This window comes from Leucoraja erinacea, unplaced genomic scaffold (genome assembly GCF_028641065.1).
Source record: "Leucoraja erinacea ecotype New England unplaced genomic scaffold, Leri_hhj_1 Leri_141S, whole genome shotgun sequence".
Lineage (NCBI taxonomy): Eukaryota > Metazoa > Chordata > Chondrichthyes > Rajiformes > Rajidae > Leucoraja > Leucoraja erinaceus.
Window position 1 is genome coordinate 83,171 of NW_026575693.1, and position 71,889 is coordinate 155,059.

A 71,889-nucleotide genomic window follows, 5' to 3' on the forward strand; every position below is an offset into this window, starting at 1 on the left:
GTGGTGGGAGAAATGTTTCACCAGGTTTAAAAATCTTTCAGCTAATGCCTGTATCACCGTGCTACCCTGTATTCAACCGAATTGCTCAGGGAAACTGCTCCTCCTCCTTTCGTCCCTCATCTCGTTACGCTATACACCTCAATTGATGCTCTCGTGAAATTTAGTCGTTCCAATAATTTATCAAATAAGTTCCAAATACAGTTAAACAATTCCAGACATTCCAATTAACCACCTAACAGCTCATGACTTTGTCAATGTTAATCTTTGTTGGGATTAGAAGTGTGTGGTAAATGTTTGAGTTGTGTTTATGTGTTGGAACAGCATCTGTTTTATTTGAGCGGAAGTTGTGAGCAGCCAGCCAATTCCACACATGACATGTGACAGGTTCTGTTGGGGGAGAGACTTCACCATTTGGATTCATCGATATTTTAAAGTAGACGTGGTGTGCAACTTAAATGGGAACTTGAGGTTATGGTTTCCCGTTTGACTTCAAACCTGCAACATCTGTGAGTGAAAGCAAGGACTACCTGAAATTGGAGAAGTCAATGTTTATACCGTTGGGGTGTAAACTATGCAAGCAAAATATTAGGAGCTGCTCCTCCAATTTGCGGTGGGACTGACTCTGGCCATGAGGAGGCCCAGGGCAGAAAGATCCCATCACTGGCTACATCTTCCATCACCTCCCCTTTCGGCTTTCTCCAGGGACTGCTCCCTTAGGAACTCCCTGGTCAATTCGTCCCTTCCCACACAAACCACCCCCTCCCTGGTACTTTCCCTTGCAACCACAGGAAATGCTACACTCCCACTTTGCCTTCCACCTCAACACCATCCAAGGACCCAAGCAGTCTTTCAGGGGTTCACCTGCACCTCTTCCAACCTCATCTATTGCATCCACTGCTCTAGGTGCTCTACATCTGTGAGACCAAGCGTAGGCTTGGCGATCACTTTGCCCAACATCTCCGTCAGTTCACATTAACCAACCTGATCTCCCGGTGGCTCAGCACTTCAACTCCCCCTCCCATTCTGAATATGACCTTCCTGTCCTGGGCCTCCTCCATGGCCAGAGTGAGTCCCACTGCAAATTGGAGGAGCAGCTCATATTTTGCCTGGGTAATTTACACCCCAGGGGTATGAACATTGACCTGCAATTTCAGGTAGTCCTTGCTTTCTCCCTCCTTCTCCTGCCCTTCCCTGCTCTCCCACAGCCCACTGTGTCCGCCTCTTCCTGTCTTCTTCTCGCCCCACATCAGTGTGAAGAAGGGTCTCGCCCTGAAACGTCGCTACATCGACGATGTCTTGCCCGCTGAGTTTTTCCAGTATTGTTGTTGTTGTCTCTGCGGCTTTGATTCATCTCATCCCCGGTGACGCAACTGGCCCCAGCATCCTGTAGAGATGAGACGGATGATTCTCCTGTGACGTGGGACTGGTGGTGGTACTGCAGACATCACCTGACATCATGGATGCCCTGCAGAGTTCAGGTCTGGGATATAATCCTTCTATTCTGGAATGGAAACTCCAGGGATGTGGTGGAATGTGCCATGGGAGCAGAGGGGACTACAGTTTCCAGTAGAGTTGGGATGCTTGTAGTTTATTTCCTGTTCCAGTTAGTGGGGAATATGGCAATGGGTAACATGGAGGTATGGAAGCTTTTGTCCTGGATGGCAGGGTTGAGGTAAGAATAGGGCCAGCAGAGCGTGCCAGTAATTCCCCACCAGTGGGTATTTTTCCTCTGTCTCTGTTAGTTGAAGCCTCCAAACAGGTGAGGTGTGGATGTTGGGGATTGACAGAGTTTGGTCTAGAATAGCAATACGGTGATCAGGGGGTTTGAAAACTTCAGGTATCTGGCACAAATGATGAATTGCTGCCTTGGATACATCAGACAAAGTTTAATGGATGACAGGTGAGACATGAAGAGCCAGATGGTTTACTCCTGCATTTATTCTTTGCTAATTTTCAGGGGTGTACCTTGTTTGGATGGGGTGTTTTCCACATCTCTGCTGTACTGTAGTGCTGTATGTTGGTTCACAAGGCAATGTTTTCCTTCACATTTAATTGTCACCTGATGGTTCTGTTAATATTGTTTATTCCAGAGCTACAAAGTTTGTGATCGTCTGTCGACATCATGGCTGAAGGTGGTACCTGGGGAGGTGATTCAGGGACCTCTACATCAAAGAAACAAAAAGGTTTGTGAGCCTTCTGTGACATATATATGATGCCCTGACAGCGCGTGTGTACCTGATGCAAGAAATGAGGTTCACACAGAAGTTGGAATAGGGAAGGGGGTGAGCCCCGAGAATACCATACACCACAACAGGTGGGTTGATGCAGGAATTGTCTGATAAATCAGCACTTTCTTTGGGAACAAATGATTTGACTTGCTGCGAACGTTATCAGAGTCCAAAATCAGATCCTGCACAGAAATGTGTCTTTGCACTGCCTGCCACCTGTCATTTTCGCTACACTAATCCCATTTCTGAGCACTGGTCTGTCGCCTACTACCATATAACCATATAACCATATAACAATTACAGCACGGAAACAGGCCATCTCGACCCTTCTAGTCCGTGCCGAACACATAATCTCCCCTATTCCCATATACCTGCGCTCAGACCATAACCCTCCATTCCCTTCCCATCCATATAACTATCCAATTTATTTTTAAATGATAAAAACGAACCTGACTCCACCACCTTCACTGGAAGCTCATTCCACACAGCTACCACTCTCTGAGTAAAGAAGTTCCCCCTCATGTTACCCCTAAACTTCAGTCCCTTAATTAATTCTCAAGTCCTACTATTCATTTACTGTTCGAATGGACATCCAGGTGCTCCTACAATGTTGTGACAGAGTACCTGCCTCCAACACCACCCCAGACAGTGTGTCCCTGACTGCAGCCATCACTGCTGAAAGATTCTTCCTGAAAGATCATCCTCTAAACCTCATGGTTCCCGCATTAAGTCTATCCCCCCTGGTGTTAACCACATCTACTGTGGAGGAAAATATTTTTTCCGTCGACGCTACTTCTCATAGTCTTCTGCACCTCTATCAAATCACTGCCTGTCCGCCCCAGCTTATAACCATATAACCATATAACAATTACAGCACGGAAACAGGCCATCTCGGCCCTACAAGTCCATGCCGAACAAATTTTTTCCCCTTTGTCCCACCTGCCTGCATTCGTACCATAACCCTCCATTCCCTTCTCATCCATATGCCTATCCAATTTATTTTTAAATGATACTAATGAACCTGCCTCCACCACTTCCACTGGGAGCTCATTCCACACCGCCACCACTCTCTGCGTAAAGAAGTTCCCCCTCATATTACCCCTAAACTTCTGTCCCTTAATTCTGAAGTCATGTCCTCTTGTTTGAATCTTCCCTATTCTCAAAGGGAAAAGCTTGTCCACATCAACTCTGTCTATCCCTCTCATCATTTTAAAGACCTCTATCAGGTCCCCCCTTAACCTTCTGCGCTCCAGAGAATAAAGACCTAACATTCAACCTATCTCTGTAACTTAGTTGTTGAAACCCAGGCAACATTCTAGTAAATCTCCTCTGTACTCTCTCTATTTTGTTGACATCCTTCCTATAATTGGGCGACCAAAATTGTACACCATACTCCAGATTTGGTCTCACCAATGCCTTGTACAATTTTAACATTACATCCCAGCTTCTATACTCAATGCTCTGATTTATAAAGGCTAGCATACCAAAAGCTTTCTTTACCACCCTATCTATATGAGATTCCACCTTCAAGGAACTATGCACGGTTATACCCAGATCCCTCTGTTCAACTGTATTCTTCAATTCCCTACCATTTACCATGTACGTCCTATTTTGATTTGTCCTGCCAAGGTGTAGCACCTCACATTTATCAGCATTAAACTCCATCTGCCATCTTTCAGCCCATTTTTCCAAATTTTTCCAATTCAAGGAAGACGACTTAAATCACTCCAGTCTCTGCTGATAATTGAAATATTCATTTACGAGCAATATCCTGATGAATCGCTGCACCTTCTCCAGTACAAAGGCATCCTTCCCACAGTATGGAGATCAGAATTGTGCTTAATCAACTCCCTATAAATGCGTATCAAGGCCTCCCTACACTTGCATTCTATGCTGCAGCTAATGACAAGAATGCTAAATGTTGTCTCAGTGTGCTGCTGACAGCATGAGCAGACGAAGATGGGTGTTTTTCAGTGGTCTCTAGGCCCTTGTCATCCATGGTGAATATCCTAGTTTTATTTATCCCTCCAATATGGGTCAACTTGTACTTCTCAGGTTTAAACTTCAAATGTAATTTCTTCCCCATAACATGTTGACTAATCCACAAATCCTGTTTCAAATCCAGTTGCTGCGGTAGAAATTAATCAGAATTGTGGCAGATAACTGAAAGGCTAAAATCACAAATACTTGGAACAAAATTGTCATATGATCAGAATTAACAATCATCCAAATTTTATATTAGACTAGACCAAGTGCAGACCAGTTGGGTCTGTTCCCCCAACGTGCGGTTGTGGGAGGGGGATGCGGCATGCAGCGTCACACACACTAACTATCCCCCGCCCCCCCCTCCCCACACTCACGCTAATTACCCCCCTTGATATTATATTAATATTATTAATTTGCTCCTTTTACCCCATAACCACCCTATCTACTGACACATAGCCCCCAACTTGCAGTCACATCTAGAGAGGGGGGGGGGGGGGGGGGGGGTAGAGAGTGAGGGCAGAGAGAGAAGGGGCAGAGAGAGAGAGAGAGGGGGAGGGGCGAGAGAGAGAGAGAGGGTGAGAGTGAGGGGGAGAGAGAGAGGGGGTGCTGAGAGGAAGGTGAGGGGGAGAGGTGGGGAGCAGAGGGAGGGAGGAGGGGGGGAGGGTGGAGGGAAGAGGGTAGGGGAAGAGGGTAAGAGGTGGGGAGGGGGTTTAGGGGAGGGAGGGGGGGGGAGGAGAGAGAGAGGGAGGGAGGAGAGGAGGGGGGGGGAGGAGAGGGGGGGAGAGGAGGAGGAGGGGGGCAAGAGGAGCGGGGGCAAGAGGAGGGGGAAGAGGGAGGGGGAATGGGGAGGAGGGGGGGGGGAGAGGAGGGGTTAGGGGGGAGGGGGGAGAGGAGGGGGGAGGGGGGGAGGAGGAGGGAGGGGTAAAGAGGAGGAGGGGGGGCAGAGGAGAGGGGGCAAGAGGAGATGAGGGTATCGGAAAAAGGGGGGGGGTGGAGAGGGTGGGGGGTTTAGAGGAGAGGGGGTTAGAGGAGAGGGGGGGGGAGAGGGGGAGGAAGAGGAGGGGGGTAGAGAAGAGGGGGAGAGAGGAGAGGGGGAAGAGGAGGGGGGGGAGGGGGGGGGGAGGGGTGAGGAGGGTGGGGGGGGAGGGTGGGAGAGAGGGAGAGGAGAGGGGGGAGAGAGAGAAGAGGGGGGAGAGAGAAGAGAGGGGGAGAGGGAGGAGAGGGGGGGGAGAGAGGAGAGGGAGGAAGTGGGGAGAGAGGGAGGGGGGGGAGAGAGGGGAGAGAGAGAGGAGAGAGAGAGGAGAGGGAGAGAGGAGAGGGGGGATATGAGGAGAGGGGGGGAGAGAGGGGGTGAGAGAAGAGAGGGGGGAGAGAGAACCCAAACCCCCAAACAACCATTTGCAGGCAGTGCTTTTTTCCTTCAAACTAACCATAACCATATTTTCATTTTCAAACCAAATTAAGGGTATTTACTCACAGCTGTGTACACATTTGTTCAGTCATTCAGAGCTCAGACTTCCATGTTGTAGAGACTGATTGGGGCACACCACTTCCTGGTTTTATAGTCCCTCCCCCATCCCACCAGCAGGAGCAGCAGAGAGAATGGGGAATTTTGTAAAATCATTAATATCACTGTTATATTTCATCGACGGGAAAGATCCTCAGCACACATGCGGCGGAGGGGGGCTCTGAGCGAGGTGGCTAAAAATGACGGCCGTAGGTGGTGGCGTTCTCTCGGAAATCGCAGCACAGTTCGCCAAAACCGGTCAAGAACAGAGTTTTAGTAATATAGATAACGAGACATAACATCGAACCTGATTCGAGAGCCACTTCTTCCACGCTCTTATGACATTCGCGAACAAACCTCGCAGAAGCTGGAGTAGGCACAAAAATGATGGAGTAACTCAGCGAGCCAGGCAACATCTGTGGAGAGAAGGAATGGGTGACATTTCGGGTCAGGGGCCTTCTTCAGACACTACAGATATATTCCTGTTCTCCCAATTTACCTTCTTAACTATTTACGTCTACCCCATCTAGGACATTGTACTTTGTCTGGGGAGCTGATTCGCTAAAATGTTGTGAACTACATTCTGCACTCTGTATCTCCACATTGGCTCCATCTGTTCTTGAATTTTAACTGATTATATCTGTGTGTGGTTTATCTGATGTGTGTGGATTACATGCAAAACCAAGCTTTTCATAGTACTTTGGTCTATGCAACGTTATTACACATACAGTTACAATGAATGCACAACTGAAGAGTTGATGCTAGGGTCAGAGTTAAATAAATTTGGAAATTTTGGATCTTTTCTGCGGTAGAGGTGGCCTGTCGATGAAGAACATCAACTGCAAGGAGACTAACATCCTGGTGGGCAGTTTTACAAGTGCTGCAAAGGAGGGTTTAAACTGATTGGCTGGGGGACAGAATCCAAATTAGTTTTCAGATAGTTCTGAGATGTCGGTGGACGAGCACTTTGTGACCAATGACGACAAATTCGCTTTGAAACACTTTGTGAAAGAACAGTTCTGGCCTTCAATGTAAAATTCTAAATTAGGTGTGGAAGCCCACCTTTGTCAGTATGAGATAGGGACAGTCATTGGAGTAAGTCGTATGTGGGTAAAGGGACGTCTGAAAAGAGAAGTTTTTAAATTGTGAGTGAGATTTCAAGATATGCATGTTGTTAGTGAAGTACAAGTGAGGGACTCAGGATTATGAGAGAAATTGAGGCTCTGGTTAGGGAAAAGGGGACATGGGTTAGGTATAGGCTGCTCGGATCAATGCTTTCCTGGGATAAGTGTGAGATGTTGAGGAGCAAACATAGGAACAAAATCAGGAGGGCAAAAACTGTGCACATGGTAGTACATAATTAGATTTTACAAGTATAATTGTAAGGCTCGATGTCTTGAGTGCAGATGTATTACATTCGAGGTGGTGCTGGATGTCCTTAACTGTATGAAGATAAGTAAATCTCTGGGGCCTGTGATTAGTTGTATCTAAGGCCACTGTTGGAAGTGAGAGTGTAAATTGCAGGAGCCCTGGCTGAGTTATGTGAATCCTCGTTAACCGTGGGTGAAGTGCTGCCTGTTTGAGGGTAGATAATGCTGTGCTTCTGATTTAGAAGTGTTGCAAAGAAAATCCTGATAACTCTAGACGAGGAACCACGAGAAGCATAAACTATAGATTAGGAAGCCTTATGTTTGTGGTAAAACAGTTACGGGAGAGGATATAAAGTGGTAAGATTTATGTGTATTTGACCGATATTGAGGATAGTCAGCATGGTTTTGTCTTTGGAGGTTGTCTTTCACAAATTTGATTGGCACATTTGAAGATGTAACTGAAAAGATTGATGAGGGCAGGGCAAGCAAGATACATCTATATTGCTAAATCTCTGATCTTGACCGCTTTTGGCCGACTGTGCTGCGATTTCCGAGAGAACGCTGCCACCTACGACCATCATTTTTGGCCACCTCACTCAGAGCCCCCCTCCGCCGTATGAATGCGGTGGATTTTTTCCGTCGATGAAATCTGAGAGAAATATTAATGTTTTTACAAAATTCCCCATTCTCTCTGCTGCCCCCGCTGGCGGCAGGGGGAGGGACTATAAAACCAGGAAGTGTCGTGCCTCATTCAGTCTCTGCCAGACCAGGATGCGAGAAGGTCACGGCTCTCTGAGCTGCGAATAAAACTGAACGCACGTCTACTCCACGGTGAGTCCCCTCGATGCGGCTGTAAAGTGGCTGCAGCCCTTTATAACAAGTTTGTGTTCACAAAATGAATTTTGGTTGTCTGCAGTCCAATTGTTTGCCTCGCCTTTTTTTAACAAGTTTGTGATCACAAAATGAATTTTGGTTTTCGGGTGTCTGCGGCCCAATTGTTTGCCTCGCCTTTTTGACAGATTTGTGTTCGCAAGATGAATTTTTGTTGTCTAGTGTCTGCAGCCCAATTGTTTGCCTCTCATTTTTGACAAGTTTGTCTTCGCAAAATGAATTTTGGTTGTCGGGTGTCTGCCGCCCAATTGTTTACCTTGGCTTGGCTTTTTAAATCGTTGCAACATTTGGATGCCTGCCCAAGCATCCATACTGCGCACAATGTCTATATTAGCCATGATCATATTGAATGGCGGTGCAGGCTCGAAGGGCCGAATGGCCTACTCCTGCACCTAATTTCTATGTTTCTATGTTTCTATGTAGCCCTCTGGAAACCAGTACCTTCAGTCCGCAACACCCATACTAGCGCAACAGACAGCCCCCCCTTCCCCCACTGGCGGAGAGGTGGAATATTGCTTTGGTGACCAGCCGTGTGATGCTGGGACCCAACGGGTCCCACTTAGTCTAGTAGACTATACAGATTTCAGCCTGTAGAATTCTCTGGGGTGGTTTACATCATGTGAGGTCTTCGGGAAGATGACAAACAAGGCACAGAATTGGCTGGATGGCTGGAAGCAATGATGGTGGACGATTGCTGTACGAACATGAGGCCTGTGAATGGTGCGCCACTTGGGGTCCATGTTGGGCCCACTGTTGTCTCATCTGAAGAAATGAATTCAATTTGTGACTAGTAAGTTTGAACATGTACAAGTTGTGACTAGTAAGTTTTGTGAGTCGAACCAGGATAGGACCTTGAACGGGAATACCGTGGAGTAAACCAGGAATACACGACTTAATTCCCCCAAAAATTGCCTCACAGGTAGACAGAGGTGAAGGTGGGGTCTGCTGTATGATTTTAACGGGTTGTGTGCAAAACAATACATTTCACTGTACCTAGGGTCATGTGACAATTATGTAATATGCAATATTGTGATTGATGTGTGGTCTTATAAAGATGTATACAATCATCGGGGGAGGAGTAGACAGGATGGATGCACAGATATCTTTTACTCCGAGTAGAAGAATCTAAAGACCATAAGCTTAAGGTGGGATGGGAACCATTTCATAGGAACCTGAGGTTTAACATCTTCACACAGAGTGGTGGGTATATGGAACAAGCTGCCGCAGGTGGTAATTGAAGCGGGTACAATAATAACGTCATAGACTTATAGAGTGATACACCGTGTAAACAGGCCCTTCCGCCCAACCGGTCGACATGTCCCAGCTGCCCGTGTTTGACACACATCCTTCCAAACCTGTTCTATCCATGTACCTGTCCGACTGTTTCCTAAACGTTGGGATAGTCCCTGCCTCAACTACCTCCTCTGGGGGCGTGTTCCATACACACATCAACTTTGTGTGAAAACGTTACCCCTCAGATTCCTATTAAATATTTTCCCCAAAAGACATTTGGACAGAGTAGTTTAGAGAGATTAAGTTCAAACTGTGGACTGATGGAACTAGCTTAGGTTAGGCTGGGCCAAAAGGGCCTGTTTCTAAGCCATCCATTGACTCCCGCTTGCCCAGAATGTCAGCTCAGATTGCTGTCAGCTATTTCGAACCTGTGGTTTTCTCAATTTGAAATTGCTCTGCAATCTGTAATTAATGTTTTATTCAGGTGGGAAATTAAGTAAAGTGGGCAAATTCTTCAAAAGACTTCAGCCAGGCACCTCATCAAAGAAAGGTGGACAGAACACAGGAACAACGACAGAAAAGCAAAGTCGGATTGAGAGCAGAACGTCAATGGAATGTGAACCCGCCGAAGAGGAAAGGGAACAATGTCAGTCGCGAGGGCAAGGAATAGGAGACATGGTTCACGGCCCTGGAACTGACCCAAGTGCCGAAATCCATCATGACCGAGATTCATCAAACAAGGAATCATCGAGTATCATCCAAGGTGCAGGTGAGTCGAATGGGAGGGGAGAGGATGCTGCAGAATGGTGAAGACTGTAGGGACAGGGAAGATAATAAAACCAAAGGGGTTAGGGCGAGGGGAAACAGGAGAGAAGAATATTGGCAGAGGAGTGTTCTGTCTGGGTTCGTGACCAATAGTATTCTGTAAGGATCAGTTCTGGAAATTCCATAATTTCAAAACATGTCCATGATTTGGACAAAAATGTATGTGGTGAGTAAGTACATTGAAAAACAATAGAACAATTTGCAGAATTATGAATCATGAGGAAAGCTGTCAAAAGATCCACTAGAATACACATTAGTTGGAAATATGGTCCAAGTTGAGGCAGACAAAGATAGTTTTTTTTCTAATCTGAGCACCAGGATCGGTCCGAGTCAGCATGGATTTATGAATGGGAAATCGTGCTTGACTAATCTTCTGGAATTTTCTGAAGATGTAACTAAGAAATTGGACAAGGGAGAGCCAGTGGATGTAGTGTGCCTGGACTTTCAGAAAGCAAAGAGTAGGGATTAACGGGTCCCTTTCAGAATGGCAGGCAGTGACTAGTGGGGTACCGCAAGGCTCGGTGCTGGGACCGCAGCTATTTACAATATACATCAATGATTTAGATGAAGGGATTCAAAGTAACATTAGCAAATTTGCAGATGACACAAAGCTGGGTGGCAGTGTGATTTGTGAGGTGGATGCTCTGAGAATGCAGGGTGACTTGGACAGGTTGGCTGAGTGGGCAGGTGCATGGCAGATGTAGTTTAATGTAGATGAATGTGAGGTTATCCACTTTGTTAGCAAAAACAGGAAGGCAGATTATTATCTAATTGGTGTCAAGTTGGGAAAGGAGGAGAATGGGATCTAGGGTCCTTGTTCAGCAGTCTATGAAAGTAAGCATGCAGTACCGCAGGCAGTGAAGAAAGCAAATTGGATATTGGCCTTCATAACAAGAGTATAGGAGCAAAGAGGTCTATCTGCAGTTGTATAGGGCACAAGTGAGACCACACCTGGAGAATTGTGTGCATTTCTTACTATTGAGGAAGTGCAGCGTAGGTTTACACGGTTAATTCCCGGGATGGAGGGACTGTTGTATGCTGAGAGAATGGGGCGGCTTGGCTTGTATCTCTGGAATTTAGGATGAGAGGGAATCTTATTGGAACATATAATATTATTAAGGGTTTGGACATGCTAGAGGTGGGAAACATGTTCCCGATGTTGGGGGTGTCCAGAACCAGGGGCCATAGTTTAAGTATAAGAGGTAAGCCATTTAGAACGGAGACGAGGAAACAATTTTTCTCATGGTGTTGTGAGTCTGTGGAATTCTCTGCAACAGAGGGCGGTGGAGGCCGGTTCTCTGGATACTTTCAAGAGAGAGCTAGATAGGGCTCTTAAGGATAGCGGAGTCAGGAGATATGGGAAGAAGGCAGGAACTGATTGGGATGATCAGCCATGATCACATTCAATGGCGGTGCTGACTCAAAGTGCCGAATAGCCTACTCCTGCAACTATTGTCTATTGAGATATGAAGGCTGAGTGGAGGCCTAATAGAAGTATAGAATATAAGGGGCATAGATATTGTCAGTGTTGTTCGCAGGGTGGTAATGTCTCTGACTGGAGAGAGGAATGTTTAAAGGGGACCGGTTGGACAAGCTTTTTACGCAGACTTTGGTCGGTTCCTGGAACGTCCTGTGTTAGCAGGTAGTGGAAACGCTGCTTAGATGAAAATCTTTTGTGATGATGACTGTGGGAGCTGCCGGTCAGGATATTGGCATCCCCTCAGGTTCAGGTGCAACTCATCCCTCTTGTACAGGTCACGTCGGCCCCAGAAGATATCCCAGTGGTACAAAAGTACGGATCCCTTCCCCTGCATCAACTCCTTTGCCACGAATTCACCTGTCTTTCTTTCCCTGTTCCTACACTCACTAGCACAGTGCACAAGGAATACTATGGAGATCACTGCCCTGTTATTTCACATTTTTCCTGATATCCTATGTCATTTGTGCTGACATGTACAGCAGCTGGCTCATTCTCCCCCTTGAGAATATCAAGTAGCCGCTCCGAGTCATCGTGGACCCTGGCACCAGAAAGCAACGCACAATCCTGCAGTCTCGATTGTTGCCACACAATCTCCTATCCACCACCCAGCCCCTCTCCCCAACAGATGGCGCGCACGGTCAAGCGGGCTCACGGCAGGTGCTCGACGTTGTGTTGTCCACACAAGTCTCACTATCCCCCCACCCCCCCCCCCACCCCCCCCCCATCTCCCTTCAAATTGTATGTATGCACTGAGTACGAGCAGCTTTCAGTTTCACTGTACATGTATAGTGACAATAAATGGCATATCTATCTATCTAGATGTGTATCCTTCCACTATGGCTCCGCCAGGTACGGAGCCTCATCCTGCCTGATGCTACTGCTCTTCCCTGATGGGCCATCCCCTAACAGTCTCCTGAACTGCTACATGTTTTGAAAGGGAATGGCCATAAAGAATGGTCACCTACACCCTTTGCCGAATAGAGGTCCTGGTGGTTCACCCACATTGTTTCATCCTGGTGATTGGGCATGACCACCTCGCTGTTAGTTTTGTCCAAAAGGTCTCTCGGATGATCCCTAGGTCTAGTCGGAGGCTCAGAGGGGATAGAGCCTTCTCTGTTGCTGCCCCGGCACTCTGGAACACCCTGCCGCTGCACATCAGACAGGCCCCCTCACTGTCCATCTTCAAATCCAGTGTTAAAACGCATTTGTATTCCCTGGCTTTTGACCATGCCTGAGGCTTTGCTTCTGTTTGTGGTGTTTTTGATGTTTCTTTATTTTACATGTCTTTTCCTACTATTTCTTTTGATTGTTATTTTTGGTGTGTATTAACTTTTTTGTCAATGATTAGAGATGTACAGCACTTTGTTGCAGCTATGTTTGTTTTTAAAGTGCTCTATAAATAAAATTATTATTATTATTATTATTATCCATCTGCATCTCAAGTTCCCAAATACCACCTGCAAGGACCTTTATCTCCAGTCCCCTCTCCTCAGACTCCTTGCTGAAGACTCGTGAGCTGAAGACTCGCACTTGCCCTCCACACAGCCTCTCTCCCAACAGAACTGGACCCAACAGGCATCTTGCTTTTTTTTATTAGTTGCTCAATCATCCAATTTCGATGCCATATTTCCAAGTGCCCTGCTAAACTGTGAAGTTCCCACGTCATTTCTATAGGTTGTAAAACCGGAAGATACAGCACTGGTCTTCGCAGCATTGGTCTAGTTATTGACCCATTTATCCAAGTGAATGAGCTGCCAGACAAGTGGCCAGTGTTATCCTGGATGTTGTAGGAGCTGCAACATCTCTTGATGTGCCCTTGTGGTTCATGGGGAAAGGTTTGAATGTGAAGAAGCGAGACGCTCGGTGCAAGATTTCAATACTGTTCCACCACCAGGCCACAGGATGGAAATGGCTGATTCAGTTTAGTTTCTGGTTCAATGTTGACATTTCACGTCCCCCCTCCCCCCTCCCCCAAAACCTACCCGTTCCCACCCCCAACACCGTGAGATTGATCGTGGTGGATAGTGGTTCATTCACTTGGATATCTTTTCATTCTTGTCTTAATCATTGTCTAATCCCACTATTATTATTCGGGTTACTACAGAACAGCAGAATATGGTAACACCTATCCACACCACGGCTGAAGTTGGAAACAGGACTGCGGCTCCAGTGACCTCAACAACAAGGACGGACACAGGTGTGTTGCAGAATTCTTCACAATATAAATGTTGTCTTGATATCTGGTTTGCATCTAATACATGGTCCACAGGTCAGAAGGATTGGGGATTAAGGAAGGGTCTGAGAAAGAGAGGATGTTAACATCTGCAGGCAGTAGTTGAAAGGACAGAGGGAGTGATCGTAGAGGCGATGAATCATCCTCATTGAAGATTCAGATGTGCATTAATGCAGTGACTGGGGAGAGGCTTTCTGAGAAAGTGAAGAGTATAAGATGGTGCATGATCGTGGCGACTCTTGTGTTTGGACTCTGTGTAGTCTGCACTGTTGGAGTTATTATGGCCCAAGTTGTGCCTCAGAGTCATAGAGGCAAACGGCATCTTCAGCCCCACCTTGGACACGTCACACAACATGGCCGATCTACTGTAGTCCCACAAGCCTGCGTAAGGCCCATGTCCCTCTAAACCGATCCTATCCATGTACTGATTTTGCCATAAAATCCCCGACCCCACCTCAAACCTATGTCATTTGTTTCTTGATTCTCCTCCTCAGGGTAAAATACTGTGATAGTTTAATAGATAGTGTATCTACTCCTCTCCTGATCCTCGCGTATAGGAGGATGGTCACTGAACTTGGGTACACATGACAATGTATCATTGAAGCCAGGGTGCATGAAGCCACAGAGAGTGGAGCGATGGTGATGGGTGGGACAGACTTGATTGAAGGAGAGCAATTGCAAGGTGTTTCCATTCTTCACGAGTAAACTGTGTGGTTCGTGCATGTGGAAGACAATCCTAGGAAGATTAGCTAGCATCAACTACAGTGTTGCCTCAGGTGACAATGCATCTGCACCTCTTCATCAGAGAAACATTGAAACAGAGCAAATTGGTGCGGGATTAGGCCATTCGGCCCTTCGAGCCTGCAACGCCATTCAATATGATCAAGGCTGATCATCCAACTCGGTATCCTGTACCTGCTTTCTTTCCATACCCCTGATTCCTTTAGCCACAAGGGCCACATCTAACTCCCTCTTAAATATAGCCAATGAACTGGCCTCAACTACATTCTGCGGCAGGGAATTCGAGAGATTCACCACTCTCTGTGTAAATAATGTTTTTTCATCACAGTCCTAAAATATTTCCCCTTTATCCTTAACTTGTGACCCCGTGTTCTGGACTTCCACAACATCGGGAACAATCTTCCTGCATCTAGCCTGTCCAATCGCTTAAGAATTTTGTAAGTTTCTATAAGATACCCCCCTCAATCTTCTAAATTCTAGCGAGTACAAGCCGAGTCTATCCAGTCTTTCTTCATATGAATGTTCTGACAACCCAGGAATCAGTCTGTTGAACCTCCTCTTTACTACCTCTAGTGCAAGCATGTCCTTCATCCGATTAGGAGACCAAAACTGTACGCCATACTCCAGGTGTGGTCTCACCAAGACCCTGCACAACTGCAGTAGAACCTCCCTGCTCCTACACTCAAATCATTTTGCTATGACTGCTAACATACCATTGGCTTTCTTCACTGCCTGCTGCACCTGCATGCCTACTTTCAATGACTGGTGTACCATGACACCCAGGTCTCGTTGCATCGCCCCTTTTCCCAATCGGCCACCATTCAGTCTACTTTCCTGTTTTTGTCACCAAAGTGGATAACCTAACATTTATCCACATTATACTGCATCTGCCATGCATTTTCCCACTCACCCAGCCTATCCAAATCATCTTGCAGCCTCCTAGCATCCACCTCGCAGCTAACACTGCCTCCCAGCTTTGTGCCATCCGCAAACTTGGAGATGTTGCATTCAATTCCCTCGTCCAAATCATTAATCTATATTACTAAAACTCTGATCTTGACCGCTTTTGGCTCGCTGTGGCGTGGTTTCCCAGAGAACGGTCTCTGCGCATCGCTCTGCAATTGGATCCTCGACTTACTTATCCACAGACCACAGTATGTTCGTATTGGTGGAAATGTGTCAGACTCGATAACAATCAGCACGGGAGCACCTCAAGGCTGCATGCTCAGCCCCCTGCTGTACTCACTCTATACTCATGGCTGCGTAGCCGGTCATAGTGCGAACTCCATCATCAAGTTCGCTGACGACACAACTGTCGTGGGACGTATCACTGATGGGGATGAGTACGAGTATAGAAGAGAGATTGGGCAACTGTCCATTTGGTGCCAGCACAATAACCTGACCCTCAACACCAGATTGTGGACTTTGGAAGTAGTAGGGTGGGGACCCACAGTCCCGTTTATATCAACGGCCCAATGGTTGAAAGGGTCAAGAGCTTCAAATTCCTGGGCATGCACATCTCTGAAGATCTTTCCTGGTTCGAGAACACTGATGGAATTATCAAGTAAGCACATCAGCGCCTCTACTTCCTGAGAAGATTACGAAGAGTCTGTTTGTCAAGGAGGACTCCCTCTAACTTCTACAGGTGCATAGTAGTGAGCATGCTGACCGGTTACATCGTGGCTTGGTTCGGCAACTTGAGTGCCCTGGAAAGGAAGAGATTACAAAAAATAGTAAGCACTGCCCAGTCCATCATCGGCTCTGACCTTCCTTCCATCGAGGGGATTTATCGCAGTCGCTGCCTCAAAAAGGCTGGCAGTATCATCAAAGACCCACACCATCCTGGCCACACACTCATCTCCCTGCTACCTTCAGGTAGAAGGTACAGGAGCCTGAAGACTGCAACAACCAGATTCAGGAATAGCTACTTCCCCACAGCCATCAGGCTATAAAACCTGGCTTGGACAAAACTCTGAACATTAATAACCCATTATTTGTTATTTTGCACTTTATCAGTTTATTTATTCATGTGTTTTGTAGTCAATGCCTATTATGTTCTGTGTGCTGAAGCAAAGCAAGAATTTCATTGTCCTATCAGGGACACATGACAATAAACTTGAACTTGAACTTGAACTGTTCTAGTTTAAAGTCTCCCCAGTAGCCTTTGTAAATCTACTCGCCAGGATATTGGTCCCCCTCGGGTTCAAGTGCAACCAGTCCTTTTTGTACAGGTCACACCCCCTCCTTAAGAGGTTCCAATGATCCAGAAACTTGAATCCCTGCCCTCTGCACCAGTCCTTCAGCCACGCATTTATTCTCCACCTCGCTCCATTCCTACTCTCACTGTCGTGTGGCACAGGCAGTAATACTGAGATTGTTTCCTTTGCGGACCTTTTCCTTAACTCTCTTCCTAACTCCCTAAATTCTCCTTTCAGGACCTCTTCTCTTCTCTTACCTATGTCATTAGTACCTATATGTCCCATGACCTCAGGCTCCTCTCCCTCTCCTTTCTGGATTTCTTGGACACGTTCAGACACACCTCAGACCCTGGCACAAGGAAGGCAAACTACCATCCGGGTCTCCCGACTGCGTCCACAGAATCGCCTGTCTGACCCCCTAACTATAGAATCCCCTATTACTACTGCCCTCCTCTTCTTTTCCTTACCCTTCTGAGGAACAGGGCCCGTCTCTGTACCGGAGGCCCGGCCGCTGTCGCTGCCCCCAGGTAGGCTGCCCCCCCCCAACAGTACTCAGACAGGAGTACTTATTGCCAAGGCGTACATCCTACTGAGGGTACTCTCTAGTCCCTGCCTCTCCACCTTGCCCCTCCTAACCGTGACACACTTGTCTGTCTGTCTCCCGTGGTCTTGGAGTGACCACCTCTCTGTAACTCCTCTCTATGGCCTCCTCACTCTCCCTGACCTACTGTGTTTTTGCTGTGATTTGTTCTGTCTGAATACTGGCTATGGAGATGATCACACACCCCACCCCCAGTGCCCACACGCTGTCCTATCCCCCTGGAGCCCATGCTCCCTGGGTCACACTGTCACATCCTCCCCGGGTCAAATACTGTCCAACCCTCCCCTGCTCACACTCTGACTCAGCCTCCGCGATCCTTCGGAATAATTGTAGGGGGCAGCCGTAAATTGGCAGAGAGGAGCGGCAACACAAATCTTGGCAAGTGAGATGGATATTATTGGGGAGGTATCTTCGTCTGGAGGTGGTTGAACAAAGGCTAGAGATGAAAAGACTAGACTTACAAAATTCTTAAGGGGGTTGGACAGGCTAGATGTAGGAAGATTGTTCCCGATGTTGGGGAAGACCAGAACAAGGGGTCACAGGTTAAGGATAAGGGGGAAATCTTTTAGGACCGAGATGAGAAACAACATTATTTACACAGAGAGTGGTGAATCTCTGGAACTCTCTGCCACAGAGGGTAGTTGAGGCCACACAGTTCATTGGCTATATTTAAGAGGGGGTTAGATGTGACCCTTGTGGCTAAAGGTATCAGGGGGTATGGAGAGAAGGCAGGTACAGGATACTGAGTTGGATGATCAGCCATGATCATATTGAATGGCAGTGCAGGCAGGAAGGGCCGAATGGCCTACTCTTGCACATATTTTCTATGTTTCTACGTTTCTATGAAAAATCAAGGTGTTAGGCAGAAAGATTGAATGTTGGAGATTGTGAATATAAAGAAAGGAATATAGGAGGCAGGAAACGGGGAGTGGATAAATCGATGCTAGACAGTGGAGAGAGTGGGAGGAAAGAAGACGGGTGTGTGGTTTGGATGTTACATAAAATTGGAGAATTCAATGTTCATGCCATTGGATTGTAGGCTACCCAAACGGAATTGGAGATGCTGTTCCTCCAGTGAGCATGTATCCAAGGACAGAGAGGTTGCTATAGGAATGGGAAGAGAGTTACAATGGTTGGCAATTGGCGAGACAATGTTTTGTTTTGCGACGTTTTGCTGAACACTTATCCTCCAAGACTTATTCGATTTTCCGGTTTCTAACCATTCTTACTTCTCGCGCAGATTTCTCCCCCCCCCCCCCACCGTCCATTTCCACATACATTAATTCATCCCACTTCACAATTTGCAAATCTTCTTTCCTCTTATTTCACACCTGTCTTTTCATCTCTGGTCTTTCTCCAATTATCAGCCTATCAAAAACTCCCCTCACCTGTATCCACCTTACTTACCAGTCTTTGACCTGTCCCTCCTCTTGTCCACATTTCTCCCCACTCACGGCCACCACAATCAGCCTGAAGAAAGGTCCAGACTTAAAACGGCACCTATCCATGTTCTCCAGAGACGATGGTTGACCCACTGAGTTCCTCCAGCACATTGTCTTATTCCGATATTCAGTTTTAGATCATTGTAATTAGGGGGCAGGTACAGTCAGTATGAGGGTTGCTGTTGTAGCACGAGCCAAGGGACTGATTCAGATGGTGTTTAGTTTCTCTCTTTGAATACACAGATCTAACGTCTACATTCTCTGAGCTCCTGACACAGTGGAACGACTACCAATTGTTCCAACTGACAAAATTCTATCGGGAGAGACTGAAACAGGCGATTGAAGAAGGGGTTGAAAGTCTCCGTCTCATGATGAGGCCTCAGGGATATTTCAGTGAACAAGAACACGCGGTAAGTGGAAGGAACACGGTGACTTTTGCTTCCTGTCACAGAACTGATGGCATTAGTGAGGGGGGAGGGAGAAGAGTGGCCAATGTCAGTCCCACTCACCTCATACTCCTTAGGTTGAGCAATGTAATGGAGACACTGATCTCTCATTTTGCCTCCTGTAGACCTGAAAGCTGGAATAAAACCTGGGAGCTGGGGATTGCTGGGAATGTTCCATTCTGATCCAGCTGGTCTCCCCACACACACATCACTTAGCACTGCGGTCAGGAAGCTGTAACTCTGTGAACTAGAATCAGAACTGATAATCAATTTTAAGTCTCATCAGTCTCATTTGAATGTTGCCTGGGTTTCAGCAACTAAGTTACAGAGAAAGGTTGAACAAGTTAGGTCTTTATTCTTTAGAGCGCAGAAGGTTAAGGGGGGACTTGATAGAGGTCTTTAAAATGATGAGAGGGATAGACAGAGTTGACGTGGATAAGCTTTTCCCACTGAGAGTAGGGAAGATTCAAACAAGAGGACATGACTTGAGAATTAAGGGACAGAAGTTTACGGGTAACATGAGGGGGAACTTCTTTACTCAGAGAGTGGTGGCTGTGTGGAATGAGCTTCCAGTGAAGGTGGTGGAGGCAGGTTCGATTTTATCATTTTATAAACAAATTGGATAATTATATGGACGGGAAAGGAATGGAGGGTTATGGTCTGAGTGCAGGTAGATGGGACTAGGGGAGAATACGAGTTCGACACGGACTAGAAGGCCGAGATGGCCTGTTTCCGTGCTGTAATTGTTATATGGTTATATGGTTATATTTAATTCAGTTCATGAAACCACATAGGGCCTTAGGCAAGAGCACAAGGAACTGCAGGTGCTGGTTTACAAAAAAAACACAATGTGCTGCACAAAAGAACTCTGTGTTGGAGAGTCTCAGGAATGGTCTCGACCGGAAAGGTCGCCTATTTCCTTCGCTCTATAGATGCTGCCTCATCCACTGAGTTTCTCCAGCACTTTTGTCTACCTTTGATTTTCCAACATCTGCTGTTCCTTCTTAAACAATTGTTTTTGGAGATGCTGTCTGACCTTCTGAATTACTGCAAGACATGAACTGAACTACTCAAACTGTTTGCTTATCATTCAATTGTCAAGTAAAATTGTCAAGTAAAAAATCTACAATATAAACATAGTATGATGGAGAGTCTCAGTGGGTGGGTTATTTGGGCATTTGTGTGAAGAGAAGCTGACTTAATGTACAGTTAAAGGAGGAGATGAGCTGAAGGAAATGTGCAAGTGATGGGTCAGAACTGGACCTAGGATTGAGATTTTTGATTGGAGAAAGGCTAACTTTGATGCGATGCGAGATGATTTAAAAGGAGTGAACTGGGACATTTTGTTTTATGGGAAAGATGTAGAAGAGAAATGGAGGACATTTAAAGGGGAAATTTTAAGAGTACAGAATCTTTATGTTCCTGTATCCACCTTACTTACCAGGCTTTGACCTGTCCCACCTCTTGTCCACATTTGTTGAAAGGAAACAGTAAAAATTGGAAAGAGCCCTGGTTTTCAAGGGAAATTGGACATCTTGTTCGGAAAAAGAGGGAGATCTACAATAATTATAGGCAGCATGAAGTAAATGAGGTGCTTGAGGAGTATAAGGAATGTAAAAAGAATCTTAAGAAAGAAATTAGAAAAGCTAAAAGAAGATATGAGGTTGCTTTGGCAAGTAAGGTGAAAGTCAATCCAAAGGGTTTCTACAGCTATATTAATAGCAAAAGGATAAGGAGGGATAAAATTGGTCCATTGGAGAGACAGAGTGGACAGCTATCTGCAGAGCCAAAAGAGATGGGGGAGATATTGAACAATTTTTTTTCTTCGGTATTCACCAAGGAGAAGGATATTGAATTATGTGAGGTAAGGGAAACTAGTAGAGTAGCTATGGATACTATGAGGTTCAAAGAAAAAGAAGTACTGACACTTTTGAAAAATATAAAAGTGGATAAGTCTCCAGGTCCTGACAGGATATTCCCTAGGACATTGAGGGAAGTTAGTGTAGAAATAGCCGGGGCTATGACAGAAATATTTCAAATGTCATTAGAAACGGGAATAGTCCCCGAGGATTGGCGTACTGCGCATGTTGTTCCATTGTTTAAAAAGGGTTCTAAGAGTAAACCTAGCAATTATAGACCTGTTAGTTTGACTTCAGTGGTGGGCAAATTAATGGAAAAGATACTTAGAGACAATATATATAAGCATCTAGATAAACAGGGTCTGATTAGGAACAGTCAACATGGATTTGTGCCTGGAAGGTCATGTTTGACTAATCTTCTTGAATTTTTTGAAGAGGTTACTAGGGAAATTGACGAGGGTAAAGCAGTGGATGTTGTCTATATGGACTTTAGTAAGGCCTTTGACAAGGTTCCTCATGGAAGGTTGGTTAAGAAGGTTCAACTGTTGGGTATAAATGCAGGAATAGCAAGATGGATTCAACAGTGGCTGAATGGGAGAAGCCAGAGGGTAATGGTGGATGGCTGTTTATCGGGTTGGAGGCAGGTGACTAGTGGGGTGCCTCAGGGATTTGTGTTGGGTCCTTTGTTGTTTGTCATGTACATCAATGATCTGGATGAAGGTGTGGTAAATTGGATTAGTAAGTATGCAGATGATACCAAGATAGGGGGTGTTGTGGATAATGAAGAGGATTTCCAAAGTCTACAGAGTGATTTAGGCCATTTGGAAAAATGGGCTGAAAGATGGCAGATGGAGTTTAATGCTGATAAATGTGAGGTGCTACACCTTGGCAGGACAAATCAAAATAGGACGTACATGGTAAATGGTAGGGAATTGAAGAATACAGTTGAACAGAGGGATCTGGGTATAACCGTGCATAGTTCCTTGAAGGTGGAATCTCATATAGATAGGGTGGTAAAGAAAGCTTTTGGTATGCTAGCCTTTATAAATCAGAGCATTGAGTATAGAAGCTGGGATGTAATGTTAAAATTGTACAAAGCATTGGTGAGACCAAATCTGGAGTATGGTGTACAATTTTGGTCTCCCAATTATAGGAAGGATGTCAACAAAATAGAGAGAGTACAGAGGAGATTTACTAGAATGTTGCCTGGGTTTCGACAACTAAGTTACAGAGATAGGTTGAATAGGTTAGGTCTTTATTCTCTGGGGCGCAGAAGGTTAAGGGGGGACCTGATAGAGGTCTTTAAAATGATGAGAGGGATAGACAGAGTTGATGTGGACAAGCTTTTCCCTTTGAGAATAGGGAAGATTCAAACAAGAGGACATGACTTCAGAATTAAGGGACAGAAGTTTAGGGGTAATATGAGGGGGAACTTTACGCAGAGAGTGGTGTGGAATGAGCGGTGTGGAATGAGCTCCCAGTGGAAGTGGTGGAGGCAGGTTCATTGGTATCATTTAAAAATAAATTGGATAGGCATATGGACGAGAAGGGAATGGAGGGTTATGGTATGAGTGCAGGCAGGTGGGACTAAGGGGAAAAAAAGTTGTTCGGCACGGACTTGTAGGGCCGAGATGGCCTGTTTCCGTGCTGTTATTGTTATATGGTTATATGGTTATATGGAAGTATTCCACACCAGGGCATTGGAGATGTCTTCATTCTTCAGGGAACACTTTGACTATAGATGAGGCTCTCACCAGGGTCTCTTCTATATCCTGTAGCTCTGCTCTCACTCACCATCCCCTGCACTCGTAACAAGGACAGAGTCCCCCTTTTCCTCATCTTCCACCCTACCAGCCGTCACGTACAACAAATAAGCCTCCGATATTTTCGCCACCTCCAACGGGTTCCCACCACTGGCCACATCTTCCCATCTCCTCCCTTTTCGGCTTTCCGCGGAGACCGCTCCCTCCGTAACTCCCTGGTCAATTTGACCCTTCCCACCTAAACTACCCCCTCTCCTGGCACTTTCCCTTGCAACCAGGAGCGGAAAAGACTGCAAAAAGTTGTATGCACTGCCCAGTCCATCATTGGCTCTGACATCCCTACCAGTGTGGGGATCTATCGCAGTCGCTGCCCCAAAACTACTGCCAGCATCATCAAGGACCCACACCATCCTGGCCACTCACTCGTCTCCCCGCTGCCTTCAGGTAGAAGGTACAGGAGCCTGAAATCTGCAACATTCCCACCAACATCCTCAGGACTTTCTACAGGGGCACGGTGGAGTCTGTACTCACGTACTGCATCAATACGTGGTACTGCACCTGCAACTGCTCGGACAGGAAGGCTCTGCAGAGGGTAGTGAGGGGAGCAGAGAGGATTATTGGCGTCTCCCTACCCTCGGTACAAGAACTGTTCCAGAGCCGCTGTCTGAAGAAAGCACAGAGAATTGCCAAGGACAAACTGCACCCCCTCCACACACACCTGGATCTCTTGCCATCAGGCAAGAGATATCGAAGCATCAAAGCCCGGACTACGAGGCTGCTAAACAGCTTCCTACCACAGGCTGTGAGGCTGCTAAACAGTCACTCTGCACTCACAGTCACTTGACTTGACTCTGCGGCTGGCACGGACACTTTAATAACTGGCACTGGCCACTTAAATCAGCGGCCCCGGACATTTTTTTATGATTGGTTTACTGTATTTTAACATTGTGTTTTTTTTACCTGATTTTAACTATTTATTCTGTTCCATCAGGGACTGGATTGTATTTTTTAGTGTTATTATGTGAGAAGTGTTTAAATTTCATGTGCGAGGCTCCGCTATTCACTGGGAAACGTCTTTTCATTTTGCACTGTACTTGTTGCTTGCAAGATGACAATAAAGGTTGTATTGTATTGTATTGTATTGTAGATCACCTCGACAGCCATCAGGGCTATTAAACTTAACTAAAACAAAACTCTGATCATTAATAGCCCATTGCACTTTATCTGTTATTTATGTGTGTATCTATATATTAATTGGTATATGGTCAAACGGATCAGTTCTGTGCTGTATTTATTTATTTATTTATTTTAAAAAAAAAGATTTTTATTAGCAGTACAGTAAATCACATTAATACATCGCATATATCTTATTACATTATGTTGTACCACTTCATTTTTTGAGCTTTAAAAAAGATAGAAATAAAAGAAGTAAGGAAAGTAAGCAAGAATCGTGAAGGTGCAGGAAAGTGTTGGGAAAAGAGGACCCCTTAGGGAAGGAATTAGAGAAGGAAGCAAAAAAGAAAAGAAATAAGACCCTAGAAAGAAAAGAAAAAAAAAAGAAGAAAGAAAAATCAATCGCTCTATTTAACACAAAACTCCTCAAAAAAGGATATACCAACCGTGTTTTTATTAAAAATTTATTTTATACCCCCCGTTTCCAGGTCTTGGTAGCCTTTGTGTTATAACTTATTATTGCACCTTATGCTTGTAATAGTTCCATAAATGCAGACCACGTCTTTTGGAAGTGATCTGCTTTGCCTGCTAGGAGGAGTCTCATCTCTTCCAAGTGTAATGTTTCGAACATGTTTGAAATCCACATTTTTGTTGTTGGTATTGGACCATTTTTTCAAAATTCTTCCGATATTCCAAAAATGATCCATTCTACTTTGGGTAGTAGTTTTATTTTAAATAATTTTGTGAAGATTTCAAATATTTCGTTCCAGAAATTTTGGATTTTTATACAGAAAACAAAAGAGTGCGCTATGTTAGCTTCTTGTAACTGACATTTATCACAAATGGGTGAGACATTGGGGAAGAGTTTATTTATTTTAGTTTTTGAATAATATAGTCTATGTAATGTTTTATATTGGATTAGAGTATGTCGTACGTTGATCGAGCATTTATGCACATATAATAAGTGTTTATCCCAGCTCTCTTTTGAAATTTTTATAACTAATTCTTGTTCCCAGTCTCTTCTAATATTATCTGTTGTAGGTATTTCTATATTCAATATAATATTATATAAATATGATATTAATTTGCTGATTCAGCCTTTATCTTCATGGCTTCATTTAATAAGTCTGGGGGCATATTATAATAGTCCTTTGTATATTTTTTCAGATAATCATGGATTTGAAGATATTTAAAATATTGATTATTTTTCAAGTTATATTTCAGTTGTAGTTGTTGAAATGGTAATAATTTCCCTAATTCATACAGGTCTCCGAGCGTTTTGATTCCCATTCTTTCCCATTGTGTAAATGATTTATCTATAATTGAGGGTTTAAACGAAGGGTTAATGGCTATTGGCATTAGCAGAGATAGATTTCTTAATTTTACGTTCTGTTTTATTTGTTTCCAAGTTCTAATTGTACTATGTATCATTGGATTTTTATTGTAATGTTTGTTATTCAAATTCGTTGGTGAGAGGAGAGTCGCTCCTGTATTACCAGGAGCGCAGTCCTCTCTCTCCATTATAATCCAGTCCACCTGCTGGGCAGAGTTGTCCAGCAGGCGAATCATATTTTTAATATTTACCGCCCAATTATAGTACATAAAGTTAGGGAGCGCTAGACCACCCATCTCTTTTGGTTTACTGAGGTGTGCTCTTTGTATTCTGTGGGATTTATAATCCCATATAAAGTTTGTGATGTCTGAGTCTAATTTTTGGAAAAAAAATTTTGGAAGATATATTGGAATTGATTGAAATAAATAAAGGATTTGTGGTAAAAAGATCATTTTTATAGCATTTATTCGACCTATTAAAGACATCGGCAGCGTTTTCCAGAATGTAATTAGATTGTTTAATTTCTTAAGTAAGGGGCTATAATTAGCATTAAACATACCGTGATAATTTCTAGTGATTTCAATTCCTAAGTATTTAAATTTTTCTGTAGCTAATTTAAAGGGGAATTTTAAAAGATGTGTTGAGTCTTTCGGTTTTATTGACATAATTTCACTTTTGTTCCAGTTTATTCTGTATCCTGAGAAAGATCCGAAATCCTCGATTAGGTTTAATATGTTTGGTATACTGATTTGGGGTTTTGTGATATATAGTAATACATCTTCTGCGTATAAAGATATTTTGTTATTTGAATATTTTGTATTATACCCATATATGTCAGGATGTGTTCTAATTTTATCAGTTAAAGGTTCAATTACCAGAGCGAATAATAGCGGTGATAATGAACACCCTTGTTTATTACCCCTTGTTAATTGGAATTTCGTAGATAGTATATTATTAGTTCATATTCTAGCCGTGGGTTTGTTATATAATAATTTGATCCATGCGATGAAGCTCTCTCCCATTTGAAATTTTTGCAATACTTGAAACATATAATCCCATTCTACTTGATCAAACACTTTTTCTGCGTCCAATGAAATGATAGATAACTCTTGTTCTTGAGATTTGTGAGAGTGCATTATGTTAAGCAGACGTCTCAGGTTATTAAATGAGTGTCTCTTAGGTATAAATCCCGTCTGATCCTTATTTATTCATTTACTGACATATTGACTTAATCTTCTAGCTAGTATTTTCGCTAATATTTTTTGATCAGTATTTAACAATGCAATAGCTCTGTATGATCCTGGTTCTTCTATATCTTTATCTTTTTTAAGTATTAGTGTGATCGTTGATTCTGCTAGTGTTTCAGGTAAGGTTTGTTCTTTAAAAGCAAATGTATACATTTTCTGTAGACGTGGGGTCACTGTATCGTAAAAACATTTATAAAATTCATTACTGAATCCGTCTGGTCCTGGAGTTTTTCCGTTCTTAAGTGTGTTTATTGTGTCTTCTATTTCCTTAGCTGTAATTTGTGCTCCCAGTTCCTCTTGTTCTTTCAATTCTAATTTTGGGAGGTTACAATCGTTCAAAAATTCTAAAGCTTTGTTATTGTCTATTAGCGTTTTCGATGTGTATAAGTTCTTATAATATTGAGCAAATCTTTTATTGATATCCTTAGGTAGTGTTAATAATTCCCCACTATCTGATTTAATCTTTAAAATTGCATGATCTTTTTCCTGTTTTTTCAGGGTGCGGGCCAAACGTTTATGGGGTTTATCCCCAAATTCAAAACATTCTTGTTTGGTAATTTGGAATAATCTTATAATCTTCTCTGATAGTAATTTATTTAGCTTAAATTTCAGAATTAAAATTTTATTATGTTTATCCATAGTTGGATCTTTAGCATTATCTATATCTAGTTGTTTGATTTGTTCTTCTAATTGTCTTTGTTCATTTTTATTCTTTTTGTTTTGAAAAGCTTGATACTAGATAATGACTCCTCTAATAAATGCTTTGAAGGATTCCCATAATAAAGTAGGCGAAATATCTGGTGTATCATTTATCTCAAAAAATAGATCCATTTGTTTTTTTAGATATATACTCCCTTGTGGGTCTTTCAAAATTAGCGAGTTAAACCTCCAGAACGATTTGTTCGTAGAGATTCCTTCCAGTTTTAAAACAAAAGATAGCGGGGAATGATCTGAAATTGTATTAGTGTGGTATTTAGGGTTAAGAGTATAAGGGATTAGTTTTGAATCCACTAGGAAATAGTCTATACGTGAGTATGTTTTATGCACCATTGAATAAAACGAGTATTCCCTTCCAGTCGGGTTCGCGATCCTCCAAACGTCTGCTATATTTGTATTTTTTATGTATGTATTTAAGAGTTCATTAGTTTTAGATTTCATATTACCTCTTTGTTTTTGCGTCGATTTATCTAAATACGGATCTAAAGCACAGTTGAAGTCTCCTCCAATTATAACATTTTGATAGTTAGATTCTGCGATTTTATTCAGAATTTTATTAAAAAATTGAGGATTGTCAAAATTGGGCGCATATATGTTTACCAAGGTGATTGGCGTAGCATAAATCTCTCCTGTGACTATAAGGTATCTCCCTTCCTTATCTGATATAATATTCTTTGATTTGAATGGTATTCCTTTGCAAATAATAATTGCGGTGCCTCTGGATTTCGATGTGTATGAGGAGTGAAATGTTTGGCCTATCCATTTCGCCCTCAATCTCATCTGGTCTTGATGTTTAAGGTGGGTTTCTTGTAGAAAAGAAATGTCCGCGTTATATGATTTCAACTGAGCTAGTATTTTGCCCCTTTTAATTGGTTCATTAATACCCCTTATATTCCAGCTACATTATGTGATTCCTCCCATTTTCTTTTGTTTGTCATCCTGCATTTTCTCTGATTTTAGTACCTTTATTTATTACGGTGCATCCATAGCTCAGGACTCTGGATAGTTGGGGGGCAATTATATTATTAACTTCCTTGGTAGATCCCTTTTGCGATTTTCCTTGAAAAAAAAACAGATAATAGTGACATATTGTGATAAAAAAAAAAAATTTGACAGATAGAATTACAGTGTCTGAAGTGTTCGACACTGTAATGCGTGTCCCACACGTCTGTGGGGTCCGACATTTATGCGACTTCCGAAATTGATGTTGTACTGTTAGCTCCGCTCTTTTTATTATTCTATCCCTAAGAAGGCGGTGCCGTTTCAAATTCAGCTAAATTTAACCCATTACCTTATCTATATCTGTATATTTATATATATTTCATTAGCCAGTATCCGATCTATGTTCAGCTACTGTGAAATTTATTTATCTAACGTTTTCATCTACTATTTATTTATAGTTAGTTATATCTTTGATAAAAGTAAGCTGTTAGCTGTAAGGGTTAACCAGAAACAGGCTCCTGGAATTATGCCAGGTGCCTCCTCCCTTCTTCACACGAACTACATATCCCTTATTGTTTAAATGTTATCTACTTTAATTCTAAAATTAGTCATCTCTATATATGGACTAGTCTGTCTATCTCCTGTAGCTCTGCTCTCACTCACCATCTCCTCCACTCGTAACAAGGACAGAGTCCCCCTTTTCCTCATTTTCCACCCTACCAGCCGTCACGTACAACAAATAAGCCTCCGACATTTTCGCCACCTCCAACGGGTTCCCACCACTGGCCACATCTTCCCATCTCCTCCCTTTTCGGCTTTCCGCAGAGACCGCCCCCACCGTAACTCCCTGGTCAATTTGACCCTTCCCACCTAAACTACCCCCTCTCCCGGCACTTTCCCTTGCAACCAGGAGCGGAAAAGACTGCAAAAAGTTGTAAGCACTGCCCAGTCCATCGTTGGCTCTGACATCCCTACCAGTGTGGGGATCTATCGCAGTCGCTGCCCCAAAACTACTGCCAGCATCATCAAGGACCCACACCATCCTGGCCACTCACTCGTCTCCCCGCTGCCTTCAGGTAGAAGGTACAGGAGCCTGAAATCTGCAACATTCAGGTTCAGGAATAGATCACCCCCACAGCCATCGGGGCTATTAAACTTAACTCAAACAAAACTCTGATCATTAATAGCCCATTGCACTTTATCTGTTATTTATGTGTGTATCTATATATTAATTGGTATATGGTCAAACGGATCAGTTCTGTGCTGTATTTATTTATGCCTACTTTTTTTCTGTTGTGCTGAAGCATAGCAAGAATTTCATCGTCCTATCTGGGACGCATGACAATAAACTCTCTTGAATCTAGAATCTTTGCAGGTGCAGGAGAGGTTCACCTGCACCTCGTCCAACCACATCTATTGCACCTGCTGCTCTAGGTGTCAGCTGCTCTACATCTGTGAGACCAACCGTAGTCTTGGAGATCGCTTCGCCCAACAACTCCGCCCAGTTTGCAATAATCAACCTGATCTCCCGGTGGCTCAGCACTTTAACTCCCCCTCCCATTCCTAATCCGACCTTTCTGTCCTGGGCCTCCTCCATGGCCAGAGTGAGCCCCACCATAAATTGGAGGAGCTGCGCATCATATTTTGCTTGGGTAGTTTACGCCCCAGCGGTATGAACATTGACTTCTCCAATTTCAGGTAGTCCTTGCTTTCTCCCTCCTTCCCCTCCGCTTCCCAGCTCTCCGACAGCCCACTGTCTCCGCCTCTTCCTTTCTTCTTCCCGCCCTCCTCACCTATCAGTCTGAGAGGGTCTGCTGTACTCTGCTGTGTTCTCGGACACTGCCAGGTGTGAAGCAAGTTTCACACTGTCAGGCCTCTGGGAGTACACAGTTTGTCAGCACAGTTTCATGGGTGTATGTAGAGGCAAATCAATGCCTGTCATAATGCTAAAAACTACCGAAATATTCCATCACTGAACAGCTAATTCCCTCCCCATTAGCATCGTCTCATTCACTTCTCCATATATTCATTGTTGTTCTTCACAGAGTGTCGCTGAGCTGGTGGTAAAGGGGAACCGCAGAGACAGTTCCATACTCTTCCTCAGTCTGGTGATGGAGAAGGGTAACCGGCCCCGGCGGGTGATGTGGGAATCCTTTGTGAAAATGCAGAATGAATTACCAAAGCTGAACAAAATACTGAAAGAAATCCAGGAGCTCGGTACGGTAAATCAACACACTGAACTGAATATCACATTGAAAAACTGGAGTTAACAATGTTATTCAAGTCTGGGTTAATGAATGCTCCTTGATTTGAACAGGTCCTGATCCACAAGAATACATGAACATCATTAGAGGTTTATCTGAACTGCCCTCTTATATGGAAGGTGAGTGTTGTAATGTACAATTCACACCAATTACGTCAGAATTGATGTAATACTGAAACTGTTCAGAGCTTTGCAGAATCGGAAATCAGAAGATCAAAGGTTGAAGAATTGTTGGGACTGACACGGGAATTTACTATGGATTGCTCCTTCGTCAATACATTCATGTTTAATAGCAAGATTAAACGAGAACTTACCTGTTTGAAGTTTGACCTTTATTTTATGAGGAGTTACGGTGAGCGATTACGTGAAGAAGCCCCGCCAGTCCGTATGCATATCAATCTTCAAAGCAGCGGTGTGAAATAACAGATAACAGCAGTCAAAGTAACTTAGTAAGACTTGGAGAAGACTAAAGGCACCAGATGATCTTTGCGATTTTGAGGGCCGGGAGCGGAGGGCACGTAATCACTCACCATAACTCCTTATAAAATAAAGATCAAACTTCAAACTGGTAAGTTCTCGTTTAATCTTACTATTTTACTTCGGAGTCACGTGAATGATTCCGTGAAGATTTCAAAGCCATGTGATTTCATGCCATGAGAAACGAGTCTCCACAACCATGGCTGCTTCATTGTCAGAAAAGGGGAACATTCATAATGAATAAGTAATAGTAACTCCTCTCATTTGAGAGTAACTAACCACTAAACTTAAGTGGAGTTGGCAAATACCCCATGTCTGGCCATGAGTTATTATGAATTTGTCATAACCCTTGCTGCTGATATTTTAGCAGCCCTGGTGGAGTGAGACTCGAAAATATATCAGTATCTACTCCTGTATGAGCCAAACACTGTTTCAATCTCCTGGGAATGGTCCAACCCAATACCCTTTTTAAAGTTTTTTGTGATTATCAACATTGCTAGTTCCGAACCTCTAAGCTCTAGTGAACTTGACGTATTGTTATATATGTGTGACTATGACCGAAGGTTCATGAGGTATGTCATTGAAAATAATCGAGATTTCATGTCTACTCTGCTTAAACAAACATTAAAACATAATATTATTTGCAGATGTAATCATCCTATCCCATCACAATATGTAGTGACTGAACCCGTTGGCTGACCAGCGCCTTGAGGATAACTACCTTATGAGAGCCGAGCTAACTAACTATGTAGCTGGGGCCCCCTGGTGAAAATAGTGTTAATACCACATCAATATGCCCTACTGCCCTGTGCTTGTCCTGGGAGAGCTTATGTGAAAAATATACTTTATAACTCGATATTAGGGGGTGAAACACGCCAGAGTGGGTCCCTATTGCTGCAGTAAATAAGATGGGAAAGCCGGTTGGGCACAGTTAATGGTCCTATAACTTAATTTTGACAGACACATTTGAAACGAACTCCAAGTTGTCAGTAGGTACACAAAAATGCTCGAGAAACTCAGCGGATGCAGCAGCATCTATGGAGCGAAGGAAATAGGCGACGTTTCGGGCTGAAACCCTTCTTCAGACTGATGGTGGTGGGGAGGGAGAAGGAAGGAAAAAGGGAGGAGGAGGAGCCTGAAGGCGGGGGGGATGGGAGGAGACAGCTTGAGGGTTAAGGAAGGGGAGGAGACAGCAAGGGCTAGCAAAATTGGGAGAATTCAACGTTCATGCCATCAGGACGGAAGCTACCCAGGCAGAATATGAGGTGCTGTTCCTCCAATTTCCGATGTTGCTCACTCTGGCAATGGAGGAGACCCAGGACAGAGAGGTCGGATTGGGAATGGGAGGGGGAGGGGGACTTGAAGTGCTGAACCACCGGGGGTTCAGGTAGCTTATTGTGGACTGAGCGGAGGTGTTCGGCGAAACGATCGCCCAACCTCCGCTTAGTCTCCCCGATGTAAATCAGCTGACATCTAGAGCAGCGGATGCAGTAGATGAGTTTGGAGGAGATACAGGTGAACCTTTGTCGCACCTGGAACGACTGCTTGGGTCCTTGAATGGAGTCGAGGGGGGAGGTGAAGGGACAGGTGTTGCATTTCTTGCGGTTGCAACGGAAAGTGCCCAGGGAGGGGGTGGTACGGGAGGGAAGGGAAGAATTGACAAGGGAGTTGCGGAGGGAGCGGTCTTTGCGGAAGGCAGACATGGGGGGAGATGGGAAGATGTGGCGAGTGGTGGGGTCACGTTGGAGGTGGCGGAAATGGCGGAGGATTGTTTGTTGTATTTGCCGGCTGGTGGGGTGAAAGGTGAGGACTAGGGGGACTCTGCCCTGACTCTACTCGATACCACAACATCCTTACCCAGACTCGATACCACATCTTGAACACTTTGTCTACTCCACTGCGAAGAAGTTTTCCTCCTGTCTACGGAGATAGTTTCACAACCTCCTCTCTAACTGCACACCCTCTGTCATCCCCCTGCCCTACAACTGTACAACCACACCCTTACCCAGACTCGATACCACAAGGGCAGAATCCCAATAGTCCTCACCTTTCACCCCACCAGCCGGCAAATACAACAAATAATCCTCCGCCATTTCCTCCACCTTCACCTCCCTCTCGACTCCATTCGACGACGCAATCAGTTGTTCCAGGTATGACAAAGGTTCACCTGTATCTCCTCCAACCTCATCTACTGCATCCACTGCTCTAGATGTCAGCTGATTTACATCGGGGAAACTAAGCTCTAGAAGGTTGGGCGATCGTTTCGCCGAACACCTCCGCTCAGTCCGCAATAACCAACCTGAACTCCCGGTGGCTCAGCACTTCAAGTCCCCCTCCCATTCCCAATCCGACCTCTCTGTCCTGAATCTCTTCCATTGCCAGAGTGAACAACACCGGAAATTGTAGGAACAGCACCTCATATTCCACCTGGGTTGCTTGTGTCCGGATGGCATGAACGTTGAATTATCCCAGTTTTGCTAGCCCTTGTGGTCTCCTCCCCTTCCTTAACCCTCGAGCTGTCTCCTCCCATCCCCCGCCCTCGGGCTCCTCCTCCTCCCTTTTTCCTATCTTCTCCGACCCCCCACCCCCCATCAGTTTGAAGAAGGGTTTCGGCCCGAAACGTCACCTATTTCCTTCGCTCCATAGATGCCGCTGCACCCGCTGAGTTTCTCCAGCATTTTTGTGTACCTTCGATCTTCCAGCATCTGCAGTTCCTTCTTGAACTCCAAGTTGCCAGTTATCTGTGCCATATTAGATGTGACTTAAGTATTTAAACAACACTTCCCCTTTCCTGAAGAGGAAATGTAATGCTTTCCTTTCTTGGTGCCATCTCTGCATTTGCAGCGAACGCAGCCATGAATTGGACTAACAGTCAGAGTAGCAGCAACGGTCCACTCAGAATCTATGAGTGAATAATTGATTTATCATGCCGATGCACAGGCTAAACCAGCAAATTTTATGTTAAGAACAACCGTAAAACGCATGTATTCTTATTCCCGGCAAAGCGGGAAGCATAGCTGCATAGGGCAGTCCGACAGAACGTTGGTACTGAATACTATGCATTACTAGAATACTAATTCAGATCTATACTTGCCGTTATAGCATCCTTTGGAAACCAATAGCTTAGCAGTACCGAATGTTTCAATTTTAAAATGCTTATACTGGACATAGGAATTCAGTCCGGTTAGATCAAGAATGCCTCGACACCCACCATCCTTCTTTTGCTTGGGAAATATATTAGACACAAACTGCAGAGGCTGATAAACCGTCTTTTCAATTACACCTTTTGTGAATAATGTTTCAATTTCATAATTTGCCTGTAAAGTTTCTGGTTTTGAAACACCAATTTCCGACTTGGTGTATGTTGAGTGGGTGGATGTTATTCAAGAATAAACTCAATTCGAAACCCCTGAATGCTGTCCAGTATAAACGGATCTGATGTTATGCAGCACCATTCATTGTAAAACAATTGCAATCTACCCCCCACTGGTGACTGATCTATAGGGGATATGTCCTGGACAAGTCCATCTGCTCGTACCTCTATGGTTGCTGGGTTCTTTTGCCTCCGAATTTTAGTGGGTGTATGCACTGGTGCACGCCAACGGCGTAGTGATGGGAGAGCCCGGCTTGGTCCTTGCCTCGCCCCATACCGTCTGAAGGGGTATGGTCGAAGAGGCGGCATCCTGCTAGTCGGATATGCTTGATAAGGCAGACCTTCTTCGCCTCTTCATCTAAGTCCTTGCCTTGCTTAGACAGGTCTTCTCCAAACAACAAATTTGGTGGCTGTATGTTTGACGATCTGCTCAGAGCTGCAACTTCGGATTTAACGTCGGTCTGATGGCGTTCTTTCTCATGCAGTTAATCTCGGTGGGCATTACACACCCGGCCCAATGTATCCCGCTGTGTGGCCGATAGTGGTGCCCCTTCGATTTACCGCCCAAAATGCCGTTATGCCTGATCCGATTTTTTTCTGCAGCCTTAGTTTCTGCAATCGCATGGTTGCACCCATTTGCCTCCAGATAGCCTGGGTCATGGTGAGCATTCCGAGTGAGGCACAATTTACAGGTGTTTCTGCCATTATTGATTCTTGGAGCTGGTGAGAGGTCATAGAAACATAGAAAATAGGTGCAGCAGTAGGCCATTCGGCCTTTCGAGCCTGCACCGCCATTCAATATGTTCATGGTTGAGCATCCAATTCGGTATCCCGTACCTGCCTTCTCTCCATACCCCCTGATCCTTTTAATCACAAGGGCCACATCTAACTCCCTCTTAAAAATAGCCAATCAACTACCTTCTGTGGCAGAGAGTTTCAGAGATTCACCACTCTCTGTGTGAAAAATGTTTTTCTCATCTCGGTCCTAAAGTATATCCCCTCTATCCTTAAGCTGTGAGCCCTTGTCCTGGACTTCCCCAACATCGGGAACAATCTTCCTGCATCTAGCCTGTCCAACCCCTTAAGAATTTTGTAAGTTTCTATAAGATCCCCTCTCAATCTCCTAAATTCTAGCGAGTACAAGCCAAGTCTATCCAGTCTTTCTTCATATGAAAGTCCTGACATCCCAGGAATCAATCCGGTGAACCTCCTCTGCACTCCCTCTATGGCAATAATGCCCTCCCTCAGATTTGGAGACCAAAGCTGTACGCAATACCCCAGGTGTGGTCCCAACAAGACCCTGTACAACTGCAGTAGAACCACCCTGCTCCTATACTCAAATCCTTTTGCTCTGAATGCTAACATATCATTCGCTTTCTTCACTGCCTGCTGTACCTGCATGCCTACCTTCAATGACTGGTGTACCATGACACCCAGGTCTCGTTGCATCTCCCCCTTTTCCTAATCGGCCACCATTTAGATAAAAGTCTGCTTTCCTGTTTTTGCCACCAAAGTGGATAACCTCACATTTATCCACATTATACTGCATCTGCCATGCATTTGCCCACTCACCCAGCCTCTCCAAGTCACATTGCAGCCTCCTAGCATCCTCCTCACCGCTAACACTGCTTCCCGGCTTAGTGTCATCCGCAAACTTGGAGATGTTGCATTCAATTCCCTCGTCCAAATCATAAATATATATTGTAAATAGCTGGGGTCCCAGCACTGAGCCTTGCGGTACCCCACTGGTCACTGCCAGCCATTCTGAAAAGGACCCGTTTACTCCTACTCTTTGCTTCCTGTTTGTCAGTCAGTTCTCTATGCACATCAATACTGTACCCCCAATTTCTAATGTGCTTTAAGTGTGTATACTAAGTTCTTGTGTGGGACCTTGGCGAAAGCCTTCTGAAAGTCCAGATAAACCACATCCACTGGTTCTCCCCTATCCACTCTACTAGTCACATCCTCGAAAAATTCTATGAGATTCGTCAGACATGATTTACCTTTCGTAAATCCATGCTGACTTTGTCCAATGATTTCTCCGCTTTCCAAATGTGGTGAAATTGCTCTTTAATGGTACCTCAATTGGTCCGACAACATTTTTACGTTCAATAGGATTTTGCCTTAGGAGAATGTTCAGCGGCTTATTTTAATGTCACATCTTAAGCGTTTTTATTCCCGTCATTTATAGCATGATGGGAACTCTAGCCCCTTCCGGGTATTTCCCACCTTCGCAGTTGGTTATACTGACCACTGGTGATCTCTTTCATAGAGAGCGGATTTTTGGACAGCCTGACCACGTGCTGCAACCCGAGTTTCCTGAAGAGACCTTCGAATACAAAGCTCCCTTACTGGAGCATATCCTACTGGAGCTGTGCTCAACAGCCTTACTTGGCTTTATGCTTTGGGGTATGTCTTTCAATACCTCTAACGTCAGTGACAGAATAACTCTGCCCTGGAAGGCTCAACCTCTTTCATGAGGGAGACATAATGCAGCTCGTTTACAGGTTTTGCTGCCGTGGTCCCCCAAGTGGACACGTGGATATAAAGCTCCTGTTCCTGGAGCTGATTTTCTCTGTACATCCCTTACCTGAAGCTGCTGCCACGGCCCTTTTGGGTATGAAACTCCTCCTGGAGCCTGTCGTGGTGGAGCATCCCTTCCATCAGATGCCCCATCTTATCAGACGTCCGCAGCATTGTTTTTATTGGGAAGTGTATTCTCCTCGCCCGATTTACGGGTTTGTTATAGAGTGACTGGATCTGATCTGTTTTCCACTCCTCTGCTTCTGGACTGGGCAAGAACAGCGTTTCCCTGGTCTTCACTGTCTACCCCCACGATCCTTCTTGCTCAATTGATGATGTTTCACAATTGTTGACCCACCTCTAGATACAACATCCTACCTCCACCCGTATGCCGAATGCATTGCTTCCTTCATGACTGCTCCTGCTCCTTCATGTCCAGCAGCCATTTAATTTCTAATGTCACTTCCTCATGAACACCTGTCCTTTCCTCACTTTGCTTCCAGCCATGCAGGGAAACAAAATGTTTTTCTAGTTGAAAGCTACTTGCAGTTTTCACCGATGACTCTGAACAATTGACTGTCACTTCTGGTGATTCCAGTCCCACTCTGCCCCCTCTGTCTTTGGTCCACCACACAAACTGTGCGCGAATCACAGAATAACACCTCATCTCCCAGTGCAATGCGTGACAGCCTTCTGGACTCAACATTGATCGCAATACGTTTCAATGATCAGCATCACCTTTCCCCTTCCACCTCCCCCTCCTTCTCCCACTCGCTCTCTCTCCCGTTCCCCAACTCCCAATCCCTTCCCCCTTCCCTCTCTTTGCCTCGCCCCTCCAAGTCCCATTCCCCCTCCAATACACCCCTCACTCTCGCCCTTCCACCCCTGCACCCATTCCCTCTCCCCATCCCCTTCTGTCTCTTTCTCCTTCCCTCCCCTTCTGCTCCTCCTCCCTGCCCACCGCCTTCCTCCCACGTTGATATCCCCCCTCCCCACATGTGCTGCCTGAGCTGGTGGGTATTTCCCTCCAGATGTGCCGCTGACAGAACACCCAATGCCCTTTACCCTGTCTGTGCCCAGCAGATCAACACTGGCTTTTTCCAAAGTCTGTTCAAACCCAAAAGAAATGCAAGCTGTGTTTGTCATGGGAGAATCAACTGCAGGACAAGGAGGGACCAGTGAACTGGGGAACGGGCTCACAGTTAATATCACAATCTGCTTGGCTGGTGATTTTCTCAGCCGTGGCTCACGGCACTGAAGAACTCATTCTTGTAATCATGAATGTTGAGTTTTGAGTTGAGCCATCTAACATTGTGTCCATTATCTGCCTGTTCCCATGCAAGATGTTCAACAGAAACACAAGGAGAATCTGCGAGCACAGAGTGAAACACTGAGTGTGAACACCATCCTGATGAACGAGAAGGTTAAGGTTTTCCAGTTGCTTGATCGATACGCTGAGCTCACAATCATCTCCACTGTTCGAGATCGGACACTGGTGGAACATGAGCTGCTGGCAAGAGGTCGGGACCATGAAGTGTGGAGAGAGAAATGTCTCCGGAGAGAACTGGAAAAAATCAGGACTGATCAATTGTTCCAAAGCAGCTTTTCCCGGAGGAAATCCCGATCTGGGAATTCAGCATCAGTGGCCGGAGTTGCGGGGATTGGAAAAACAACATTGGTGCAAAAGATTGTTCATGACTGGGCCACGGGGAAAATATACCAACACTTCCAGTTTGTCTTCAGTTTTAAATTCCGGGATTTGAACACTATTAACTGCAGAGTAACCCTGAAGGAACTGATTCTGGATCAGTATCCATACTTTAAGAATATCCTAGGAGAGGTCTGGAAGAACCCAGAGGGATTGCTGTTTATATTCGATGGTTTGGATGAATTCAAGGGCAGAATCGATTTTGCTGACAGTCGGAGAGACACAGAACCTCAGCACCAGTGCCCAGATCCCGAGTGGTGGTGTGAAGTGTCTGACATTGTGTACTGTTTAATCCAGCACAAGCTGCTCCCAGGGTGTTCAGTGCTAGTGACCACCCGCCCCACTGCGTTACATTTATTGGAAAAGGCAGAGATCAGTGTCTCAGCTGAAATCCTGGGATTTGTTGGTGAGGAACGGAAGGAATATTTCACCAGGTATTTTCAAGATCAGTCGGTGGCAGCAGCTGTTTTCAAACATGTGAAGGAGAACGAGATCCTGTACACCATGAGCTACAACCCCTCCTACTGCTGGATCCTTGTCCTGACACTGGGCCCCTTCTTCACACAAACACACCAGGACCCGCAGCAAGTTCCCAAGACCATCACACAACTATATTGCTACTTTATTTACAACATCCTGAAAAACCACGGCCGTGAGATTGAGAACCTCCGTGAGGTGTTACTGAGGGTTGGTCAGATGGCCTTCACTGGAGTGTCCAATAAGAACATTGTGTTCACAGATGGAGATTTGATCAAATACAATCTGCAGCCTTCCCAGTTCCTGTCCGGGTTCCTGATGGAACTTTTGGAGAGAGAGGATTCAGCCCAGAGTGTGGTGTACACCTTCCCGCACCTCACCATCCAAGAGTTTGTAGCCGCACTCACACAATTCATGACTGTAGATCAAGTGAATATCCTGAAATTCCTGTCTGAAGCCCACAGCATGACAGACGGGCGATTTGAAGTATTTCTCCGTTTTGTCGCTGGTCTCTCCTCCCCACAGTCAGCTCAGGTCCTGGAGGAGTTTCTGGGTCCATTTCCTAATCAAGCAACCTGCCGAGTGATTGACTGGGTGAAGGAGGAAGTTAAACGCCATGCAGAAAACACAGGGAGTGAAGCTGGTAATCGGAGCCTCCTGAACACGATGCACTACCTGTTTGAGTCTCAGAATCCTGCACTGGCTCAGCAGACACTGGGATCTGTGGAAACACTTTCATTCAGTGAACTGGGACTGACCCCGATTGACTGTGCTGTCCTGTCTGATGTCATCAGGCCCTGTGATACAATCAAACACCTCGATCTGTGGAATTGCCGCATTCAGTGTGAAGGTCTCCAGCGGCTGGGACCGGCTCTGCACAAGTGTCAGCATCTGGGGTAACTGTCTGTTTGATGCTAACACTGAACTATATATATTTTTCACTATTTTGTTCTTCTCAGAAAATCTGCTCCCGGATAGCCTGATGGTCGATTCCATCCAGTCAATGGGGAATGAGAATAAATGGTGAAAGTCAGCAAACACCATACCCACGGTGATTTATTCACTAATTTGCTGAGGGGTTCCCAGAAATATCCGTTTGGGAAAAGTTATCTCGGCCTCGGGGTTTACATAGAAACATAGAAAATAGGTGCAGGAGTAGGCCATTCGGCCCTTCTAGCCTGCACCGCCATTCAATATGATCATGGCTGTTCATCCAACTCAATATCCTGTACCTGTCTTCTCTCCATACCCCCTGATCCCTTTAGCCACAAGGGCCACATCTAACTCCCTCTTAAATATAGCCAATGAATTGGCCTCAACTACCTTCTGCGGCAGAGAATTCCAGAGATTCACCACTCTCTGTGTGAAAAAGGTTTTCCTCATCTCGGTCCTAAAAGATTTCCCCCTTATCCTTAAACTGTGAACCCTTGTTCTGGACTTCCCCAGCATCGGGAACAATCTTCTTCCTGCATCAAGCCTGTCCAACCCCTTAAGAATTTTGTAGGTTTCTATAAGATTCCCCCCTCAATCTTCTAAATTCTAGTGAGTACAAACCGAGTCTATCCAGTCTTTCTTCATATGAAAGTCCTGACATCCCAGGAATCAGTCTGGTGAACCTTCTCTGTACTCCCTCTATGGCAAGAATGTATTTCCTCAGATTAGGAGACCAAAACTTTACGCAATACTCCAGGTGTGGTCTCACCAAGACCCTGTACAACTGCAGTAGAGCCTCCACTATCAGTTTGTTTCCTACTCTGTCTGTTTATGTTTAGACTGGGAAGCAACGACCTGGGAGATTCCGGAGTGAAACTGGTGTCTGCGGCTCTGAGGAACCCGGACTGTAAAATACAGAGACTGGGGTAAGTCCCAGACTGTGAGAGATTGTGTTTAAACTCACTGGGTGTCTGACACTGAACATTAATATGATCAGTAATTGTGTCACTGATAAACACTGGGGATTTGCACCGTCTCCTGTCTCTCTGTGTCCCTCACCCTCACTCTCTCTCATCTCCAGGCTGTGGGCTGTCGGTCTCACAGATTCTGGAGCCGAGGATCTCGTCTCCGCTCTCAGTACAAAGCCCTCACTGACGTAGCTGTGGCTGGACAAAACTCCCTCACAGACCGATCTGTCCCCGCTCTCCGCCGCCTCATACTGACCCTCCCGAGACTGGAGCGGATCTGGTGAGTGTTTGTGTTAATGTTTAATGTGATAAAATATCAGCTTCACCTGTGATTTTGTTCTGTAAATGTTGTTGAAATATTAACCCCAGTCCCAGTTATTGACACTGTTGTTTCATCTGTTTATTTCCTCTTTATTCCTCGACTGTTTCAGGCTGGCGGAGAATAAGTTCAGTCCGACCGGGGAGAAGGAACTGAGGTCGCTGCAGGAACCCAGACCCGGACTGAGTGTGGACGTGTGAACATCTCAGGGTGTAAACGTCACTGCCCTGGGGACCGGAATATTGTTGGCCGATTCCCCGCCCTCCCCTTTAAACGGCCGCCCTCCCCTTTAAACCCCAACGCTCCGGGTTTAAACCCCAACGGTTCCTGGGACGGGCGGGCGGTGATGTCAGAGCCGGCCCTGCCTGCTGTCACGTGACCCGGATACGCGGCGCTGCTGCTGGTGCTGGATATCCGGTGCTGCCCCCAGTGGGGGACAGGGGAATTACAGCTGGACCTGCAGGATCCCGGATGTGACATCATCATCAGCGGCCCCTGCTCCTGCTGCGGATTGATGATGACATCAGCAGCATTGTTCAAACTGTTCATTCACACAGCAATGTCTGTTACTGCGTTATCATCAGTAAATCACATGTAAATAGTTTATTACAGTAATAAATATTGTAAGTCAGTGGATGTCTGGCCTACTAATATTTGCAGAACTCAATAAACGCTTGTCAATTCTAGATTTCCTGTCGGATTGCTGATGATTTCAGCAGAAATAGGTGATCTTCCCTTCCGCATCCATTCTTTATAATGCAGGATGGGGGGAGAACGGAGTGAATTCAGTCTGTTCTCCCCCTCCATTCCCAAACCTTACTCTGCTGCGTTCTCTCTCCGTTTACCCTCACGTATTCTCCCCCTTCGTCTACTCTACTCTGAACTAGGGGTCTCCTTCACCCTGCCCCTGATCCTTCACACTCCATCCTGCACCTATCCCCCTATTACCCCCTACTGCCCCCGTTCCTGCATCCCACCTCTTGCATCCCACTTCCTGCACCCTCCTCCTGCACCCCTCTCCTGCTGCCTCCCATTCTGCACCACCCTTCCTATCCCCCCTACAGCCCCCCTCTGCTCCCCATCTCACTCTCCCTCCTGCTCCCCCCTCTTCACCTCCTCCTCACCCCATGTGCCGAATCCCCCCTCCTGCTTTGCCTTTGTGCTACCCCCTCCTCCTACCATTCATTCCCACTAATTCTTTCCCCCTCATCCACCCCTCATTCTCTCCCCCTCGTTCCGTCTCACTCGCCTCTCCCCTCATTCCCCCCCCAATTCTCTTCCCTCTCACATTCACCCCCGCCTCTCCCCCTCATTCTTTCCCACCCCTCACTCTCCCTGCACATTCTTCCATCCCACCCCGCCCCCGCCTTTCCATCCTGAATAGAGAGCAGGATGACTGGATGGCAGAAGACAAAGAGTGGCAAGTAAGGGGGCTTTTTCATGTTGGTTGCCAGTGACTAGTTGAGTTCCGCAGGGCTCGATGCTGGGACCGCTACTCTTCAGGTTGTATATTAATGATTTGAACGAGGGTATTGAAAGCTTTGTTGCAAATTTTGCAGATGATACGAAAATATGTGGAGGTGCAGGTAGTGCAGAGAAAGCAAGAACTCTGTAGAAGCACGGACAGGTTGGGAGAGTGGGCAGAGAAGTGCCAGATGTAATGTAGAGGCACAAAGTGTGGAGTCATGCTTTCTGGAAGTGCACATTAAGGTGTATACTATTTTCTAAAGATCTGGGGAGCACTTCAGGTCTAGTGACCACAATACCATTAGTTTCAATATAATAATGGAGCAGGTCAGAACTGGACCTAGGGTTGGGATTTTTGATTGGAGAAAGGCTAACTTTGAGGAGATGCGAAAGGATTTAAAAGGAGTGAATTGGGACATTTTGTTTTCTGGGAAGGATGTAGAAGAGAAATGGAGGACATTTAAAGTACAGAATCTTTGTGTCCCTGTTCGGTTGAAAGGAAAGAATGGGAAGAGAGAGATAGGGGAGAGAGGGGGAGAGAGGAGGAGTGCGAGAGGGGGTAAGAGATTGGGAGGAGAGAGAAAGGGAGAGACAGATAGGCGAGAGAGAAAGGAGGGATAGTGGAGAGAGAGGATGACAGCGGGGGAGAGTGAGAGAGGGGGAGAGGGAGGGGGGGGGCAGGGTGGAGAGAGCAGGGGAGAGAGGGGGAGATATTGAGGAGAGAGGGCGGACGGAGACAGGGGAGAGGAAAGAGATATTGAGAGGGGGGACTGTGGGAGAGAGGGTGAAGAGAGAGGAGGAGAGATAGACTGGGGAGAGGGGGTGAGAGAGTGCGAGAGGGTTGGGATAGAGGGTGAAGAGAGAGAGTGGGAAGAGGGAGGGCAAAGAGAGACTGTGGAGAGATGGGGTGAGAGAGCGTGGGAGAGAGGGTGAGAGAGGAGAAGAGAGATAGACTGGGGAGAAGGGGAAGAGAGAGAGAGATGGAGGAAAGTGGGAGGAGAGAGGGGGTGAGGGGGGGGAGAGAGGGAGAGCGTGAGGGCAGAGCGAGAGATGAAGTTTGGAAGGGGGAGAGAGAGAGGTAATCTATATAAGTTTAATTTATTGTAAATTTATTATAAAGTGGAGTGGGGAGTGTATCAAATATCGGTTTATGTTATTATTGTAAATTTATTATAATAACGTGGAGAAGGAGTGAGATGGGGTGTATTCGAGGGGGCGAGAAACGGGGAGAGGGGAAAGTTTAGTTTTTGTTTGTTAGTTTACTTTATTTCGTTAAATGAGAGGAAATCGAGAGATGGCGAGGGGATAAAGGAGAGAAGAGGGGGGGGGGAGAGTGTATCAAATATTAGTCTAGTTTTCGCACTGGAAACTAGAGTGGAAAGGAGCGTTCGTTGGTTTGCGTGGACCCAGTGGCCGAAGGGCCTGTTCCAGCGCTGCATCTGAAGCAAAATGTGAAGCAGGGAGAGGAGGGCGAGAATTTGGGGCCTGTTTCATTCTGGTCGATGTTTGCCTCCCCTCCCGTTCCCAGCGGAGATGAAGAAAATGGCCGTTCCCCCCCCCCGTCCCCCCCTCCTCCCATACCCTCTAATACTCACCATTCCCCACCCACCTTATCCAGTGGCTGTATGATGATCAACATCTGCACTAGATTGGTGGTGGTGTTTTAGATCAGACAGAGAGAGAGCATAGAGAGGAGGGGAGGAGGGAGGGGAGAGCGAGAGAGAGATAGAGTGGGGAGAGAGAAAGCGGAGAGTGAGGGGAGAGGCAGAAGGGGAGAGAGAGAGACCGGGGGAGAGTGCATACAGAGAGGAAATTTTGGCACATCCAGTCTTTGACTTGCTCAATGCACTGGTACAGCAGATCTATGGGGCGATAGTAATTTGGTGATAGCGCTACATAGATTTGAGTGTCATCGGCATAGCAGTGGTGGTCAATATTATTATTTCGCATGATTTGCCCTAGTGGGAGCATGGAGATGTTGAATAAAATCCCTTTATTCCCTGCTGTCTTCCTCTAGGGGCCAAACTCTCCACCTAAGATCGAACATTGCGGGACTCCACAAGGTTGGTTCTGATACAAAGTCACCAATGGAAACAAAATATTTCCTATCTTGTAGATATGACCTGAACCAACTTAAGACTGTGCCTGAGAGCCCCACCCATTTTTCCAAACTGTCCAAAAGTATTGAGTGATCAACAGTGTCGAATGCAGCACTGAGGTCTAATAGCATTAATATTGAAACTTTGCCAGAGTCTGTGTTAAGACGAATGTCGTTTATAACTTTAATAAGGGCGGTCTCGGTGCTATGAAGAGGTCGAAATCCTGACTGGAAGTTGTCGTAGCAGCCAGTTGAGGCCAGGAAGTGATTAAGTTGCTGGAGGACAACTTTCTCAATGATTTTACTTATGAAAGATAGGTTTGATATTGGTCTATAGTTGTTAATAATAGAGGCATCTAGGCTCTGCTTTTTTAAAGGGGTTTAATAACTGCAGTTTTCAAGGCTTTTGGGAAATTGCCTGATTGAAGAGAGCTGTTAACTATTTGCAGTATGTCTATTGCTAGGCAGTCAAAAACATTCTAAAAGAGGTTGGTAGGCATCAAGGCAGCAGGTGGATGGCCTTAGTTGTGTCACCGTTTCCACAAGAGTTTTAGAGTCTATGACATTAAAGCATGTCATCATTGCCACGTTACTTTTGCCTAAACAGGGTGGTGATCCAACATTTTTGTTTGAAGCGGAGATATTAATGGCACGTCTGATGCCTTCAATTTTATCAGTATAAAAGAATGCAAACTCATTGCATTTCTGCTTGGAATGGAGTTCAGGTGGTATTTGTGGTGGGGGGTTGGTCAGTCTGTCAACAGTTGCAAATAGGGTTTTTGCCTTATTAGTGTTGTGGTTAATGATATTGGAGAAAAATGTTTCTCTAGCACTTTTTAAGTCTAAATTGTAGGCACGGAGGCTCTCTTTATAGATGTCATGGTGAATATGAAGTTTTGTTTTCCGCCAGATGCGTTCAGCTTTCCAGCATTCTCTTTTCTGGGCCGTTACAAAAGCAGCTTTTCTCCAGGGTGCCTTTTGCTTACCAGAAATCGTTTTAACCGTAACAATGACATCTATAACTTTCACAATTTTGGAGTTAAAGTTATCTACAAGATCATCAGCAGAACATGGGTTTAGAGGTGGTACAAGGAGATGGCATTTTTAAAGAGTACATTAGAATGTTCATTTATATACCGTTTTTTGACAGCATTTGATTTTGTCTGTTTGTCGGGAATAAAAGATATATTAAAGAAAATACAGAAGTGGTGAGACAATGAAGGATCAGTCACGGAAATATCAGAAACATTCAGACCCTTTGTGATAATCAAGTCCAGAGTGTGCCCCTTACAATGAGCAGCCTCTTTTACATGTTGAGACAGTTCAAATGTGTCTAAAATAGTAACAAGTTATTTTGCACCCTTGTCATTCAAATCATCAGTATGAAAATTAAAATCATCAGTTATAACTAGACAGTCAAAGTCAGTGGAGATGCTAGACAATAATTCTGTAAAGTCATCGAAAAAATTAGCATAATATTTAGGAGGCCTGTAAATAATTAATAGGAGAACTCGGGGGGAACATTTCAATATAGCACAAAGGTATTTGAACGATGGAAAATCACCAAGTGATATCTGTTTCCCCTGAAATATATTTTTAAATATAGCAGCAACCCCTCCACCTCTTCTTCCAGATCTACATACATCAAAAAAGTTCTAGTTGGGAGGAGCTGTCTCGATCAGAATGGTTGCACTGTTATTTTGTTCTAGCCATGTTTCAGTTAAAAACATAAAATCCAGTTTAGAGGTGGTAATAAAATCGTTGACTAAAAATGATTTGTTATTAAGAGACCTAACATTAAGCAGACCCATCCTGATGGTATTATTGATAGGCTTCATGGTTGGTTTTGGTTTGGAGGGAATAGGTATTAGATTTGTTAGGTTAGCAGAGTGTCTAAGTTTCCCTTTGTTTACTCTCTTAGTAGTCACAACAGGAATGCAGAAGGTGCCATAGTTTGACGTAGGCGATCTTGGGTTCAGCTGATTATGCGGAACTTCCTTCGTAATGTGTCTACGGCTGAACCCTTTCTTGTCTTCACGTGGTCTGCCCTGTTTCGACAAATGCAATCAACCTCGTGCACAATCAAATAAGATCGAATAGTCCAAGTTGTCCTACAACTTTAGGCTGTGCACGCCATACGCAAGACGAAGAAGAAGGTTGATTAATTAGTTTAACAGTCGCCTCAATGGCCCCGCCACGCTGCTTCATCGTTCAGTATGAGCGCAGCTCAACTGACCGTAACTTCAATCCCACACTTTCGGCCACCGCAGTAACTATTGCTTGCCTGGAATGGTTTGACTTTACCCTGCGACAATGAAATTCTCTGCCTTCATCACTTCTGAGGCGGAACGGCCCAAAGACTCACGACACTCAGAGAACAGAAACATTGCCGCTTCACAATAGTCCTAAACCTAGATAAAACGGGGAATGAAGCAGCACCTCTCCGTTTCTCTCTCCTTTCATCCTTACTTCTGTCCTCTCTCTGAACTGTTACTCTCTCCCCTACCCTTTCTGTGCCTCTGTCTCTGCCAACGTGTCTCATCTTTCCCCTCCCTCCTCTCACTCTCATTATCTCCCCATCGCATTCCTTATATCGCTCTCAGTACACCCTCTCTCTGCCGTTGCCCCACGACTCACTCTAAACCCTCTCTCTTAAAAGTCGCACTCTTCCTGGAGAGTTCATAGGTCTCCTTCCATCTCTAGCCCTTTCATCCTCTATCTCACCCTTTTATCTTCATATCGTCCCTGTCTCCGTCTCCGTCTCCGTATTTGTCTCCGTCTCTGTCTCCGTCTCGCCTCTGTCTCCGTATTTGTCTCGCCTATGTCTCCGCCTCTGTCTCTGTCTCTGTCTCTGTCTCTGTCTCTGTCTCTGTCTCTGTCTCTGTCTCTGTCTCTGTCTCTGTCTCTGTGTCTGTCTGTATCCTTCTCCATTCTCCAACTATCACCTGCTCGCTATCACTTCCCTCTCCGATGCCTTTCTTGGGATGTGCGATTAAAACGGTTAGCCACCATGCGATGTAACAGCAGTCCCTAAACCCCTATCGTCACTGTCAGACAGCCTTTCGAGATTAAACAGTGGTTCAGCTGCACCTCCTCTAATCTCCTCCCTCTCCCTACTCTCCCTCCCTCTCTCTCCACCCCTCTTTTCCCTCTCTCTCACACACTCTTCCCCCTCTTTCTCTCTCCTTCCCCCTCTCTCCCCTCTTCTCTCCCTAACTCTCTCCACTCTCTCTCCCTTCTATCTCTCAACTACTCTCTCCCCACTCCCCGTTCTCTCTCACCCTCCCTCTCCGCACTCTCTGTCACGTTAATCTCTCCGCCCAACTTTTTCCTTCTCTCTCGCCCTTCTCTCCGTCCCATCTCTCCTCCTCTCACCCTTTCTCTCTCCCCATTTCGCCCCCCCCTCTCTCTCTCTCTTTCTCTCTCTCCCTCTCACACTCTCTCTCTCCCTCTCTCTCTCTCTCCCTCTCTCTCCTCCTACTCTCTCCGCCCTCTCCTTCTCTCACTCCCCGCTCTCTCTATCCCCATCTCTCTACCTTCTCCCCTATCACGTTATTATAATTAATTTACCATAATAAACTAAACTGATATTTGATACCCCCTCCACTTTATAATACATTTACAATACATGAAACTAATGTCTGTTACCCCACTCTCTCCCCTGTCACCTTCTCTCTCTCCCCCATTTCTCCCGCCCTCTATCATTCCCCTATCTCTCTCCCCCTCACTCTTCATTCTGTCTCCCCTCATTCTCTCTCCCCCTCTCCCCCTTCTTCCACTCTCTCTCTTCCCTCTATCTTGCCCTGATTTCTCGCGTATTCTTCCCCTCACTGTCTCTCTCCCACTCTCCTTTCTTTCTCTATCCATTGCCCCCATACCCTCTCTCTCCCTTTCTTTCTCACCTCACCCCATCCTCTCAATCTCTGATCTGAAACACCACCTTAGAACCTGTATAGGCGTTGACAATCATGGATCCTCTGGATAATGGTGATTTTACGTGAATGCAGGGGGGAAAGTGACATTTTCTCGCCCTCAGCTGGGAGCAAGAAGCAAAAGTCGGACAACACGAAACAGGCGCCAAATTCTCGCTCCTCTCCCTGCTGCACATTTTCCCCTTTTTACATGGGACACAGAGCGGAAATAGACCCTTCGGCGCATCGAGTCCGTGCCGACCACGACTGCCCGTTCACACACTAGTTTAGTTGAGAGATCCAACGTGGAAACTCAACTTATGTATGAAACACTCTCCCCTCTCTCTCTCGCCTCTCCCATTCCCCCTCTCGCTCCCCCTCTCTCACACCTCCTCTTTCACACCCCCCTCTTTCACCCCCACTCTCTCCCCCACTCTCTCTCCACTTTCTCTCTCCCCCACTTTCCCCTCTCTCCTTTCCCCCACTCTCCCCTGCTCTCTCTACCCATGCTCCCTCTCCCTTCTCGCTCTCTGCCCTCTCTCTGCCCCTCTCGCCCTCTCTCTCTCTCCCTCTCCGCCACTCTCCCTCGCCCCTCTCTTTCGTTCTCCCCTATCTCTCTCTCTCCTCCTCCCCTCTGTCTCCTCCCTCTCTCTCACCCACTATCTTTCACATCCTCTAGCAATCCCCCTCTCTCTCTCTCCCCCCTCTCCCTCCCACTTCTCTCTCCCATTCTCAATATTACCTCTCCATCTCCCCATCTCTCTCCCCATCTCTTAACTCATTCTCTCCCCCTCTCTCCCTCTGCCTCTCCCCCACTCCCTCACTCTCTCTCTCTCTTCCCCTCTCCCTTCTCTATCTCCACAATCTCTCTCCCAGCTCTCTCCTTCCCCATCTCTCTCCTCCTCCATCCACATTTCTCTCTCCCCCCTCTCATGCCCCTCTCCCTCCCCTATCTCTCCCCCCCTCTCCCCCCCCCTCTCCATCTACCCCTCTTCCCTCTCTCACCTCTCTATTCTCTTACCCTTCTCCTATCCTTTTCTCCCCTCCCTCTCACTCTCTGCCTCCCCCTCCCCCTCTCTGTCTACCCCTAACTATCTCTCTCCACCCTCTCTCACCTGTCTTTCCCACTCTCCCTCCCTCTCTCCGCCTCTCTCCCCATTCCCTCAGTCCCTCTATCAATCTATCTCTCTCTCCCCCCTCCTCCCGCTTTCTCTCTCTGCCCCTCTCTACTCCCCCACTCTCTCTCCCCTCTCTCACCCTCTGTCCCATTCCTCTCTCTCTCCGTCCCTATTTCCCTCTCCCTCTCTCCGCCGCCTCTCTCTCTCTCTCCTCAATCTCTCACACTATATCTCACTTCTCCCCTCTCTATCCTTCACTCTCTCCGCCCTCTCCCCTTTCTCTCACATGCCAATATCTCTCCCCGCTCGCTCCCCATCTCTCCTCATCCTTCACCCTTCTCTCTCCCCTCACCCCGTTTCTTTCTCCCCTCTATCTCTCACACCACTCTATGCAACTCCCACGCCCCCCCTCTCTCCCCCTCACTCTCTCTGCCATCTCTCACTCCCTTTTCTCTCTCAACCTAATGTCCATCCCCTCTCTCTCCCTCCCCATCTCTCTCCTCTCCTCTTCCCCTTCTTCTCTTTGCCCTCTCACCCTCTTTCACGCTCCCCTCTCTCTCTCCACCCTCTCTCTCGCCCATATCTCTCACCTCTCTCTCTCCATTCCCCCCCTCCTCCTCTATCTCTCCCCCCCCCCCCCTCCCCCTCCCCCGTCCTACCGTTATCTCTCTCTCTCTCTCCTCCCCCGCCAATCTCAAGAGAGTCAAGAGTATATTTAATTGTCATTTGTCAATCTGTATCTCCCATTCTCTCTCTCCCCTTCTCTCTCCTCTCGTTCCCCTCTCACTCTCCCCTCTACCCTCTACCTCGCACCTATCATCCTCTCCCTCACCCTCTCTCCCCCCGCGCTCTCTCTCTCACTCTGCTCTCTCTCTGCCCTGTCCCCTTTCTCTTTTCACCCAGTCTCTCCCCACTATCCTTCGGCACTCTCTCCTCCGTCACTCCCCCAGATTTCTCTCTTTCCCCTCTCTCACCCACTTTCTTCCCCCTCTCTCACACTCCCTCTCCCCTCTCTATCTCTCTATCCACTCTCTCTCCCTTTATCTCCTCCTACACTCTCTTCCCTATTTCCCTCACGCCCTCTCGCACTCCCCATTCACTCTCCCCCTCTATCCTGGAGTATTGCGTACAGTTTTGGTCTCCTAATCTGAGGAAATACATTCTTGCCAAAGAGGGAGTACAGAGAAGGTTCACCAGACTGATTCCTGGGATGGCAGGACTTTCATATGAAGAAAGACTGGATAGACTCGGCTTGTACTCGCTAGAATTTAGAAGATTGAGGGGTCATTATTATTGTTATTATGATTGTCAAGTCTTCTAATGTTTTTGCAGATTCCCCGCTTGAAAGGGATTTGATTTATCTACCCCGAAATGATGAACTGGATTCACTCAGACCAAACACTTCTTTTCCACCTTTTATTTTCTCCTCCTTTTATTTTGGCAGATTAGTCTTTAGCAGTTTTAGCAGTTTTAGCTGCTTAGTTTTTAGCAGTTTTAGTCTTTACCAGATGAAAAACCTTAGACGCAAAGGCAGAAAATATACACATTACTGTAACCAAATATAAATAACAGAAAATTACATGTATCTAACATTCCAACTCATAGCAGCCATTTTGTTTTTTTAAATAATTTTCACATTTCATTAAATGAAAAATACAGATAATGCCCACTACTGTTACCAATTTTTTTAGCTTAATATCATATGAATCTTTACTGATTTTTAACACATTTTATCATATTTTTTAAAGTGCAATTATTTAAACCAACACCACACATAGCATATAAGCATTAGAAATTAGCTCACATTAGCCCTTAACCCCACAATGAAGCAGGATGCACTTTACATAGACAACAAACACTATCATCACCCTGTCATCTTGGTTAACAAACACCACCAATATTTCAAACTTTCTCAATCAACACGTTAGCCAGACAAGTTTCTCAGACATTAAAAGGGTTAAACAGAGTCTCTGGGGCTGCAGTCTTCGGCTCAGTTCATTTAGAATTCAGTCCTTACCGGCTGCCAATTGGGTCTGTAGAAAATCAGTCCTAGAAACATAGAAATTAGGTGCAGGAGTAGGCCATTCGGCCCTTCGAGCCTGCACCGCCATTCAATATGATCATGGCTGATCATCCAACTCAGTATCCCGTGCCTGCCTTCTCTCCATACCCTCTGATCCCCTTGGCCACAAGGGCCACATCTAACTCCCTCTTAAATATAGCCAATAAACTGGCCTCAACTACCCTCTGTGGCAGAGAATTCCAGAGATTCACCACTCTCTGTGTGAAAAAAGTTTTCCTCATCTCGGTTTTAAAGGATTTCCCCCTTATCCTTAAGCTGTGACCCCTTGTCCTGGATTTCCCCAACATTGGGAACAATCTTCCTGCATCTAGCCTGTCCAACCCCTTAAGAATTTTGTAAGTTTCTATAAGATCCCCTCTCAACCTCCTAAATTCTAGAGAGTATAAACCAAGTCTATCCAGTCTTTCTTCATAAGACAGTCCTGACATCCCAGGAATCAGTCTGGTGAACCTTCTCTGCACTCCCTCTATGGTAATAATGTCCTTCCTCAGATTTGGAGACCAAAACTGTACGCAATACTCCAGGTGTGGTCTCACCAAGACCCTGTACAACTGCAGTAGAACCTCCCTGCTCCTATACTCAAATCCTTTTGCTATGAAAGCTAACATACCATTTGCTTTCTTCACTGCCTGCTGCACCTGCATGCCTACCTTCAATGACTGGTGTACCATGACACCCAGGTCTCGCTGCATCTCCCCCTTTCCCAATCGGCCACCATTTAGATAATAGTCTGCTTTCCCGTTTTTTGCCACCAAAATGGATAACCTCACATTTATCCACATTATACTGCATCTGCCAAACATCTGCCCACTCACCCAGCCTATCCAAGTCACCTATTCTGTCTTCTTCCCTGGCTTCTGGTGCTGTGTGCCCTTTTGAAAGCCCCGGGCAGAACTCGGCAGGCTGGGGTTCCGCTCACTTTAATCACTGTCTCGTAATTTCAATTTAGCATTTCTCTGCTCCTGTCCTTTCATTTCAGTTTGACTTGACACCTCCCACTCGATCTTCCAATGAAACCACTTGGGAGATCGACGCTTTAAAGTCAAACTTTGAAGTCTAGGTTTGAACTTGGTCTCCTGATGCATTTCTGTCTTGTTCTTCTACTGGAAGTAAGACAACCAGCCGCCTAACATCCCTGTGAACAGTCGTGGCTTGGATCCTCTCCTTCCCCTGAGTGGAATGCCTTGCTCTTCCCTTCAAAGCCTTTGTCAGAGGAATGGAGTAACTTGGAAAGATCCGTACATTAACGTCTCTCACGATGCCTTTGTGGTCTGGATTGGAGTTGACGACTCTGCCCAGCTTGAATTGCCCCCTCAGTGCATTTTGGTCACTTAACCAGACAATGTCTCCGGCAGTGACATTTCTCTGAGTGGTGTGCCACTTGTTCCTTATAAACAAGTTAGGACCAACGAATTGGCTCCAGCTCTTCCAAAACGTGTTCACCTCTGATTGCATTGTTCTAAGTCTTTTGTAGGGGTAGCTGGAGAAGTCAAAAGTCTTGATGTCTCCGCACTGAGATGCACGGCCAAGCAAAAGAGTATTTGGTGTGATGTACTGAACGCAGTCTTCCCGGCTTTGTATCCAATGGACGTTCATTTGACAGGTTGGCTGCCATGTAAAGAGCTGTCTGAAACTCACTATAACTGAGTGACGATTCTTTTCCAAAACTTTGGAGCGCTCTCTTCACAACACGCACAGCAGCTTCCGCAGCGGCATTCCTGTGTGGAGAATCAGCAGGATGGATTTTCCACATCCACTCTGTTCCATTTTTAGCTGCGTTCTCCTCCAAAGCTGCTCTGTCCTTTAAACCCCTATAACCCCCTCTAAACTCCTCTCAACACATCCGAGCACCTCTAAACCTCTCCAGGCCCCTGTAAACCCCTCCAAACACCTATAACACCCTCTGAACACAATGAACCCTTCTAAACCCCTCCGAACCACTAAACAGCTCTAAACTCTTCTGAACCGCTCTAAACCCCCTCTAAACCCCTCTAATTCCATGTAAACTGCTCTGAACCCCTCCAAACCGCTCTAATCCCCTCTTAACCCCTCTACCAACTTTAAACCTCTCTAAACCGCCCGAAACACCCCTAAACATCTCTAAACTGCTCTGAACCTCTCTGAACCCCTCTGAACCCCTCTGAACCTCCTCTAAACACCTCTAAATCAAACCAAACCGCTCCACACTCCTGTGAACCCGTCTGTATCCATATAAACCTCTCTAAACATCTCCAAAATCATCCAAGCCCTTCTAAATCCTTCCAAACCCCTCTAAACTGCTTTAAACCCCTCCACACAACTGAACCTCTATAGACCCTACCGAACCCATCTAAAACCGCATCTAAACTCCACCAAACTCCTCTAAACACCTCGAAATCGCTGTGAACGCCTCTACGCCCCCTGAAAACCTGCTTGAAACCCCTCCAAACGTTTCCAAACCCCTCCAAACACCTCGAAATCCCTCGAAATCCCTCTGAACTCTCTCTAAATCCCTCTAAACATCCCTCTGAAAACCTCTGAGTCCCTCTAAACCCCTCTCAACACACCGGAACACCTCCGAACCCCTCTAAACTCATCGAAACCTCCAAATTCCACCTTAAGCCCCTCTAAACCCGCCTGTACCCACATAAACATTTCTAAACCTCTCTAAATCACTCTTAAACCCGTCTAAACCCATCTGCACAACTTAAACGGTCTAAACCCCTCAAAACCCCCTGAACCACTCCGAAACACTCGAAACTCCTCTAACCCTCTAAAACATCTAAATCACTCTAAACCTCTCTAAGCCCCTATAAACCCCTCTAAACCCCGCTAAATTCGCATAAATCCCTCTAAACATCTCTAAACCACTGAACCACTCTATACCCCTCTGAACACCTATGAACCCCTCTATATCACCATACATCTGTCTAAACACCTCTAAGCCCCTCCAACCCCTCTAAATCCATCTAACCCCCTCTAAATCCCTCTCAACCTGTCTAAATACCACTAAAACTCCCCCAACCCCTCTAACACCCTCTGAACCCCTCTAATCACATCTGAACCCCTCTAATCCCCTCGAATAACTATAATCCCCTACAAACCTCTCTGAACACTTCTGAACCGCTCAAAACCCCTTTGAACGCATCTGGGCACATCTAAACCCATCTAACCCCCTTTGAACCCCTCTAAATCCACCAGAACCCATCGAAACCACCCTAAACACCTCGGAACGACTGAAGTCCCTTCTAAACCCCCCAAAATCCCTAGAAACCCCCCAAAACCTCAAGAAACCCCTCGAAACCACTCGAAACTCATCAAAACCCATCGAAACCCCTCTAAACACATCGAAACCCCATAGAAACCCCTCCAAACCCCTCTCCGCACCTCGGAACACCTGTATACCCATCTAACCTCTATAAACCCCTCCAAATCCCTCCAAGCCCCTCTCAAACCCTCTGAAACGGACTGAACCCCTCGGATCCACTCGAGTCCTCTCGAAAGCCCTCGACACCCGTAGAAACCTATCGAAACCACTCGGAAACCCTCTAAACCCATCGAAACCTCTCTAAACCCCTTGAAACCACTCAAAAACCCTCTAAACACATATTAGCCCCTCTGAAACACTCTAAACCCCCTTTAAACCCCTCTTTAAACTCCCCTGAACGCCTCTAAACCCCTCAGAACATCTTCGAACGCATTTAAACACCTCTGAAGCCCTGTAAACCCCTCGAAACCCCTCTGAACCCCTCTAAACCTGTTTGAACACCTCTAAACCAGTCCAAACCACCAAACACCTCTAAAGCCCTCTGAACCTATGGTTGAGTGGTCATAACAAAGGGGCATGGAGTTCAACCCTTCCAAATGTGAAACTATGCATGTCACCAGAAAGAGGAATCCAGGCGAAACATCTTACAATATACTTGGTGCCACCCTTGAAGAATCCAAACAAACCAAGTATCTTGGCATCAAATTGCAGAATGATCTGCGTTGGAATGGTCAGACTCATCATGCAACGGTGAAAGCAACAGGTGTCCTAAACTTTCTGAGGCGCAACTTTCATCATTGTTCAAATTCTGTTAATGAGAAGCTATACTTCACCCTCGTTAGACTTCATTTGGACTACGCAGTTGCAGCTTGGGACCCATACACAAATAAAAACATTTCGTCCATCGAACGTGTCCAAAGACAGGCGGCTCGATTTGTTACTAACACCTATGAGAGAGAAGCGAGTGTCACAAAACTTCTGAATTCTCTGGGGTGGGACCCTCTCCAAGACAGACGTGAAGCTCACCATTTGATCTGTTTTTACAAAATGTTAAATGGTCAGCTCGACATAGATTACAAGACCTACACCAAACCCAAACCAATTAGGAGCAGACGAGGGCATGCAATCCAAATTGTGATCCCAGCTACAAAGACAGATGTGTACAGCAATTCGTTCTTCCCCCGCACAATTAAAGCATGGAATAATCTCCACCCAACTATAGTTACACAACTAGATGCAACTAAATTTAAAGTAGCTCTTTCTTCCCAATAACTCTTTCTGGCTTAAGCCCCCCCTTCACCACCTCCAGTTTAAATTCCATTTGGGATATTTTGGAGGACCAAGAAACCAAGAACCACTCTAAACCCCTGTAGAGCCCTCTAATCCACTCTGCACGCCTCTAAACCCCTCTAAACACCTATAACCCCCTCTAAATCCAACTGAACCCTTCTGAACCTAAACCCCTCTAAACCCCTCCAAACCCATCGGAACCCCTCGTAACACCTCTAAACCCTTCGAAAACCATCTGTTTACCACTGAACGGCTCTGAAACCCTCTAAACCCTAACCACTAAACCTCTATGAAAACTCTGAACCCCTCTAAACCTCTCGAAACCCCTCCAAACCAATCTAAACCGACCGGAACCCCTCTAAACCCCTGTAAAGCCCTCTAGTCCACTCAAAACGCATCTAAACCATTGTGAACCTGTTTGAACAACTCTAAACCACTTCAAACCACGCTAAACCCCTCTGAAACCCTCCAACCTCTCTGAACACCAATGCACCCCTCTAAACCCCTCCAAACGAAACACCTCTAAACCACTCTAAACCACTCTGAACACATTTGAACCGCTGTAAACCCCCTCTAACCACATTTCAACAACTCTAAACAGCTCTCAACCTCTATAAACCCATATGAATCCCTCTGAACCCCACAGAACCCCTCAAAACATCTCCAAATCCCCCTAAACCACCTGAACCCTTCTGAACACCTCAAACCCCCTCTAAATCATACCAAAACGCTCCAAACCCCTCTGGACCGGTCTGTACGCATATAAACCCCTCTAACACAATCTAAACCCCTCTAAACTCCGTTAAATTCCTCTAAACCCCTCGAAACTACTCGAAACCTGTCTAAAGACCTCTAAACCCCTCCAACCCCCTCTGAACCCCTCTAAACGCCTCTGAACCACTCTCCAAACAGCAAAATCTCTATAAACACTTTTGAACCCCTCTAAAATCCTGCAAACACCTCTAAACACCCCCGAACCCATCTGAACACAGCTGAACCCCTCTAAACCACTCCAACTCCTCTGGATCCCTCTAAATGCATCTAAACCCCCCTTTAAGCCCCTCTGAAACCACATTTACCCCTCTAAACCCCTCTAAACCCAAACCCATCTAAATCCCTCTAAACCCACCTGAGCTAATCTAAACCCCTATAAAAACCTATAAACCTACAAACCCTTCTAAACCCCTCAAAACCAATCTAAATTATGGAGAGGGGCAGAACTGGACCTAGGGTTGAGATTTTTGATTGGAGAAAGGCTAACTTTGAGGAGATGCGAAAGGATTTAAAAGGAGTAAATTGGGACATTTTGTTTTATGGGAAAGATGTGGAAGAGAAATGGAGTACATTTAAAGTTGGAATTTTAAGAGTACAGAATCTTTATGTTCCTGTTCGGTTGAAAGGAAATAGTAAAAATAGGAAAGAGCCATGGTTTTCAAGGGAAATTAGACACGGTTCGGAAAAAAAGGGAGATCTACAATAATTATAGGCAGCATGGAGTAAATGAGGTGCTTGAGGAGTATAAAGAATGTAAAAAGAATCTCAAGAAATAAATTAGAAAAGCTAAAAGAAGATATGAGGTTGCTTTGGCAAGTAAGGTGAAAGTAAATCCAAAGGGTTTCTACAGCTATATTAATAGCAAAAGGATAACAAGGGATAAAATTGGTCCATTAGAGAGTCAGAGTGGACAGCTATCTGCAGAGCCAAAAGAGATGGGGGAGATATTGAACAATTTCTTTTCTTCGGTATTCACCAAGGAGAAGGATATTGAATTATGTGAGGTAAGGGAAACAAGTAGAGTAGCTATGAAAACTATGAGGTTCAAAGAAGAGGAAGTACTGACACTTTTGAGAAATATAAAAGTGGGTCGGATAGCGTTTCTGTGGACGCAGTCGGGAGACCAGGATGGTGGTCTGCCTCCCTGGTGCTAAGGTCTCGGACGTGTCTCAACGCATCCAAGATATCCTGAAATCAGAGGGAGAGGAGCCTAAGGTCGTGGTACATATAGGTACCAATGACATAGGTAAAAAAAGGGAAGAGGTCCTGAAGTGAGGATTTAGGGAGTTGGGAGGAGAGTTAAGGAAAAGGACCAAAAAGGTAACAATCTCAGGATTACTGCCTGTGCCACGCGACATTGAGAGTAGGAATGGAGCGAGGTGGAGGATAAATGCGTGGCTGAACACCTGGTGTAGAGGGCAGGGATTCAAGTTTCTGGATCATTGGGACTTCTTTTGGGGAAGGTGGGACCTGTACAGAAAGGATGGGTTGCACTTGAACCCGAGGGGGATCAATATCCTGGCGGGGAAATTTGCAAAGGCTGCTGGGGAGACTTTAAACTAGAATGGTTGGGGCGAGGGACTCAAATAGAGAAAGCTAGTAGACAGAATGGGAGGCAGGAAGCAGAAATGGGAAGCACTCGGACACAAGAGGAGAAAGAAAAAAAAGGAAATAAACAGAGAAGAAGAGACGGGGGGGGTTTCTTAAATGTGCATATTTTAATGCTAGGAGCATTGTAAGAAAGGTGGATGAGCTTAGAGTCTGGATAGACACCTGGAAGTATGATGTTGTGATGATCAGTGAAACGTGGTTGCAGGAGGGCTGTGATTAGAAACTAAATATTCCAGGATTTTGTTGCTTCAGGTGTGATAGAATTGGAGGGGCAAGAGGTGGAGGTGTTGCATTGCTAGTCAGGGAAGATATTACAGCAGTGCTTTGGCAGGATAGATTGGAGGGCTCGTCTAGGGAGGCTATTTTGGTGGAACTGAGAAGTGGGAAAGGTGTAGCAAAACTTATGGGGGTGTATTATAGTCTGCCGAGTGGGGAACGAGAATTGGAAGAGCAAATATGTAAGGAGATAGCAGATATTAGTAGTAAGCACAAGGTGGTGATTGTGGGAGATTTCAACTTTCCACACATAGACTGGGAAACACATTCTGTAAATGGGCTGGATGGTTTGGAGTTTGTAAAATGCGTGCAGGATTGTTTTTTGCAGCAATACATAGAGGTACCTACTAGAGGAGGGGCAGTGCTGGACCTCCTGTTAGGAAATGAGACGGGACAGGTGGCGGAGGTATGCGTTGGGGAGCACTTCGGGTCCAGTGATCACAATACCATTAGTTTCAATATAATTATGGAGAAGGTCAGAACTGGACCTAGGGTTGAGATTTTTGATTGGAGAAAGGCTAACTTTGATGAGATGCGAGATGATTTAAAAGGAGTGAACTGGGACATTTTGTTTTATGGGAAAGATGTAGAAGAGAAATGGAGGACATTTAAAGGGGAAATGTTAAGAGTATAGAATCTTTATGTTCCTGTTCGGTTGAAAGGAAACAGTAAAAATTGGAAAGAGCCCTGGTTTTGAAGGGAGATTGGACATCTTGTTCGGAAAAAGAGGGAGATCTACAATAATTATAGGCAGCATGAAGTAAATGAGGTGCTTGAGGAGTATAAGGAATGTAAAAAGAATCTTAAGAAAGAAATTAGAAAAGCTAAAACAAGATATGAGGGTGCTTTGGCAAGTAAGGTGAAAGTAAATCCAAAGGGTTTCTACAGCTATATTAATAGCAAAAGGATAACGAGGGATAAAATTGGTCCATTGGAGAGACAGAGTGGGGAGCTATCTGCAGAGCCAAAAGAGATGGGGAAGATATTGAACAATTTCTTTTCTTCGGTATTCACCAAGGAGAAGGAAATTGAATTATGTGAGGTAAGGGAAACTAGTAGAGTAGCTATGGATGCTATGAGATTCAAAGTAAAAGAAGTACAGACACTTTTGAGAAATATAAAAGTGAATAAGTCTCCAGGTCCGGACAGGATATTCCCTAGGACATTGAGGGAAGTTAGTGTAGAAATAGCCGGGGCTATGACAGAAATATTTCAAATTTCATTAGAAACGGGAATAGTCCCCGAGGATTGGCGTACTGCACATGTTGTTCCATTGTTTAAAAAGGGTTCTAAGAGTAAACCTAGCAATTATAGACCTGTTAGTTTGACTTCAGTGGTGGGCAAATTAATGGAAAAGATACTTAGAGATAATATATATAAGCATCTAGATAAACAGGGTCTGATTAGGGACAGTCAACATGGATTTGTGCCTGGAAGGTCATGTTTGACTAATCTTCTTGAATTTTTTGAAGAGGTTACTAGGGAAATTGACGAGGGTAAAGCAGTGGATGTTGTCTATATGGACTTTAGTAAGGCCTTTGACAAGGTTCCTCATGGAAGGTTGGTTAAGAAGGTTCAACTGTTGGGTATAAATGCAGGAATAGCAAGATGGATTCAACAGTGGCTGAATGGGAGAAGCCAGAGGGTAATGGTGGATGGCTGTTTATCGGGTTGGAGGCAGGTGACTAGTGGGGTGCCTCAGGGATCTGTGTTGGGTCCTTTGTTGTTTGTCATGTACATCAATGATCTGGATGAAGGTGTGGTAAATTGGATTAGTAAGTATGCAGATGATACCAAGATAGAGGGTGTTGTGGATAATGAAGAGGATTTCCAAAGTCTACAGGGTGATTTAGGCCATTTGGAAAAATGACCTGAAAGATGGCAGATGGAGTTTAATGCTGATAAATGTGAGGTGCTACACCTTGGCAGGACAAATCAAAATAGGACGTACATGGTAAATGGTAGGGAATTGAAGAATACAGTTGAACAGAGGGATCTGGGTATAACCGTGCATAGTTCCTTGAAGGTGGAATCTCATATAGATAGGGTGGTAAAGAAAGCTTTTGGTATGCTAGCCTTTATAAATCAGAGCATTGAGTATAGAAGCTGGGATGTAATGTTAAAATTGTACAAGGCATTGGTGAGACCAAATCTGGAGTATGGTGTACAATTTTGGTCGCCCAATTATAGGAAGGATGTCAACAAAATAGAGAGAGTACAGAGGAGATTTACTAGAATGTTGCCTGGGTTTCAACAACTAAGTTACAGAGATAGGTTGAATAAGTTAGGTCTTTATTCTCTGCAGCGCAGAAGGTTAAGGGGGGACCTGATATAGGTCTTTAAAATGATGAGAGGGATAGACAGAGTTGATGTGGACCAGCTTTTCCCTTTGTGAATAGGGAAGATTCAAACAAGAGGACATGACTTCAGAATTAAGGAACAGAAGTTTAGGGGTAATATGAGGGGGAACTTCTTTACGCAGAGAGTGGTGGCGGTGTGGAATGAGCTCCCAGTGGAAGTGGTGGAGGCAGGTTCATTGGTATCATTTAAAAATAAATTGGATAGGCATATGGATGAGAAGGGAATGGAGGGTTATGGTATGAGTGCAGGCAGGTGGGACTAAGGGGAAAAAATAATTTGTTCGGCATGGACTTGTAGGGCCGAGATGGCCTGTTTCCGTGCTGTAATTGTTATATGGTTATATGGTTATATGGTTACATTTACCATGTCCTGCCAAGATGTAGCACCTCACACAAGATACAAGATACAAGATTTTAATTTAATTGTCATTTGGACCCCTTGAGGTCCAAACGAAATGCCGTTTCTGCAGCCATACATTACACACACATAGACCCAAGACACAACATAATTTACATAAACATCCATCACATTGCTGTGATGGAAGGCCAAAAAAACTTATCTCTCCACTGCACTCTCCCCCCCCCCCCCCGATGTCAGAGTCAAAGTCAAAGCCCCCGGCTGGCGATGGCGATTGTCCCGTGGCCATTAAAGCCACGCCGGGTGGTGCGAGGTCGCACACCGGGTTCTTGGTGTTAGAGCCCCTGGCGTGCTCTCGCAGAGTCCCGCGGCCATTCCAAGCCGCGCGGGGCGGTGATGTAGGCCCCGCTCCAGGAGCTCTTCAACCCCGCAACTCGGGCGGGGGAAGTCGCCGTTGTGAGAGCCCCGAAAAGCGGTCTCCCTCCAGGGACCAGCGGGCTCCCGGTGCTGCCGTCCGCAGACCCGCAGTTGCAGCCTCCAACTCTCCGGTCGGGCCGCAGCAGTAGCAGCAGCAGCGCTCCTCCACCGCTCCACCCGCTCCGGACTCGGCCAGCCCCGCGACGGTGACGGTGAGTCGTCGGCACCAGAGTCCCCGGTCTCCTCCTGTTGGAGGCCGCTCCTCGTTGCAGCCCCAACGATAACGGAAACCCGACGAGAAAAGGTCGGGTCTCCCGTGCAGGGAGAGATTTAAAAAGTTTCCCCCCCCCCTCCCCACCCCCCCCCCCCCCCCCCCACACACACACTCCCCAACAAAAAAAATAACAAAAACTACATTAAAACACAGACAGAAAATAATAAAACCCAGACAGACTGCAGAGGCCGCTGCTGACGAGAGTCGCACCGCCCACACTTATCAGCATTAAACTCCATCTGCCATCTTCAGCCCACTCTTCCAACTGGCATAAATCTCTCTGTAGACTTTGAAACTCTACTTCATTACCCGCAACCCCACCTATCTTAGTATCATCTGCATACTTACTAATCCAATTTACCACACCATCATCCAGATCATTTGCACTTCATAAAATTGGTAAAATCCGTCCTTTTGTCAACAAGCACACAACAGAACGATTAGTTCATGCCTTTGTGATGTGTCACATAGATGTTGTAATATATTATATTATTATATTATCTATATTACGAAAAGTCTGATCTTGACTGCTTTTGGCCCACTGTGCTGCGATTTCCGAGAGAACGCCGCCACCTACGGCCGTCATTTTTGGCCACCTCGCTCAGAGCCGACGTCTGCCTTCCAGGACGACAGTATTTTTCCCATCGGAAAAATCAGAGAGATATTAATGTTTTAAAAAAATTCACCATTCTCTCCGCTGCTCCTGCTGGAGGGAGGGGGGGGGGGGGACTATAAAACTAGGAAGTGGTGTGCCTCACTCTGTCTCTGCAAGATGGAGGTCACTCTGAGCTCTGACTAACACTGGACACATGTCTACTCAACTGTGAGTACCCTTAATGTGGTTTGAAAATGGTTGGTTTGTATGTAAAAAAGCACTGCCTGCAAATGTTTGTTTGGGGGGTTTAGGTTGAAGTAAAAGAGCACTCTCTCTCTCCCCTCCTCTCTCTCCCTATCCCTCTCTCTTTCTCTCTCTCCCCCTCTCCCGCACACCTCTCTCCTCTTCCCCCTCTCTCCTCTTCCCCCCCTCTCCTCTCCCCCTCCTCCCCCTCCCCTCTCCTCCTCTCCTCTCCGCCCCTCTCCGCCCCTCTCCTCTCCCCCCTCTCCACTTCCCCCTCCTCCTCTTCCCCCTCTCTCTCTCCACTCTCTATCCCACTCTCTCTCTCTCCCATCTCTCCCTCTCACCTCCCTCCTCTCTAATTCTCCCCCTCCCCCCCCCTCCCCCCTCCCCACCGTCCCCCCCTAACCCCCCCTCCCCTCCACACACCACTATCCCCTTCACTCCACCCTCCCTCCTCACCCTGCTCCCCACCTCTCCCCTACCCTCACCTCACCCCCCTCTCAGCACCCCCTCTCTCTCCCCCTCTCTCAGCACTCCCTCTCTATCCCCCTCCCCCCACCCCTCTCTCCTCCCCCCCTCTCCTCCCCCTCCCCCTCTCTCCTCCCCTCTCCCCATCTCCCCTCCATCCCCTAACCCACCCTCCCTCCCTCCCCTCAACACCCTCCCCTCCACACCCCCTACCCTCTTCCCTCCACCCCCCCTCCCTACCCCCCCTGCTCCCCACCTCTCCCCCTCACCCCCCCCCCCCCCCCTCTCAGCACCCCCTCTTTATCCCCCTCTTTCCCCCCCTCACTCTCACCCTCTCTTTCTCTTCCCCGCCTCCCCCACCTTTCCCCCCTCACCCCCCCCTCCCTCTTCTCCTCCCCACCACCCCCTCTCCAACTTGCCCCCTCTCTGTGTGTCTCTGTCTCCCTCTCTGTCTCTGCCCCCCTCTCTCTCTGCCCCCACTCTCTACCACCCCCCCCCCCCCTCCCCTCTCTAGATGAAACTCCAAGTTGGGGGCTATGCGTCAGTAGATAGGGTGTTTATGGGGTAAAAGGAGCACATTCATAATATTAATATAATAGCAAGGGGGGTAATTAGCGCGTGTGTGTGTGTGTGTGTGGGGGGGGGGGTAGTTAGTGTGTGTGACGCTGCATGCCGCCTCCCCCCCACAACCGCACGTTTGGGGAACTAACCCAATGGGTCTGCACTTGGTCTAGTTTTATTATATTATTTGACAAATTGATTTTTGCAAAAGGAATGCAAACCTTGTATAATATTAGAACACATTTTGATTTATTTTACATTCTCCCGTATCTGTATAAATAACCATATAACAATTACAGCACGGAAACAGGCCATCTCGACCCTTCTAGTCCGTACCGAACACATAATCTCCCCTAGTCCCATATACCTGCGCTCAGACCATAACCCTCCATTCCCTTCCCATCCATATAACTATCCAATTTATTTTTAAATGATAAAAAGGAACCTGCCTCCACCACCTTCACTGGAAGCTCATTCCACACAGCTACCAATCTCTGAGTAAAGAAGTTCCCCCTCATGTTACCCCTAAACCTCAGTCCCTTAATTCTCAAATCATGTCCCCTTGTTTGAATCTTCCCTACTCTCAGTGGGAAAAGCTTTTCCACGTCAACACTGTCTATCCCTCTCATCATTTTAAAAACCTCTATCAAGTCCCCCCTTAACCTTCTGCGCTCCAAAGAATAAAGGCCTAACTTGTTCAACCTTTCTCTGTAACTTAGTTGCTGAAACCCAGGCAACATTCTAGTAAATCTCCTCTGTACTCTATCTATTTTGTTGACATCCTTCCTATAATTAGGCGACCAAAATTGTACACCATACTCCAGAATTGGCCTCACCAATGCCTTGTACAATTTTAACATTACATCCCAACTTCTATACTCAATGCTCTGAGTTATAAAGGCCAGCACACCAAAAGCTTTCTTTACCACCCTATCTACATGAGATTCCACTTTCAGGGAACTGTGCACAGTTATTCCCAGATCCCTCTGTTCACCTACATTCTTCAATTCCCTACCATGAACATTAAGTGAAAATGACACCATTGAATAAATTCCATTCATATAGTTTTTTTTTTCTTTTTTACAAGAGTATGAAATGTTCACGCTGTATATCATATGACAACATAACTGGCTCTGTTGCTCAATGAGGCGACAACGTCACAAGTCACCTGCCACATTGCGAACTGCAGGATTCATTTCCAGGGATATCTGGAATGTTTGGGCTGAATGTGAGGTTCATGGCGCATGATGGACATATTACAAAGCACCCTCACTGTAATAATCACTCGCAGTGGTGTCAAGCTTGACACACATGTCATTAAGGCATGGGAACCTTCTCTTCATCATTCCAAATGTGCGCTCAATGATGTTACGGCGTCTCTTGTGGGCAATGTTATAATGTTCCTCACCCAGAGGTGTAGTCTACATGATACGCAGGTATACGCCGTATACCCACTAAGAAAGCTCCAGCATTTCTGTATGCCCACTTAGAAATGCGCAATGACATGTATCAACTTCGATAGTGACAGAAGTTCTGTTTATTTTATGAATGAAAGTATGACAGTTCTGTCACAGAACTTTCATTCATTCATAAATTCATCCTGTGCGCTGTGTCTCTGTCAGAGTCGCACTTTTCCTTGTCGGAAGTCGGAAAGTCCCTAGTTCCGAGTACAATGGAAGGCAGCATTATAATAGCCATACAGAGGCTTCCGTCCATGGCCCGTGCCCGTGACCATGGTGACCGCCCGTGACCTAGACCTGACGTCACGTCACCTAGACGACAGCGATATCAACTCAGTCGGCGCCGAGGTGATGTCCAGCGGCTCAACAGTAAATATGAAGCGGAAGCAACAAACTACCCTTAGCCATTTAAAGAAAAAAACAAGCCTGCTGCTCCCTCGGACGACACTCCAGCAGTCACTAGGACGTTAGATGAAGAAGAGGGAACTACAGCGGAGCCTGATGCCAGCAGTGTATCGGGTAAGTGAAAGTCGTATACAAGTGAACTTTAGCAGATATTAGACTACTAGCTACTAGCTTATAAGAGATTTCCCAAACTGAATGAATACCACACATATATTCACTAAACGGCCTTGCTAGCTCAATCTTGTAGTAGTAAAGTAGTAAATAACGTAGTTATTACACATTTTACTGTGAGACTGTGAGTGTGTGTGTGCTGAATATCTCCTTGTTCCTTCTAGATGATAACTCCTGGCCAGCCCTAGGACTGAGAGTCAGGCTAGGGAGTTTAAAAGCAGGCATTCTTGGTTAGAATGGAAGGAAAGAAAGTTAGGTAAATATCAGCCAACTTGTAAAGCTGGAATGAACACATGAAGTCAACTATATGCAAATGAGAGTATAGCTGGTTTATTTTCATCTTAAAGATACATTAATTTCACTTTTATACAATTAAATTATAATGATATTGTCACAGTGAAGCTTATTTACAGTTCATTCAATTATTTTGAATAGATTCTTATCCAGTTCAGAAGGTGTTATTGCTAATATAGATTCAAAAAAGACTACTTGTATGATGTTAATTAGTCATGTTTTCGTTTACTTCCAGGTTGTGCTATTTGCATCTCAACAAAATCTACTGGCGTCTTAACTGAGAAAAGAATTTCCATATCTGAGGAGTGGGCGATGTTTAAGATCCAGTCATCAGGCTCAAGCAGACCAACAGCCCTGGCCTCCTTGAGAAACAAGATCAGACAGCATGAGATGTCCAGGGCACACGAAATAGCTCAGGAGCTCACTGAAAAGGGTGGACAGGATTTACTTGGGAATCTTGTGAGAGCTGTGTCAGACACTGTGTTAGCTGAGACAAATGCTGTATTCAGAACAGCATATTATCTTGCCAAGATGAACCGACCTTTCTCTGACCATGACGATCTCGTTGAACTTCAGGAAACAAACGGTGTCAACATGGGCACAAGTCTGCACTCAAGGTTCAGTTCAACAAAAATTGTGGAACACATAGCAAAAAAGATGCAGACAAAAATAGTTGACAGCATTGTGTCATCTTCAAGCAAGCTGTCTGTTCTCATTGATGAGGCAAATTCTCTCAGCCATAAATCAGCCATGATTGTCAATGTGAAGGCCTCTTTAGATGAAGATACTCCTGAATTTGTGTTTTTGGACCTGGTGGAGCTGGAAAGCTAGAGGGCAGAGTCTATAGAGGAAGCGCTATTAAACTGTTTGGACACTGCAGGCTTTAGTGAAGAGTGGCATCAAAACAACTGGATCTCATTAGTTTCTGATGGAGCCAGTTAGGCAAAAACTCTGGTGTGGCAACCAGGCTGACTACAAGGTACCCTAACCTCTTCACATGACACTGTATGAACCACCGTCTAGAACTGGCTGTAAATGATGCTGTGGATGAGGTTCAGGCAGTCAACCCTTTCAAAGTTTTCATGGACAAACTCCACAATCTCTACAGTCAGTCCAATAAAAATTCACGGGAACTTATGGAAGCAGCACAAGAAATGGGCTCACAAGTCCTGAAGATTGGCAGAGTTTTATACACTCGATGGGTTGCCAGCAGTTTCCGTTCTGTAAAGGCTGTGTGGAGGTCATACGAAGCACTTAACAGACACTTTGAGAATGCTGCAGGAGATCAAACAAGAAACGGCAAAGAGAGGCAAACCTACAGAGGCCTGGCACGTTGTATGCATAGCAAGGAATTTCTTTGTGACCTTGGACTCATGTATGATGCACTATCTGAACTTTCAAACCTGTCCCAGCAATTGCAGGCCCATTCAATCACACTTTTAAGAGCAGAACAACTGCTGAAGCGCACCATCCGGGTGCTGGCATCATTTAAAGATTCTCCAGGAGAGAAATTGGAGGAAACATTGAAAGCACAGGCTTTGGGACAGTTTGGATCAGTGTCCCTGGAGTCAAATGCTAAGCTCATGCCGATCAATACAAAGCAGTTCCTACAAAGTCTGATCAACAACATGGAGAAGCGGCTCTCATTTAAGGATGAAATTCTACATGATCTCAGCATTCTGGATTCAAGCAGCTGGCCATCAACACCTGGCATACGGCACGGTGAGTCACAGGTAAAACGACTGTGCAGGTGATTCAATCTTTGTCAAGAACAAGTTGTCAATGGAATGAGAGATTTCATCGAGCACCCAGAGAGTGAACCTGAATGCCTCAAACCACTCATCCACTGCATGCAGACCATCCCTTGCAGCACTGCAGAGTGTGAAAGGGGCTTCAGTCTGATGAATATTGTGTACACAGACCAAAGATCTAGAATGTTGTTGTCTAGTGTCAGCAATTTGATGATGATCAGCATCAATGGGCCCCCTGTAAGCCTTTTTGAGCCAAGCAAATATGTATCAACATGGTTACGAAGCCATCGCTCTGCCACGCAAGCAAGAAGGCAGAGAACACCTCAGATGCCTGAGTACAAGCAAATTTGGAAAGTTTTGTAAACTAGCAGGCTACTACATTTAAAGTGAAAAACAAAATCCCTTTTAGTGGAATACAAACACTTTTCCATACCTGCTACAGTAGCAAGTATGGAAAAGTGTTCGTATTCCACTAAATATCCCTCATGTAACTGTGTTTTCACCTTTGTTTGTTACTTTTTTACAATGAAGGGATTGTGGTGTTTGTTTTATTTTGCATGGGTCATGCGCTGGTCGTTTTTGCGGATGTACTGTTTTTCTTCTCTGTTAAACACTGAACAGATGTTATTTGCATAGGACTTACTGTGATTGAAAACGTGTATTTTGTGATGCTGTGTGATTGCTGTATTAAGTATGAGTGTGAGACGTCTTAGAACAGTTGCTGATATGTTTTATATATTTTAATTTATTATTTAAGTATTTTTGTATGGGAAACATAATTCTAAAGAACATGTTTTTATTTTGTATTTTTGTATTTATTGTTTCTTATATATGGTATTTTATTTTATTGAGTTGTAATTGTTTCTGACAAATGACTAACTCTGTTTTTTATTGTCTCAAAACTCTAAGCAGAGCATGCAACAGCAGCAGCAATAAATGTCCTGTGCAAAAGACTCAAGTATCCCGTCGTCTCCTTAGCACATTAGTACTGAGGCCAGGCCGGTTACATATACAGTAGTACAGTGGTTATATAGCCAACAGTTATTTATTTATTGATGCTTTATAGTTTATTTGATGCTAGTGCCTAATGGTGATTTTACTTTGACTGTTTATTGTCCTAGAAACTGATGACAATATCGAGTGTTGAATGATCTCAATTACTTATGGTGATTGTAGGCTACTGTATGCGACAGTGAGTGTGGCGGTGTTTATAGGACGGGTGTGGAAGAGGCTAGGAGGGAATCATCACAGTATACCCACTACAACAAACTAGACTACACCACTGTCCTCACCCCTCCCCTGGGGCCGGAGCAACGGAGTCAGGAGAAATGGCTGGCAGGCAAACATGAAAAATAACTAATGTAAATGGTACATATCTTCACTACAAAGAGCATTACACAGTTCATGTATGCAAACATTACCTGTAACGATTTAAATCCATTTCTGTTAATATAGAAGCATCATGTAGTAAAACCACTTGTCAATGATATTCTTTCATTCTAACAAATCCCTTTTTTAATCAAAGGAGAGAATATCCAAAACATATTTCCTTCCTGTAGAGAAACTGTATGAAAGTTTACACATGCTATTCAGATGCCAATTGCCAACTACAGATGAAGTTTTGTGGAAACCGGGAGAGGTTACAAAAGAGTGCTACTGCTACTACCTTTACATTTGCTCCAATATTTTTAAAAATGATTTCATTTGCATTTGTGATGTTTCAGGTCTAAAGAAGAAAATCCTTTTTTATTGCCTCTCTGGAAAATAATCATTCCTTTGAAGGGGGGTAGAGGAGAAGGGGTGGGGGGTGGGGTGAGAGGGGAAGAGGAAAAGGGGGGGGCGGGTAAAGAGAAGGGCGGTAGGGAGAGAAGGGGGGGGGGGGGTGGAGAGAGGAGAGAAGGGGGAAGTAGTAGGAGGGGGGTTGATACTGAGGGGGTAGAGGGGATACAGTGCGTCTCCGTTGCTCTGTAGCTGTATCTTTGCCTATAATCACCATCACTGGTTGTCACAAACATATCCTACACTCACTAGGAACAATTTTTACATTCACCAAGCCAATTAACCTGCAAACCTGTACGTGTTTGGAATGTGGGAGGAAACCGGAGATCTGGGAGAAAACCCACGCAGGTGACGGGGAGAACGTGCAAACTCCGTACAGACAGCACCCGTAGTCGAAATCGAACCCGGGTCTCCAGCGCTGCATTTTGCTGTAAGGCAGCAACTCTACCTGTTGTACGCGCCACCGTGAATCCCCGGGGAGAGTGGCGCCATTTGTCAACCGGGTCCCCGCTCATCAGTGAAGGGTTCCTGCGGCCGCAGACGCCCAGTGACGCCCCGAGTTTATGCATCACCAGGCAGAGAGATGTCTGCCGCGGGGAGCAGCAGAATGAGGCGAGTCGGCCCATCTAGCCTACTCCGTCATTCAATCATGGTTAGACACCAAACGCTGGAGTAACTCAGCAGGACAGGCAGCATCTCTGGAGAGAAGGAATGGGTGACATTTCGGGTCGAGACCTTTCTTCACTGGTTACGGATAAAGGAAACGAGAGATATAGACGATGATTTTTTTTCTTAGACTCAATCATGGCTGATCTATCTCTCCCTCTCAACCCAATTCTCCTGCCTTCTCCTCATAACCCTGACACCCATGTGAATGAAGAATCTGTCAATCTCCGCCTAAAAAATACAAAATGACAGCTGTCTGCGGCAAAGATCTCACAGATTCACCACCCTCCAGCTCAAGAAATTGAGGGAGTGCAGCATAGGTTCACCAGGTTAATTCCCGGGATGGCGGCACTGTCATATGCTGAGAGAATGGAGCGGCTGGGCTTGTATACTCTGGAGTTTAGGAGGATAAGAGGATATCTCATTGAAACATATAAGATTATTAAGGGGTTGGACACGCTAGAGGCAGGAAACATGTTCCCGATGTTGGGGGAGTCCAGAACCAGGGGGCACAGTTTAAGAATAAGGAGTAGGCTATTTAGAACGGAGACGAGGAAACACGTTTTCCTCACAGAGAGTGGTGAGTGTGGAATTCTCTGCCTCAGAGGGCAGTGGAGGCTGGTTCTCTGGATGCTTTCAAGAGAGAGCTAGATAGGACTCTTAAAGATAGCGGAGTCAGTGGATATGGGGAGAAGGCAGGAACGGGGTACTGATTGGGGATGATCAGCCATGATCGCATTGAATGACGGTGCTGGCTCGAAGGGCCGATTGGCCTCCTCCTGCACCTATTTTCTATTGTCTATAAGAAATGGGAGTTATTTACAGGCCTTCCAAACAGACGCCACGATATAGGATACCAGTTACACCAGGAGATTCAATTGGCATCTACGAAAGGTGGGTCACGGAAGATTTCCATATGCAGGTAGACTGGGAAATTCAGATTGATACCGGACCCC

At 45.6% G+C, this 71,889-nt stretch overlaps 2 protein-coding genes and 1 long non-coding RNA gene across 3 annotated transcripts in view; all 3 read left to right on the forward strand.

Annotated features, from left to right (window-relative positions):
- Positions 1-4,051, forward strand: part of LOC129715808 (uncharacterized) — an 11,167-nt gene extending 7,116 nt beyond the window's left edge. Inside the window, exon 3 of the long non-coding RNA XR_008726559.1 lies at positions 2,091-4,051. This is a non-coding gene — a long non-coding RNA (uncharacterized LOC129715808). The remainder of the gene's footprint in view (positions 1-2,090) is intronic.
- Positions 4,052-9,671: 5,620 nt separating this feature from the next.
- LOC129715807 (NACHT, LRR and PYD domains-containing protein 3-like) lies at positions 9,672-58,794 on the forward strand. Its single transcript, XM_055665674.1, has 9 exons — positions 9,672-9,984; positions 13,625-13,717; positions 18,979-19,145; positions 30,261-30,432; positions 30,533-30,598; positions 38,195-39,932; positions 40,809-40,895; positions 41,051-41,217; positions 58,784-58,794. The coding sequence occupies exons 1-8, from the start codon at positions 9,687-9,689 to the stop codon at positions 41,127-41,129; spliced, it is 2,700 nt and encodes an 899-aa protein (XP_055521649.1). The 5' UTR covers positions 9,672-9,686; the 3' UTR covers positions 41,130-41,217; positions 58,784-58,794.
- Positions 58,795-66,140: 7,346 nt separating this feature from the next.
- On the forward strand, positions 66,141-69,745 carry LOC129715809 (E3 SUMO-protein ligase KIAA1586-like). Its single transcript, XM_055665676.1, has 3 exons — positions 66,141-66,236; positions 66,272-66,386; positions 66,973-69,745. Exons 1-3 carry the CDS (start codon positions 66,141-66,143, stop codon positions 67,566-67,568), a joined length of 807 nt encoding a protein of 268 aa, XP_055521651.1. The 3' UTR covers positions 67,569-69,745.
- Positions 69,746-71,889: the final 2,144 nt, after the last annotated feature.

Coding starts and splice junctions, on each gene's coding strand:
- LOC129715809 (XM_055665676.1), top strand. CDS start 66,141: ATGGTGACCGCCCGTGACCTAGACCTGACGTCACGTCACCTAGACGAC. Junction 66,237..66,271: donor TGATGTCCAGCGGCTCAACA/GTAAATATGAAG, acceptor AACTACCCTTAG/CCATTTAAAGAAAAAAACAA. Junction 66,387..66,972: donor TGATGCCAGCAGTGTATCGG/GTAAGTGAAAGT, acceptor GTTTACTTCCAG/GTTGTGCTATTTGCATCTCA.
- LOC129715807 (XM_055665674.1), top strand. CDS start 9,687: ATGTTTTATTCAGGTGGGAAATTAAGTAAAGTGGGCAAATTCTTCAAA. Junction 30,599..38,194: donor ACTGCCCTCTTATATGGAAG/GTGAGTGTTGTA, acceptor TTCCCATGCAAG/ATGTTCAACAGAAACACAAG. Junction 39,933..40,808: donor CACAAGTGTCAGCATCTGGG/GTAACTGTCTGT, acceptor GTTTATGTTTAG/ACTGGGAAGCAACGACCTGG.